Source organism: Musca autumnalis, unplaced genomic scaffold, assembly GCF_047663935.1.
Source record: "Musca autumnalis isolate F117 unplaced genomic scaffold, ASM4766393v1 scaffold_4, whole genome shotgun sequence".
NCBI lineage: Eukaryota > Metazoa > Arthropoda > Insecta > Diptera > Muscidae > Musca > Musca autumnalis.
Window position 1 is genome coordinate 251,477,428 of NW_027411977.1, and position 72,089 is coordinate 251,549,516.

Consider the following 72,089-nt stretch of genomic DNA (forward strand, 5'->3'; position numbering starts at 1 on the left):
TCACAAATACATTTACAAATTTTTAAATATGAATAGAGAAAAGTGTGAATGTATTGGTGAAAATGGTTTGTAACTTTGTTATGTGTGCTTTTAGGGCGTCCGCTTTAGCCACCAGACTAGCTTGAGACATCTCAAAGGCGGCATGGGGTCTCAACCCGCCAAAACAGGACTCACACACAAACATTGAATGAGGGTGAATTTTCTTTCCTACCTTCACATTTACTTACTTTACGAGAAAACATCCACACACGGGTCTTGCTGTCCCGACCCTACACTGGCCCACCCTACCATGGTCCAGATGGTCCTCATCGATAATCTCTCCTGGACCCCATTAACCACACACTCAACTTCCCACACTTACCTCATAGCGTTCCCCACGCAATCACAAACAATTAGCAACACATCTTAATTAATCTTCAACACTACATTAGACAATTTATTAAAATTAAATTTTCAATAGAAATTCCCTTTGTTTTCCTTACACAATAATTGAACAATAATTTTTTTTGATGAACAAATTAGGAGAATAATACCTAGACTTATCTCTCACGACTTCAGGCTCAATTTCTAAGGCTTTCCAATAGGATTAAGCTTTTTCCTTGTTCTTAGTGCCCACTACCGGCACAAGCGCTTTACTCTACACAACCACTAAAAGAGCTCTCTTACCAGTTTGCTTTTGCCGTTCCTCTGCTCACGGCTCGCTAGAAAATACAAAAAAACAAGGCTCAAAGTTAAGTCTACTGTTGCCCTACGCCTACTAATATTTTTTCACCTTAGGTATTATTCCCTGTACAAAACTTAATTATTAATTTACTTATCGCTAACTCTTTCTAATTACTATCCTTATTTTCCTTATTTCTTTGTCTGATAGATTTCTGACTCATTTGCCGAATATTCAATGAAAAGCTTATATTTTCTTTCCTTTCAGGTGATGTTCTTGAATCAAATTATCGTTACGTTCAATAAAGACGACACAAGGTACGACACAGTATTACCTGTTGTTAAAACATTAATCAATTGGGTTTTTTTCTAGTTTCAGATTTCACAATACAAAAAAATGGTAGCAACACCACTTTCCGTTTATGCACCAATGGCGGCAGTGACGGCAGACGCTCTAGGTTCCAATATGTCGCAAGATTCCCCTTGGTCATGGATTGGTTTACATCGATTCGACGGCAGTTGCAACACAAATACCAGAATCATCCATCCAACGGATACATATACTTATTTGCCGCACTCACACCAGACTATGCCACGGAATAATCACGTTTGCGGGCGAGACACAAGGGGCCACTAACAAACTCCAGCCAAAATAACCAAAATGTTTCCTCCAGCAATTAAATAAATACACTGGCCCCCTTCAATTGCTATGAAGGCCAGTGTTACTCGCAAACCAATGATTTAGGCTGTTAAAATATAAACAAATACACAAACAAAAGATGTAAACACCACACTTCATTTCCCTCGACCGTTGTTAATACTCACAGATATTAAATACAAACACAAAACACAGCAAATACAAAATAATCTTTTTATTTTTTCACTCTTGTTTTAACAGGTTAACGTAACGATCCACTCCAAAATGACGATTTTCTCAACCAGACGGCTTTTATAGCCCTCTTTTCTCCCGCCACAAGCCAAATTTTCCAGCCAACACCATTTTCTTTACCGATTTTTCTTCTAACGTTTTCGGTAACCATTCGTTTTCTTTTTCCGTATTTCTTCAGGGATGATTCTTTGGATATTGAATGGCAATGCTATATTAACACCTGATCTGGTTTTTGAAATTTAACGGTCATCAGATTGCTCGAATGACTGCACTCCTATTTCTTTCCCTGATTATACGCGATCGTATTATTTTACCAGTACCCTCATATATGTCCAAGTTTATATTTTATTGAATATCTATGCATACAATAGTATGAATTTTACAACCTTTTCGATCTTGAACGTGCTGTTCAATGTAAACGTCCATATTTATAAATCTCCTGAAATCTAATTCGCCTTGTTTTCCGCCCGCTTTTGCTTTAGGTCCCCACTCGATACAACCCTGCGGTCGATTATCTCCTACCCAATTAATCACCCCTGACCAGTCCTTTTTCGATCATGTGCGCCCTGGCAAACCATTCTGTCATTCTAGAACACGCTACTACATAGACAACACATCCAATTTACAATGGGCTTACATTTAATTTGCACCATGTGCATATTCAAACGCAAAGAAAACAAATTTTTCCTATTGCCCCTTTACCAAACGCAAAGTCCTCCTACTGCCGTCGCCTAAAGCAGCTTGACCCTATTTACGCTTGTTGCCTCTCACTCTCGGATGGAATAGAATGAAATACATGGAGAATATTTTCTTGGCATGGCCTAAAGATAAGAGCCGCCTGGTGTACAGGCTTCTTGCCATATGTTTGGCACACGGCCTTTATGCTTCTTCTTGCTGAGTGTTCTTGTACCAGGCCAGCAACAAACATTCAAGTTCGGCAAGACTTCGCAGGCGAAATTGATGTGCATGGCATGACTAAGTTGGTCAAACGTGGGGAACACCCACCCCTGTCTCGTCTCATGCCGGGCTCTCGGTTCTAATCGTTCCAAGCAGGTTCGTGCATTTTATTATATATATGATTTAAAGAAAACTAACTTGCTACTGCTCATTACAGATTGACGGCTCGGGACAATTCAGAAGAAACTTCAGACGCAATTTCATCGATATATTCCGGAATTACACAACCCAACCCATATTCTGTAGACCCACAGGTACAAATCTCTGTTCTTGGTAGCTGTGATGTCCTGTTTTTGTGTCTTACAATGTATTGTGTATGTTTGTACCTACCAGGGAACTTCGTTGTGAAAACTTAGTTTGCGCCCAGAAATCATAACATGTTTCATACGCCACCCCCTCCACAGCAGAGGGAGTTTCCCATATATGATAATGCATATTCATATTGTCCCGTCACTATGGATTGTGGCCCCCCTCCTTGTGACTATTACAGTTAATTGGAATAAATACGAATTATGGGCATCATCCAGGAAATGTTTTTTTCCCGACTGTCGTCACAATCACAACTTATTCGTCTCCAAAACAAGTCTTTAACGTAACCAAATGTCAGTTTAACCAAAAATAAAGTGATATTTTTACTAAACGTTTTTGGGAATATTTTCATTCGAACGATACTCCGAAACGCTTTGCTGTTTTAAAAGGGGATATTTTCGTTACTGAATTGGGACGGTCATGTCCAATTCCACGGTCCTCCTATGGGTCTACAGGCGTTTTTTTTATTTTTTTAACCCTACTTGTAGCATTGGTGGACATCAATCTTATATACCTGAACTTATAAAGGGTGATAGTTAAGTACGTGCACTCTAACGACGATACTTCGCCCCGAAAAGTGGGGAATATTCACGGATCGATTGAAAGATGAACGTGATCAAAATAATATGGAGATATCATATGTGATGCCCGGTGTTTATTTCTTTCTGTGTTTTACTTAACACGGAACCACCACCACATCTACTGATGTCTTTATTGTACATTTTAGTCTTTCTATTAACGGGTTGTTCGTAGGACGTTGACCTTGGAAATCAAATATTACTCACCACTCAAATATTATTCACCCTTTTCCATTTTTACTACTTTCGGTATGACGAATACCTATGCCTCCTCAGTAACAAAATTAGGAGGAGGGAATTTGTGAATACGCATAATTTACGACATGTGTACGTTTACCATAGGAAAATGTATTGAAAACACTGAAGTTTTGAGGAAACTGACAGGGCAGTGAAAAATTAAAAGCTTTATCTGGATGCAGACTGAAGATGACTGTGACTGACTTCTTGCCCTTTCGTGGTAATTAAGTGGTTAGATTAGTAGAAGTCAAGAAAAATGTTGGTTAGTGGTATTCCATGAAATACAAAAAGTGTTATTGGCACATTCGGGCATGTGAAAAATGTTGTATTTATATTAATGTTCATAGATTAGACTTGAATTAAGAGGGGATTGACACTTTTTTTTTAGTGAATATACATATTAGGAATCTGAAAGATATCAAGCGAATATCTGTTCAATTATCGACGATAATTGTATATACCGACTAAAGGTCAATATTATCAGGTTTAGAGTCTGCATATAATACAGCAAATATTTTTCAAAGGCTTCTATTCTGACAAATGTCAATATGAGCATTTCAATATATATGAACACCAACACATACGTTCGCATTGGCTAATTCGGGAATTATATGATAAATATAGACCAATTTTCCATTACATTTCCATAATTTTTACCTCTAGAATTACATAACTTATCAGTTTATGCTTTTCCGCATCATGAATAATAAAATAGTACAAGGACTAAAATAACAAACTGTTAATTTTTTTACAACACAATGTTGCAAACAAGCACCATTTGGTAACTCCCTAAACACGAGGAATTTAAGAATTTTTTTCACAGCGGACTTATTTTGCTACCAATAATCATAATAAATATGAAAAATATTTGTATCTCTACGGAAAAAATATCGGGGTTCAAAGGGTTAAATTAATCGGATATACATTCGAAAATCAGATATGCTTTAGACAAGGCGGCATACGGATTGGTGAAAGTCCGTATACGTACAAAGTGTGTTGACTTGTCTCTCCATCTGGATCAAGGCGGATTATTTAATTGGACTTTAAAAATTTGTCCGAATAAACGAACATATGAATGAACGGTATGAAATTAAACATGACGCATATGTCTACACAAAAAATTTTCAGCTTTCCCTACCCACATTGTACATTTCACATGTGTTTTTATGTGGGTCTCCGCAATTTTAAGGACTGAGTTAATCCTCATTACGTATGGTGTCTCGGAAACGGGTTGATTGGCAATCGTCCCGCGACCACGTAACTCAGTTTCTCGCGTGAACCTGTCGTTATTATTTTCGGAAACCAAATCATATCCTGCTCTCAAGGTGTATACCAAGGTCCATTTATAGGAGAAATATGCCTAAATTATCACCACTTTTACAAAACCACCCTTGCTATTATTGAATATACGGTCTGTGAAAACATTGAATACTAGGATCTTTCTAAAAAAAATTAGAAAACACAAAAGAAGCCTGTAAAATGGAATCAAACTTTAGAATACAACATTGTAAATTTGCATTACACGTTTTAGATGATGCCAAGTATTTTATGGAAGAGATTTTCAGTAGACCCTATTGAACTTCCCACTTAATTTACGCCAAAAAAAGTAAAAAAAAAAACACCAAAGGGTTGCAACTTATTCCTTCTCACTATACCTCGGGGTGAATGTTCCGTGCTTGCCATTTGATTAGATTTATTTTGCGAGGGAAATCCGGACATTCTTGTACAATTTTGTCTGGATATAATGTGTTTTTTTTTTTGTTTGGTGAGTTAGTTCCCCCATCTACTGAACATTATTTATCTGGAATATTTCGCTGTTTTCAGCCTCTTCCGGTTGTATATATCGCCGCTGAATTACCTCTTGAGGTCTTTGGCGTGACATACGCCCATTGATTTCCCTTTTAAATCCTCAATGGCATACATATTATTGCCAACTGGTTTAACAATGCGGCATTTTACGAATTTGCGAGCAAATTTCGCATTGAAATTCTTGCCAAAGTCGCTCAGAACGTAATTTCTTTTAAATACCTCCTGTCCTGGGGCAAAAATAACCGTTCTGGCCCTGGCATTATACCGCTTTGCACTCTGCTCAAATGCTCTATGCATATTGTCTTTTATCTTAGCTCGGATGAGTTCCTGTCTATCGTTTCTATTCAATCTCGCGATCTCATGATCGGACAGAGAATGTAACTTTCGAGCCAACCTATAATCCGCCCCATGGGTGTACATACTATAGCCAAACAAGGCGAAAAAAGGGGTGACACCAGTCGCACTATGTATCGATGTTCTTAAAGCACATTCGATATCTGTTAAATACAGATCCCAATCTCGGTGATCGTTCTCTAAATACGCTCTTATGGCTGCAAGAACAGATTGGTTTACCCGTTCCGATGCATTGGACTGCGGGGCATACGGTGCAGTTTGGAGATGATTAATGCCATATGTTTCAATCATTTCCCTAAAGGCTTTTGCCACGAATTGTGCCCCGTTGTCCGTATGGATCGTCTCAGGTACTCCAAACTTTCTGAAAATGTCTTCTACTAAGAACCTAACCACATTTGAAGCGGTTGCCTCACGCATTGCCTTTAAAAAGGTGAATTTGCTAAAGTGGTCGACCACTATAAAAATAAACGCGTTGCCACTTTTAGAGCGTGGATATTTCCCCAAGAAGTCCACGTATAATTTTTGAAAGGGACGTTGGGTGACGACTTCCTCTCCGATGGTTGGTTGGGTATTTTCATTGGTGGGTTTCGTTTCTTTACAAGTTGTACAATTCGAGACGTATTTACGTACTTGGACCGCCATATTAGGCCAGTAATATTTTTCTTTTAATCGGTACAAAGTTTTTGCGATCCCTCCGTGAGCAGAAGTGGTTGGATTGTGGGCTTGTTCTATCAAGTCTTGCGTTAACGCTTCAGGAACCCACAGTTTCCATTGAAACTCTTGTGTTTCCGGATCGTATGACGCATGTCCTTTTTTAAAAACCATATTGCCCATGATTTTGAGGTCAGGTAAACTTTCTTGATTTTTCTCCACCACCTCTCTTAGCTCTTTATAGGCTTCACTCTCAAATTCTACTGTCTCAAAGTCAAAAATTTGATCGATGTCCATTTCATCAGCGTTGGGCATACGGGACAGCATGTCAGCTACTACGTTTTCCTTCCCTTTACGGTGCTCGATGTTAAAATTGTACCCTTGGAGTTGCAATGACCAACGAGCTAACCGACCACTAAGGTCTTTCAGGCTCATTAGCCACTGCAAACTCGCATGATCGGTTATTACGGTAAACTCCATGAGCTCAACGTAAGGTCGGAATCGTTTTATGGCCATTAGCGCGGCGAGACACTCCTTCTCAGTGACGCTGTAGTTTCGCTGACATTTATTCAGTTTTTGCGAGTAGAAGGCAATCGGGTGCTCTTCTCCTTCGCTATCCAGCTGAAAGAGAACAGCACCGATTCCATACTCTGATGCGTCACACTGAATATAAAATCGTTTTGAGAAGTCCGCATGGCGCAGCACCGGGGCTGACGTTAATGCCTTTTTGAGGTCCTCGAAAGCCTTTTTCGCATTTTCATCCATGGCGAATTTGGTTGACTTTTTAAGAGTGTCAGTGAGGGGTGCGGAAATAGTAGCGAAATTCTTTATAAATCTGCGGTACCATCCCGCTGTACCAAGAAAACTTCTAACCTCCCTAGCATTCTTGGGGACTTTAATCCTCTGAATTGCTTCTACCTTTTCTGGATCCGTACGCAAAACCCCTTCCCCGACTATAAACCCTAAATACTTTAGTTGTCGAAAACAAAATTGAGACTTTTTCAACCCGATTGTGAGATTGGCCTTCTGCAAACATTCGGCAACTTCGCTTAGCAGACGCAGGTGCTCGTCAAAATCGCCTGATATTATCAACAGGTCGTCCAAGTATACAAAGACATTCTCCTTTAATCGTTGGGGAATGACTTTATCCATCAGACGGCATAATCTTTGTGCGGCATTGCACAGGCCGAAAGGCATCACGCGGAATTGATACAATGGACGACCTGGGACAGTAAAGGCGGTGTAAGATTTGCTCTCTTCGTCCAGCTCAATTTGCCAGAATGCGCATTTTAAATCCACACTGCTAATAAAATAAGTCTCATCAATCCGGCTTAATATTCCCTCAATATTTTGCAGTGGGTAGGCGTCTTTTATCGTCAATTTGTTCAACTTCCGGGCATCTAGGCAAAAGCGGTTTTTCCCGGGCTTCCGTACGACCGTTGTCCGATTGCTCCAGGGGCTTTCGCTTTCTTCTATAACATTTAAAGCCAACATATTGTCTACCTCCTGGTATGTAATTGCCTGGACAGCTGGAGACATCGGGTAATGCCTGTCTTTGACCGGCTCTGACCCTTCAATCAGTTTTATACTGTGCTTTTCGAGATTTGTACACCCCAAACCATCTTTTTCAAAAGTACGGAACTTACTTATAACCTCATTTAGTCTCTTTTCTTGATCCTCTGTCAACTCATGCGGGTTCAGTTTGTACTTCGAGTCTTTTTCCGCCATATCTGTAGTAATCTTTTCAACGTTGACTTCCGATACCCCCACTACGGCGGGAGCTAGTTGAAAGATTCGCCAGAAATCTATACCAAGGTACAGTCGCTGTTCCAATTCTGGACACAGAAATAACATCATACTTTTTTCCTGGTTTTGATATTGTACCGAAACTTGTATTTTGCCCAAAACCATATATTGTTTTCCGCCAGCTGTGGCAACCCTGCTGGTCATTGGAATGATGGGAATTTCCAATTCCTCCACTAGTTCCCTACAGTCTCGACCCAACAAACTAACTGAGGCTCCCGTATCTAGAAGACCTTCAATGCTCTTATTTTGTATACTAACTTTTGCAAAAACTCTGGGATCTTTTGTGCTTTTTGATATTTTTGATAGGGAATCGACTAAACATTTCTTTTGTTGACGCCATTGTTTTTGTTTTTCTCTTAAATGTTCAATTTTCTTAGGGATATTATGAATTTCCGAATTAAAAATTCTCTCTCTTGTCCTCTTATAATTTTCTTGGCGCACTTCCAGTGGGATATAGTGTCTCTCAGCTGGAGAAAATTCCGTATTGTATACTTTACTATTCACGGGGTTTCCTTTTTTTCTCGCTAGAATTTTAACCGATATATCCGGTACTAATTTTGAGTCGCAGGGTTCTCCGCCGGACGTGGGTCCCCTGTATTCTCCACGCCCCTCCTGTGGTTTCCCTGTCGACAATTCGGGCATTTCGGAGTTACTGTGTCTGGCTTACCACACTTGTAGCAAAATAACTTTCTGTACTCCGCCGGACAATCCATGAAAAGGTGCCCGTTTTCACGGCAATTCCAGCACTTAATTTGCGGCTTGGCCTGCTGTTGGAAACGGATTGCTGAAATATTGTCTTCCGCCAGAATATCATCGCCCTCGATGTTGATACATTGTTCCTCTTCATAGATTTCATTAACCTGCCTATTTGGTCTTTGAGGTACAGTCATAGGTTTCGTTTCACGCCTCGGGAAGTTTCGCTCTGCGTCTATACACTCTATGCGCAATTGTTCAACAGACGATATGGTCATCTGATAGACATGTCGTTTTATGTCCTCACGAATATTACCTTTCAATATTTTGATCATATCGTTATCGGAGACAGGCTGCATTAACCTCGAGCGCAAAATCCCCATTTCATGGAAATAAGCGTTCACTGGTTCATTGTACCTCTGCTTCCTTTCCAGTAACTCTCGAAGAAGATCGAATTTAGACTGAGGAGTCTGATACTGACTAAGCAATGCAAGTTTCAAACCTTCCCAATCAGTCCCTATATTGTTTCGGCGATACAACCAATACCATTCCCTGGCTTGGCCGGAGACAAGGAACGAAAAATCCCGCAGGACTTCGGCCCATGGTATACCATATTGTTCCCTCATGATCTCTAAGCGGTATACAAAATCAGCTACCCTAAGATCTTTCGGATCTCCACTAAAATTCAGACCTAGTTTGTCCACCCTAGTTCTCAAAAGTTCATTCATTGGTGCATTCACTGGCACTATCCCCTGATTAACCGCCGGTGTGGGGTTTGTACTAGGATATTGGATAATTGGCAGACCATTTATGTAGGTCATCAAGGGGTTACGACTGGTTGTTGGCATTTGTATCGGTACCGAATTAACCATCGCCGGGTTAGAAGTTAGTTGACTATTTGTATTTATCATCGTAGGATTATCCCTGTTGGCTGGTACCTGTATAGGTGCAGAACTAAATGTCGCTCTATTGGACGTTTGTTGACTATTTGTAAATGTCGTAATGGGGTTATCCTCGTTTGATGGCATTTGCATAGGTGCAGAATTAACCATCTCTGGATTAGAAATTGGTTGATTTACCGTCGCCGTAGACCCGGTCTGTGCGCGAACAACCTCCGACAGATCTTTCATTCCCCTTGTCAAACTATCAATCATTTTTCTCACCTCTGACATCTCATTTTGTACCAAGCTTTTAACTTTATCCTCCAGGGATTTCTGAACAGATGCCGCTTCCTCGTGTACTAAACTTCTTACCTCAGAGTTTAAGAGTTCACCTGACTCATTCATTACCGGGTTACTTCCCCCATTTGGCATATTGTTATTTTCACGTCTGATTATAGAATCGGCCAAGTCTATGAATTGGTATGGAGTCATATTAGGATTCGATTCCGCCATTTCGTCCCCGATGCCTATTCTTCTTTGTTTACGAGTACTTGGGTAATATACCGATCTGTTGAAATCAAAGGTTTCTGGCCTACCTCTTTTGTTTCGTTGTTTAGACCTAGTGTTATAATTCATATCCCCTAGCCTCTCAGAAAATGTTGGTATTTTTTTCAACTAAGTTGACAAGAGTGATCGTATTTTTAGATAAACGAGCGGTAGTCTCAATTAAAATGCTGATTAACAAGAATAATTCTACTAAACCTCAATATTACGAACTACACAAACACATATAAACGCAATAATTTACTAAAGGACACTTCATACATATATTTGCATGGGTACGGCTTTTCTTTTAGAGGCAGTATGGATGTGGTGTGGTATTGTACTTGAATTTTCATTACAGTGCTCTCTATAGAGATATATGGATGTTTCCCCAAACAGATAAAAAAACAACGTTAAAACATGTACTTCTTCGCTGACTATGACATCTTCCCATCAATAATATAAAAAACAAGCTCATAGCACGGTACTTACAACACTACAATCGCTGAATCTCTTAAATAGCCGATTGGCTGTTGCTTATTTCCCTAAGCTGAAGTCTGTGTAAATCTCATGCTTTATCTCATGGTTTATTGCTTATAAAAAAAAAAACTAAAAAAAAACAAATACGACATTGGCAATACATCATTATTCATCAACGAATCTCTGAGCTACTGCACAACCCCGATGCTAAATTGAGAAAACATTTCCTTCTTGCCTACTATAATTATTATTGCACAACATAATCTGTTACACACAAATTCGGCTGCAACGGAAATTATAGTTTGCATAAAGATTATGAATTGTTTCCTTAGGTCTATTACTTAGTTCATTAGTAGTCTATTTCTCGGTGCATAGGTGGTAATATTGCACTGTTTATCTCCTAACATCACAGTTCTTAAACGACTTCGTTTCCGCGCCATTTTGAATGCGCATCAGGTACTAATTTATCTTTCTTTTCGTTTGGGCGCCATCTCTGTTATGTGTGCTTTTAGGGCGTCCGCTTTAGCCACCAGACTAGCTTGAGACATCTCAAAGGCGGCATGGGGTCTCAACCCGCCAAAACAGGACTCACACACAAACATTGAATGAGGGTGAATTTTCTTTCCTACCTTCACATTTACTTACTTTACGAGAAAACATCCACACACGGGTCTTGCTGTCCCGACCCTACACTGGCCCACCCTACCATGGTCCAGATGGTCCTCATCGATAATCTCTCCTGGACCCCATTAACCACACACTCAACTTCCCACACTTACCTCATAGCGTTCCCCACGCAATCACAAACAATTAGCAACACATCTTAATTAATCTTCAACACTACATTAGACAATTTATTAAAATTAAATTTTCAATAGAAATTCCCTTTGTTTTCCTTACACAATAATTGAACAATAATTTTTTTTGATGAACAAATTAGGAGAATAATACCTAGACTTATCTCTCACGACTTCAGGCTCAATTTCTAAGGCTTTCCAATAGGATTAAGCTTTTTCCTTGTTCTTAGTGCCCACTACCGGCACAAGCGCTTTACTCTACACAACCACTAAAAGAGCTCTCTTACCAGTTTGCTTTTGCCGTTCCTCTGCTCACGGCTCGCTAGAAAATACAAAAAAACAAGGCTCAAAGTTAAGTCTACTGTTGCCCTACGCCTACTAATATTTTTTCACCTTAGGTATTATTCCCTGTACAAAACTTAATTATTAATTTACTTATCGCTAACTCTTTCTAATTACTATCCTTATTTTCCTTATTTCTTTGTCTGATAGATTTCTGACTCATTTGCCGAATATTCAATGAAAAGCTTATATTTTCTTTCCTTTCAGGTGATGTTCTTGAATCAAATTATCGTTACGTTCAATAAAGACGACACAAGGTACGACACAGTATTACCTGTTGTTAAAACATTAATCAATTGGGTTTTTTTCTAGTTTCAGATTTCACAATACAAAAAAATGGTAGCAACACCACTTTCCGTTTATGCACCAATGGCGGCAGTGACGGCAGACGCTCTAGGTTCCAATATGTCGCAAGATTCCCCTTGGTCATGGATTGGTTTACATCGATTCGACGGCAGTTGCAACACAAATACCAGAATCATCCATCCAACGGATACATATACTTATTTGCCGCACTCACACCAGACTATGCCACGGAATAATCACGTTTGCGGGCGAGACACAAGGGGCCACTAACAAACTCCAGCCAAAATAACCAAAATGTTTCCTCCAGCAATTAAATAAATACACTGGCCCCCTTCAATTGCTATGAAGGCCAGTGTTACTCGCAAACCAATGATTTAGGCTGTTAAAATATAAACAAATACACAAACAAAAGATGTAAACACCACACTTCATTTCCCTCGACCGTTGTTAATACTCACAGATATTAAATACAAACACAAAACACAGCAAATACAAAATAATCTTTTTATTTTTTCACTCTTGTTTTAACAGGTTAACGTAACGATCCACTCCAAAATGACGATTTTCTCAACCAGACGGCTTTTATAGCCCTCTTTTCTCCCGCCACAAGCCAAATTTTCCAGCCAACACCATTTTCTTTACCGATTTTTCTTCTAACGTTTTCGGTAACCATTCGTTTTCTTTTTCCGTATTTCTTCAGGGATGATTCTTTGGATATTGAATGGCAATGCTATATTAACACCTGATCTGGTTTTTGAAATTTAACGGTCATCAGATTGCTCGAATGACTGCACTCCTATTTCTTTCCCTGATTATACGCGATCGTATTATTTTACCAGTACCCTCATATATGTCCAAGTTTATATTTTATTGAATATCTATGCATACAATAGTATGAATTTTACAACCTTTTCGATCTTGAACGTGCTGTTCAATGTAAACGTCCATATTTATAAATCTCCTGAAATCTAATTCGCCTTGTTTTCCGCCCGCTTTTGCTTTAGGTCCCCACTCGATACAACCCTGCGGTCGATTATCTCCTACCCAATTAATCACCCCTGACCAGTCCTTTTTCGATCATGTGCGCCCTGGCAAACCATTCTGTCATTCTAGAACACGCTACTACATAGACAACACATCCAATTTACAATGGGCTTACATTTAATTTGCACCATGTGCATATTCAAACGCAAAGAAAACAAATTTTTCCTATTGCCCCTTTACCAAACGCAAAGTCCTCCTACTGCCGTCGCCTAAAGCAGCTTGACCCTATTTACGCTTGTTGCCTCTCACTCTCGGATGGAATAGAATGAAATACATGGAGAATATTTTCTTGGCATGGCCTAAAGATAAGAGCCGCCTGGTGTACAGGCTTCCTGCCATATGTTTGGCACACGGCCTTTATGCTTCTTCTTGCTGAGTGTTCTTGTACCAGGCCAGCAACAACTTTGCTGTTGTCTTGCCAATACTGTCTGTGTGTAAACGCCTAGTTAATAAATACATATTTTGTTCTGACAAAAGTCTACATGGGGTTAGTTTTTAATGAGAACTATATCTTCAGATAAAAATATCCAAGAGAATATTGTTAGTTTTTCCAAAAATCGTCTTCGAAGTATTTGGAGTTTTCGGGTTTGAGTGATTTGACCCCGCAATAATTGAGTAATCCTTCGTCTATATCTCCATTAGTGTATGACATTTGGCAAATGTTTTTTCTTTACAAGAAAAATTGTTTCGAGAAAATTGTTTTTTACTTTGGAAATTTTTTTGTTTAACTGCTATGCCTAAATACGTCCGTATTCCCAAAACGTATGTGGTGAAAAAAGTAGAACACATGTATTCTTATGAGAACTACCGAAATACGTCGAGCGTATACTTTTTGTAAGTTGAACAAATTCAACTATAACAGAACGTTTTGTATGCATGTATGTGTGTGTTGTATTTTGAAAACAAAAGCCCAACAAAACCTGAAATACAATTCATTGGAAAGGAAAGTTATTTATTTTACGAATGAAAACATTTAAATAAGTTTCGATCGCGGATTTTGTGTTTGAAATGTGATTTTGGACTCAACGTATTTGGGTAATACGGACGCTCAGAGAGCGTTGTTGTGGTAGAAAGGTGAAATATTTGTGTACGTCCCGTCCATGATACAATAGCATTATCAGCCCAGCTGATGGTAACATAATGTGTCAATTGCATTGAATTTATGTCAAATTTTGACATGTTATGTTACCAAAAACGCCAGTTGCTGCTACCTTCTTATTGTATCATGGTCCCGTCGTTAATTAGTTCAAGTCCCAATTTACATTGGGCGAGTTTACTTGCGGCAATTGTCATTTTGTAGGAGAGAGAGGTGAGGCATATGGTAACCCTTTGCCTCACAGCACCCTCTCTCACCTACAAACTTACAATTGCCGCAAGTAAACTCGCCCAATGTAAATTGGGACATAGTAGTAAAAAAATGGTGTGTACTTTGTATAAAATTGCCATTTGCGTGTTTCAAATAATTTCGATATAAATGCTACCCAGCAAAAACACTAATTATAAATCGCCCTACTTACCCATTATTTTAACCAAGGCAAATTTATATAACCCAACCTTTACACATGCCAGTGACAGTTCGAAAAATTCAATACATACACAATATTTTACTACCACAATTACATTTTTTGAATTGTCGACTCCACTGGCATTAGATTTTTCATGCCAGCAAAATTTTGAACTGGCTGCCAATGATATGTCGAAAATGAAAAAAGAGTTGCCGAGACTATTTTTTAATCCATGTACATTTTTGTTTCTTTTAAGAATGCAAAGATTTTATGCATATTTTCAAAAAGGATATGAAATACAAATAATTATTCTCGGTAGCTGTAATATATTAGTGATAAATAAAGATATAATTTTGATGTTTTTCATGCAAATATAGGTTGATAAATAATTTCCCCTCTGGGAATATACAATATTGAAAAGGCGGCAATACCAGATTCATTATGTTTATGATTGAAAACAATCTTTTTAAAACGAAATAAAATAAAAAGTAATAAAATATGTTGTGAATTGTTTTTTAAATCTGAAATATAGTGCACTTTTGTGTGTTAATGCGGCTTAAAATAATTTTGAAATTGAACTTGCACTGGCATGTGTAAACACACAAGAAAACTGCATGCCAGTCGAACACTTTTTCGGCATTTTCGAGTATAATACATGTACTCAATTGGCACCAATTTACTGGCATGTGTAACGGAAGTGTAAGGTATATGCATGAATTACAAGAACTAACAAATTTACAAAAACAACATTGTTATTGAAAATTAATGGTCAAAGAAAATATTGAATAATAGGGTCGTTCCAAAAATTTTTTCAGGAAAAACATAAATACATTTAATTAAACTGTAAATATGAAGCATTCGGAACTGTCGTTGGGCATTTTTATTACACGTTTAGTATGAAAACCAGTATTTTATGGTAGCAAATTTCAAATTTCGTGAGAAGACCCAATTACATTTTGGAAACTAAATCTGCAAAAAAGAAAGTAAGAATACAGCTGATTGTCACTTCTACCTTATAAATGTGAAATGTTCAAAAAGCAATTTTGACAAACAGAACATTGTGTTTGTGAAGAAATAAAAAATTTAAGTTCATTCATTTTTTGAGAAAATTTTGAAGTTTTCCGTTGCAGATTGAAGACTGATTGAATGCTTTGCCATACACTTATCAAGCACACACGTACAGAAGGAGATCATCGGTTGGACAAGCCAATTTGATAGTGTATGGGCCGCCGCTTAAGTTGAAAAAGTTTAACTTTGACAGAACGTTATTGTTTGTATGTGTGTGTGTTTTGTATTTTAAAAACAAAAGCCCAACAAAACATGAAATACAATTCATTGCAAAGGAAAATTATTTGTTTTACGAATGAAAACATTTAAGTAAGTTTCGGTCGCGGATTTTGTGTTATAGATGTGATTTTGGACTCAACGTATTTATTTCTTTCTTTCAGTGAATGCAATTTTAAGCCCTAGGCTCCAAGTTACATATAAAAATATTGTTATCTTAAAAATAAGTTATAATTATGATGTTACTGGGCATTTGGCAAGTAAATAACTACTCAAATTTGGGTAATACGGACGCTCAGAGAGCGTTGTTGTGGTAGGTTGGTGAATAATTTTTGTACGCCGCGCTGAGTGTTAGGTATAGCTGTAAGATTTATGAATTGTAATGAATAATATGGTAGTTCAAACTGCAATTGAACTTAATCGGCCCATACATAAGGCTTATATTGCATAAAATGAAATAAATAAAAAATATTACTTAGAAAGAACTTCGTTTTCATGGTCGAACATTTTTGAAAATTCATCCCCGTTTGTTGTTCTTTGGGTTAAAAAGAAGACATTCCCTCTTGGAAGATAGGTTAAATAGTTTTATTATAGTCTTCAATTAACTCGATAGAGGTACTACCCTTCCTTTATTTATAGGAATATAATTAACAGTCCGACATAATAGTTATGCATCTGCTTCCAACTCTTTGGCCAGTTGCTGTGTTCGTTCATTCAACACCTGTTTCATGTCTGGTTCCAATTTCATTATGTCGATGGCTTCCTTCAGCAGGTTCATTGATTCGAGTAGCTTCTCCTACAAAACACATCAACATACAATTGTTTTAATATTAAATATAATGTAACTACGTGTCAGCAATCTAACCTGTGTGGCCTCTCGCGTCAATAGCCCACTGAGAAATTCGCGTTTTGCCTGTATTACCATTGCTTCCTGTAAATCCAAAAGTAGATTTCCACGGAAAATACTCCATCCGCCATCAAAGATGTCCGCTATTTCCAAAAGTTCTTGACACAGCTCTATTTTCCTTTTCAATGCAGCATCATTCATTTCTAAAAGTAAAAGAGAGTTTCTAGGAATACATATAAAACCTCGGATGCGCTTTTCAAATTACCGTGTATTGAGAACTTGGAGGCATTTCCGTATAATTGTGAGAGGGCATACTTCACCTGCAAAATGTGTGTATTCTTTTCATGCAAAGTGACACGATAACGATACAGAAAATCTTCAAAAGCTTTAACAGAAGATTTATCCAAAGATTCTATCTCCTTCTGGATGGCTGCGTTTCCTAAATTTATTTGCTTTGCCGACAACTGGTGCGGACACAATTGACACTTCCAAACGGCATTGTTATCCATTGGATCAGTGGAAACGATCTACATGTGTGAGCGAAAAAGTTAATTGCAAATCTAGAATGGGTAAGTACGATCGTTAACTTTCTTCGTACCTTTCCCACTTTGCAGTGACTACACGTTATTGAACCGGTAAATGTATTTAGCTCCGTTTCGTCACGGCAACGGCGACATGTGCAATCGAAGCACTTGGCCTGAGATAGATGAGTGCGTCGCATTATTGTGGACCACAGCGGCTGGGTGTATGATGTGGATATGATTTCCCCCTTGGCAATTGGAGTTTTTGCAATGAAAACTATATTCATTTTCTCATCAAATGTGTGACGGGCGTTCGAGATGCAATCGTGAGAAAACATAGCAGCCAATGGATATATAGCTCTGACTTTACGACCTTCCGCATTTTGACGTACTTCGAAGGCATTCGTATCCAAAATGGCAGCGGCACGTAAGATGTCATCTTCATTCTCGTCCATAGCTAGTATTGTCTTAACAAATGTTACCAAGTTTGCTCGAAGCACGTTGTAGAGAGGCGTATTCTTGCGTTCGTTCAAATGATCTTCTAACGCAGAAAACCTTTCGAAATACTCTGGTTTTCTTCTCTTAAGCAGAAGGCAACGCAATGGAAGAATGACGCAGTACGCCGATTCCTTCCTGCCAGTCTGAGCACTATAATCAATTTTTGCGCGAAATTTTCGCGATGCCATAAGTTGACATTCGTCCACGTGATGCTCTGATTGCTCACAATCGACACCGCACATTGGCCATCCACATTTCGTACATTTATAATAGTTATTCACAGGTGTGGGAAGCGTGCGATGGCAACCAAGGCAGAGTGGCGAGCAAGCCACCTTAGGGCCATATATAAGTGGGGATTCCCTCAAAATGATTTCACCGCACTTGATGTCTCTCGACGCTCGCAAATGTCTCCCCAACACATCATTCTTCACCACCTATGCAGAGGTAACAAACAAAGAAAAACACACAGATTATATATTTCAGAGTAGATATTGAATGTTTCACCTCGTAACATTTACATTCCGCTTTGTGACCTTTTTTCCAATGAATTTTTTGATGTTCCTTGCCGCAATAGAAAACTTGTTTGCAGGCCATGCATTTTAAGGATGCCGGCACTTCACATACAGCACATCTGTTCGGATTCGACATTACTGTTTACTCCTTTTGGAAAATCGAAGATAAAGTTTGTATCTGAACGTGAATAACACACGTCCGAAATGTTTGCGTAATACCGAACAGCGATCAAACTATCAAGACAAATGGTCTGAATGCAAATGAACAAAAAAATAAAAACAGAGAAATTAATGTTCTCTTTCTTTATCCGAGCAATACACAGCATAAGAGGTGGCATCATCACCACTGCCAACAGCAATAACAAACGGAACAATGGATTCACATTTATAAAATACGCCGGCAAGTGAGACTTACGAAGATACCCTACATATACCTACAGCAATATTTCGATCGATTGTAGCGGTCATGCACATAAAAAAACATCTTCAGGACAGCATCTACAAATGTGTACATATGTAGTTGAATATACAAACCTATATTTCCACTCTACCCATACAAATGTGCTAGCACGTCGCGTGTGTGTTTCATTACATTTTATGTTCCGATTTAAAAATAGGAACCACCAAACGACAATATGTATAAATGCGTTTGGAATCAATGCATCAGCCAATAGACCAACAAATTTAACAAATTGTCTTTTGATGTGTGATGACCAACCACTAACAATGATTTCAAAATTCACTTATAGTGCGATATTGATTCAAAATAAAATATTTAACTTAAGCCTCCTGGGGAGAGTTGTTTAATGATACAGTTATCAAAAATGTGTAGTTGAAATTTCAGTGGACCAAAACTGCTGCAACTGCTTTTCTCAAATCTCAAATAATAATCATAACAAACATTTTCGTAATCAAAAATCGACATTGTGCCGCATGTTTACTTCTTGGTAATTATGTATGTATGTACATTTATTAGTTTAGTATATTTGTTGTATGTAAAAAATAATTATAAACATTTTATAAAAAAATCGAAGGAAATCAGTCTTTCAAATTTATGATGTATGTTTGAAATATGACATAGTTAATTTTGTATACAATACGGTTATCTTAAGCCTAAAGTACGCATTTTGTATGTAATTTACAAATCAATCTTATACAATCATCATTCACAATCATGTTGATGCCATAATATTTAAACTCAAAACAATCTGGAAGGCAAAATTCATCATGCACAATTAGAACAAACTTAGGATAACCGCATGTGGTGGAACAGCAATAAAATTATGATTATATTTATTTTGAGAAGAACAACGAATGAACGTGTGGCTGACTGACCCACCTTTATGTAGCCCAGCATCGCCACCTGTTGCCATCGATTTAGTGTACATAGTTAAATACTGATAAAGCAGCTTTCATTGTTTTTGTTTTTTTTTCTTTTTTTTTGGCTGCCGAACATTCACAACAGTAGCAACTTAACAATAATATATGTATGTATATAGCGTATATATAGAGGGTATTTACTAACATATTAACTAATAGCGATGTCGGCATCTGTTGTAGTATTTTCAAAAAATATGTACGAGTATATAGAGCGAATGTTGTACATATGTACTTATACACTTATGAACTAGAAGAACAAAAAATCTCATTGAGTCGTTTATTAGTATTCGATTAGTAGTAGATGTTTGTGGCGACTTCAGACCATAGGATAGCTGTATACAATATTTTACTTTCCTTTAAACCTTTAACAGTTTAAAGAAGTTATATCTTAATAATTTAGTTGTGCCAATTAAGTCAATTATGTTCTAGAGTGGGCAGTGAAATATGAGGGCAATAAATAAGTGGTTATATTTACGAAATATAGATCTGGAAACTAACATCCGACAATTAGAAGTTCTGTAATTTAATATCTTCACCCAACACTGTGTATGTTTGGCCAGTACACAGTATAATTCCAAGGGCATATGCCTAGTATAATTCCATATACATACATATATACATAATGGAATGTTACTTTCTCCCAACACATTGTTAGTTTGGAGAAGGCAAGATATCTCTGTTTAAGTGAAATATTGGTTGGAACACTGACAATTGAAATCGACTATTCGTCTTTCTCCTCGAAATGGTGATAATGATGGTGTATGTGTTCGTGAACATATCGGTGAATTAGAGAAGACGTGGCACTGGTATTGGCAATTGTGTCGTTTGCATCATTGCTTATTGAGCTATTCCGACCACTTTCAGATATTGCAATTCCTCCTAAATCGACCAAATCTTCATCCAAATCGTCATCTATTTCCAGATCATCCTCGACGTGAGCCTTATTATTTGTAACATCAACGGTTGGCGGTAAGTGCTGAATGTTGCCAATACAATGTTGTTTTGTAGTCGCTGACTGATCATTTTCATCCTCCAATTCGAGATCGACCAGCGTTCCTTCAGCTACATGTATTGTGGTCCGAGGGTTTTGATTGTCGTTCGTTTCACTTTCGATATTTTCATGCTGTGAGTGACACTCATCCTCGCTTGTTTGTGCAATGAGATTTTGAAACTCCATCGGATCTTCAGAAAAGGGCAACAGCGATGCGTATCCCTCAGTTTTACTTGAAGCTGCCAACGATATGTCACATGATTTATTTGCATGCAGTACTGTTCCGTTTGATCGTCTTTGACGTTGCAATCGATGCTTGTTTCGACGATGGATATTTTCCTTGTTACATGTTGCCAAACTGGTCTGCTGCAATTTCTCCGTCAACTTTGCGTAGAGCTCGTAATTCTGCATGTGGTTCGATCTGAATTTTATGGATTGTTGATTTTGGACCTTATCTGTGCCCTGGTCATTCAAATTCATAGACGAAACACTATGTTTACTGCCAGACGGCAAACGTTGGTACCCATGATATTGGGGTGAATTCTGAGATGATGTATGACCGGTTGTATTACCATGATTTACATGAGGAAGTGGCATATTTCGAGGACTCTTTGAAATTTTTGTGTTATGAATAGAAGTCGCGGACTGACCCAAATGTTTGGGTTCGGTGTGAGGTTGAACCGCTAAGGTAGGCATGGTGGATGGTGGAACAGTAGCTATTTGCGGGTTGTGAACTGTATGAGTATTTGTAATGTCGTTTGTTTGGTTGATTGGCTTATTATGTTGCAGCGTTAAAATCGGTGCTGTATGATTTGGGGCACCACCACTACAAATTGTGGCATGCAGAAAAGAGTCATATCCACAGAGATTCATTTTACCATGCTGACCGTTGTTTCTACCACTGAGGACTGAAGTCCCATTTTGGCCACTCGACATGGAAGAGTTTAGACCCATTTGTTGCTGGAACATGGGAATGTGCGCTTGGTGATGGATTATGCTATGACCATTCAGATGGTCAGTAGTCAAAGATGATTCATTGTTATTACTTAAATTGATTGAGCGATTACTATGATTTGCAATAAGCATAGGAATTTTTGTTTTTTGCCGTGTCTGACTCGGGATGTGTTTGTTTTTATGTGAAGTCTGATGTTGAGGAGTCTGCTGTCTGATTGGGCTTACGTTCGCTTGGGGTTTTCTGGAAAATATGTATAAATAAAGAAATTCAATATTATCTTGAAGATTGGAATTAATTTTGCTGAGAATGGTTATTATCGCTCACCCGTTCAGTTGAAAACACAGGCGATTCTTCTCCATGCTTTCCCGTATTATGCTTATCAGATCGTTGCGGTTCAGAGGAGTCTTCCAACACTCTGCTGAACTACGTATCTGGGAAACCGAAGTATTCTCAGTCTGAAAGGTGTTGCGCATCTGAACACCATCCAAGACATCAGTGTTGTTAAGCTGTTGATTAACCCAAGCCAACTGGTGCTGATTCTGTGTCTTTTGCAAGTGCCTATTATTCCAGCAAGCCTCATTTCCTACAGACAAGCTGCGTTGACGAATTTGTGTGCAGTCTTGGAATTGCTTTAGGTGAAACAAATAAAAAAACGAAAAAATAAAACACTTCGAAGTGGAACGTGTTATTTTATATAGATATGTATTAATACTTGAATACAATATCATATACTTTGGAGTTTCAATATTAAACGAACATAAAATATTTTGGATGAGAAAATTATTTGTTGGGTTTAGTTAAACAAACCTTTTGTTTTCTCGACTTTCGGAGTAACTTCATGCGCGTTAATGCGGCATGTTTCATGAAGGCTTCATTCGAAACCGTTTTACTTGCATTTGGCAGGTGATGTGTGGTTGGACCACCAGGTGATACAGTTGCGCCAGTATGTTCTTCGACTACAGTTAAACACTGTCGACAAGCATCGCTACCACCTTTCTTCGCGTGGTTATAAATATTTTCGGACATGTTGACCTCTCCATTTGGTGGAACTTGTTGCTGTGTTAGAAAGCATTGTTGGTCGGGTTTACTTTTGGGTAGTCTGTTTCTTGATGATGCCGTCAAGAGGTGAACAGCTGAATTAACTGGCACCCCTGTTTCACGTTCCTTGTCACTGGCACTGTCGTCATCTTCTTCGTCAGACTTTATAAGTTTACGAGGCCTGTAACGGTGCGATTTTCTTCCTAAGATGTTACCTGAAATTTTATTCGAGGAAACATTTTGTTGTTCTAATGCACATGGGTTTGGGGAAACCGCCTGCTTTGTGGTCGATGTCTTAGTCGTTTTATCCTCAGGCGATACGGTAAGACGGACGTTTATTGTTTTGCTGCCGCTGTGGGGTACAACAACTGATTTACCTATCGACTCATATATGGTATAAACAATGCCCACAATATCGTCTTTTGTGATTTTTCCATGATGTCCGTCCAAGTCATAAAATGTAAAAGAGAATTGCAGAGGTTGTGACGCTTTTCCTCCCTCAACCGAGACATCGCACGTGAATTCCTGAAAACATTAGTAAAGGCTAAAATTTAGAATTTATGGATTGAAATCGGCCTGACATTAAATGGCATCCCAGCAAACTAAATGTCTGATGTCCGACACGTCTGAACAATTTCGGAAGCAAAGTCGTTCAGATTTCGTTCCGATTTCTAAACGATTTTTCGGAGAGGAAATAGTTCAGATTTTGTACCGATTTCGGAACGAATGTGGGAAAGAAACTTCCTTTCCGAATTTCCCAAGGATTTTCTTCAGATTTCGTTACGAAATCGGACCGAAATCGATCCGATGTCGCTCCGACATTTCGTTCCGAAATTATGTCAACCACTTCATACAACTTTCGTTAAGATATCGTTACGATTTCGGATCAGATATCGGACGTATCGTCCGAATTTTGTTCCGATTTCGTTACGATGTCGGTACGATTGGTTTGCTCGGATGTTATTATAGATGGATCAATGATTTTTTACTTTTGCCACTTTCGCCTTTATAAATTTGAAAATAAAATACAAGTTTTGTGTGTACGGAAACACACACAAATGTACTTGTGCATTTTGGGTTCAATGACTCACCTCTAGCCTTATATGTTCATCGGGTCGCTGCTGTTGCGTATTTTGGGTATACCGTGCAGAAGAATGACTCTGCTGAGCGCCTATTGACGTCTCGCCATCAATGTGTTGTTCTTGGAGGTCTGCTGGAATATGGCGATGCGCATTGGATTTTTGTAGGTGCTTGTTGCTTGCATCCCGGCATGTAGATGAATGTTTTTGGACCTGCTGATGTTGCTGCTGACTTTCGTTTACGTTATTATTACTTGAGGGACAAGTATTTATACATTCCAGGGGTGACGCAGTTGTGGATGGGACATTATTTCTGTGAGCCGTTCCAGATCGCAGTGACAAGTTATTCTCACGATCACTGACTAGCAGCAAATCGGGTGGAGCGCTACATGACGAGGACGCTCGAACTTGATGGTAAATTAACTCTTCGGAATCTGTTGCACATTCTTGAACTGAAAACAATTAATTGTAACTCGTAAATTAGTGATGATTTTCAACCATGATTTTGTTTAGGTTGAGTCTACTATTTTTGCCCATTGGTCCGACCTGACAGTTCTAAGCATCTGTTCGTATAAATTCATGTCGGTACATTTCAATTTTTGGCTTATTTGGAATCCAAGCACATACTTGTGCCAAAAATTATGTCTGAAAACGCATCTATTATAGACGAAATTGTCACCAAAATTAACTCTGCCAAGAGAAAACCAAAATACAATTCAGTTATGTATAACTGTGTTCACAATAACATTCTGTCATTTAAGGAAAAACTAACTTCCTGAGTCCAGTTGCGATCTACATCTTACCGCTTTTGTAAAAGCAAGCACTAGAAATATATATATGTAGATTCGAAATGGTTATTTACAGATGCATCAAAGAATGACTCATCAACTGTATATGCTGTCGTCGACAATAGTGGTCAGATCCTAGGAGCACATACTCTAAGAAACGCTGCATCTATATTTACAGCAGAAGCAGCTGTAATTTTACACGCCATAAACATCGCTGAAAACTCGGCAACAAAAACCATTATATTTACGGACAGTTTATCAATTATAAAAGCTGTATGTAACATCGCAAACAATAAATGGACATCTATTAATAATATACGCGACTTGTTAACTGATAATAAAAACAAGATTACTATTTTCTGGATCCCTGGGCATATTGGTCTAACTGGAAATGTATATGCAGACTCTGCAGCAAAATATGCTTGTAAGTAAGTAATAATGTTTGCACCGTCGATCACATCCTTTCTGAATGACCGTCTCTTCATTAAGATCACAACATGAGAATTGGGGATAAGAGCCTTATTGTGCTATTTATACTATGGTTCAAGAAAAAAGTACGAAGAAGGAATTGCTTGATGTTTTTGAGAATCGTACCTAAATTTTTCTGGGTAGTATTTTTGTAGAGTAAACCTGTGCAATGACACCCTATTGCCCGGTTTCTATGTAAGTATGCATGTATATAAAATATCATCTTGTGCTACTTTTGCCATGGTTCAAGAAACAAGGAATGATGGATTTAGTACAACGAAAAGTTTTAACACGTTCGAGGACGTGAATGCTATAGCATTCATTTTCATGGTGATGTAGGATGACGTGAATGCTATAGCACTCAAATGCCACAATATAATAAATAAAAAATTATAATAATATTAATAATTAATTAATAAAAAAAACAAAAACCAATTTCGAAAAAAATGGGTGCCATTTTTTGTACCTCTCTGAGTTTTTTTTTACGTCCGCGAACATGTTAAATAAGATTCGTCATTTGATTTAACTGAAGACGTATAAACTTAAAACGAAGCTACAACAACACCAAAAAAAAGATATAAAGAAAGCTGTTTTCTCAATCATGAACAATCATGACAATCAAAAAATTCATCACATCATAGACCTATGGCGAAAAATTTCTTTTGGGTTCTTAACTTTGTTTTATTTTTTCATTCATCTAATATCCATTCACTTTATTTTCATAAGAGGAACCTAGCCCATAGGGCCAAGAGCGGTTCTAAAAACTACAAAACACGTACTACTCAATAAGCTTTAAACTAATATCCGATGAAATTTAGAACGGCGATGAAACAGCCTTTTTTTAATGACCCCATCCGACAGTTTTAAAATGCCTCTAATGGAAAACTCTGCAAAGACCGACTGCCAGTAATTATTCAATTACGAAAGTATTTTTAACTGAGATCCTGATTTTACAACATTTGGCAATAGTATATGGCCTGAAGTCATTTAAGCTATAACTTTTGAAGTCATTAAAATAGCATTAACTGAATAGACAACTATCCACTGATCTGTAGTGGGCTTCTCTAACACATTTTTGGGGTTACCCACCAAAATCGGTAAAATTATAACGCAAAATTATAAATAAAAAGTTGAAATAAAGGTAAGCTTACCTTAACCTAGGTTATCAAAACTTTTGCTATCTTAGAACTTTACCACTACTTTTTATTAGTCGCTAACTTACCGATAAACATCGTTATTTACCGAAATTATAATTTTACCGATTTTTGTCGGTAACTCAAAAAAATGAGTTAGAGAATCGCACTACCTGTAAGGATAGACGAGGGTCAAAGTAAGTAATTGAACGTGTTGGGTGCAGAGTTAAGATTTGAGTTAAATTTGAAACTCACGAATTCCAAGCGATAAAAATTTCTTGGTGCCCGATGCCCGGCCAGTTTTTAAGCGAACCGATTTTCACGAAATTTTGTGGAATATGCCGTGGCACATGTAGCCATGAATTTCGAATGTGGCACGGTATCTCCCCTATTAAGAAAAACGACATAGGGTAAGTGATCCTATATCCGGCATGTACCAGTAGCCGGCACCTTTCGTATTTGAATTCAAATAACTCATAATTACAAATATGAAAATGATCTTAAAAATGTTTCAACAATATAGTCAGCTAAATCTGTGTAACATTTCATTGAGCTTAGACCATTTATTATATCGGAATTTAACTTTTTGGTAGTGAGTGTTTTCACCACAACCGAAAATGCATGTCTCTTAAGAAAAAAATAGTGGAGACGTCAACATAAAAATATCTGTAATTATATTAAAATTAAAAAAATTAACAAAATTGTTGTAGTGTTGGTAGAGAATAGCCAAAAAACACTTTAGAAAAACAAATTATTAAAAAATTATTTTAATTTTGGCATTTTTGCCGACGCCGACTTTAGGGACAACTAAATGTAAAGTTTGCCAGAAGTCGGCATGGGGTGAAAAATGCGGGATTTGTCCATTATTTTTAGCTCAAAAAGAAAAAAGTCACAAGTCACAAGTCACAAGTTTTACTAATAAACTACCCAGAAAAATAAAATTGAACTACTTCATGATGAAGTAGTACATTCATTGCTTCTTTCCGAAGCAGTCCACAGAGAGTCATGATAGATACAGTCTATTCTTTATCTTTTGACAATATCCGATTTGTATCCATATCATTGAATTTATTGTATATGAACTATTTATGAGATTTTTGCAAAAGGGCTTTTAAACTGAGAAAAAAACATGATCCGTTATGGTTACTTTTTACTTTTTATAGTAGAGAATTCGCTTTTATTGCTCAAAAATACTCGAAAACTTCTTAAGAAATGCTTCTTTATTGACTTCCACAGAGTCATGCAAAATATGTGATGAAGATACAAGTTAGACAGTATCCTCACTTCACCATGCCCTTGTAAAAATCATGACTTCTTTCACGTAAAAAGATGTAGTCCAGAAGCACTTGCACTCAGGTTCAACTACTTTTTTGGCTACAAACATTTTGATGGGAATATATATATATATATATATATATATATATATATATATATATATATATATACAAGTCACAAGTTTTGCTAATAAACTATATATATATATATATATATATATATATACAAGTCACAAGTTTTGCTAATAAACTATATATATATATATATATATAATTGTTCCACAAACATCCCATAAGGGACAAGGGAGACTTCTCTCATATCAAAATTGCAAAAAAAATACCTAATTTTGCTTTCAAAAATATATTTTAAAGAAAATGTTCTAAAACTTGCAATTTTGTTGCAAATGTATTGGCCAGCCCTGTATTTACAAATTTCCCTAAATGGTGAAGTTCAACGGTCCATCAGCCATGGACAACTGAAAAAATATACGTCTCAATAAGCGGGAGACTTTGACTTAGCCATTTTTTTAACTTTTATTATTAGATCGCTTTAGGGCAATAATAAATCCTAAAAAGCGAAAAAATCCGACAAATAAAATAGAAGAATTCAAAAATTCACAAAAAAATGTATTGGCATATTTTGAAGTACAGATAGTATAGAGTATGTGCAAAAAATTTCAAGTCGATCGGAGCAAAATTAGCTGAGACATGACCGTTCAAAGTGAAGAAACGTTTTTGTTTTGTGTGGCGCAGTTTAAACGCGTTTTTCTCGAAATGACATTGTTGAAGACGATGCCAATGACAGCTTCAAAACGGCTGGCACTGATCTTCTTATATTTTGATGAGCTCATTTATTACATAAAAATCTTGTCTTTAAGCGAGACAATTTTAAACAAATTGGCCGATTTTTGGACAAGAAACGGTCAATTTTTTCGTAAATCGAAATTTCGACTTTCACAGACCATTTTTTTAATAAATATTTTTAAAATTGCCGCGCTTAAAATTCAATACTATTAGGTACATAATAACCCCACAAATATCTATGTTGATCGGTTCAGCCGTTTTCGAGCTATCGTTGGTATCGCAAAACGCTTTTACAAAAAGTTTAAAAGTGTTTCGCAGGTAGCAATTTACCACAAAGCTATGCAATGTTTTTAGCACCAAAAATGCCAAAAGTAGTTTAATATGTGCTCTTTCAGATGAAAGAGAGTTCAACTTAAAAACAAGTAAGAAAAGCGTTAAGTTCGGTCGGGCCGAACTTTTTATACCCTCCACCACAAATTTCAGCCATTTCGGTGGATTAATGTGGCCACAACCTTCAAAATACCGAAATTCGGAAGGTACCGTTCTATGGGGGCTATATGATGGCGTGGACCTATACCTACAAATTTCTGGGGGAAAGTTTTATCCGCCTAAAGAAGACTAAATACCAAATTTCAGCCATATCGGTGGGATAATGAGGCTAAAACGTTCAAAATATCGAAAATCGGCAAATATTGTATTATGGGGGTCTATATCAAAACGTGGACCTATATAAACATTTTATGGTAGAAATGTTTCTTAGCCTCTAGAAACACAAAATACAAAGTTACAACCGATTCTTTGGTTAAGTGGGTCTAATACATTCAAAATATATTAAAATGACGCGTACTTTATAAGGGGCCCTATGTGGGGACTATACCAAAACGTGGACCTATATAACCCAACTTTGGTAGGAATGTTTTCTGGCCTCTGAAGACACAAAATACCAAATTACAACCAATTCTGTTGTCAATTGGGTCTAATACATTCAAAATATATTAAAATGACGCGTACTTTATATGGGGCCTTATATGGGGGCTATACCAAAACGTGGACCTATATAACCCAACTTTGGTAGGAATATTTTTTGGCCTCTGGAGACACAAAGTACCAAATTACAACCAATTCGGTGGTAAAATGGGCCAAATATCTTAAAAATTCCTTAAAACGACGACGCGTCACGCGTCATTTTGTATGGGGGCTATACGAAAGCGTGGACCTACATAGCCCACTTTCAATACCAAAAGTCCTACGTAAATATAACATATTTTCCCAAAATTTCATCAACCTACGTCAATCCGTTCGGACGCTAGAGTGATTTCCACAGACGGACAGACGGACAGACGGACAGACGGACGGACATGGCTATATCGATGTAGAATTGCACGCTGATCAAGAATATATATACTTTGTGGGGTCTACAATGATTATTTCGAGTAGTTACAAACGTAGTGACAAACTTAATATACCCCCATCCTATGGTGGAGGGTATAATAATGGTAGTTTCCATGAAAAAATTATGAAAAATTACTTTTTTTTGACCTGCACAACTATTAATAAAGAAACATAAAAACGTTCAGTGACAAGATTATTTGGTATTCCGTTGAATTAAAATTCGTCTTGTTCCGAAATACCGGGGCAACCATTGATCTCTAAAAAGTCCAAAAAGTTCATCCGAACTATTTCCCTTTTGAGTCTGAGGCATCTAGTTTGCTTGACGAAAATATAAAGCTCCATTAGATGTACAATTCGCTGGAAAATTCGGAATGTGCCGGATAGTTTTCTGTTAGGAGAAGGCTTTTGCAATCATATTTTAGACCAATTTTCTTAAAATTATCTCTTACTTCGGAAAAAATGTTTGCTAAACCACTTTTGCTGTTTTACCCAAGCTTTTTTGATGTCTTTATAAAAAAGGAGAAGTTCGTGAGCACTCTCAGCCACCAAGAAAATGTGATCATGATTTGAGCCATCAAAATACACTACTGCGATTTAATCCCAGAACAATTAGGAACAAAATTCGACATTAACATTTATAAATTTCATATGCTGGAGGTCGTTGTACCATGGCCACTTTTGTTTGTTGGCCACTCATTCTTGACTACTCATTAAAGAACACACCTATGGTAATTCTTTGTAAATGTCTTTGTGCCCGATATATTTTCATCGGTCCCTTCGTGCAATGTTGTCTTAACTTTAGTAAAAAATCTCCATTTTTTTTGAAAAATTTTCCAGAGTAGATATTGTTACGCTTACCATGGGAAAATGTTCTCGTTGCTGAAATCTGCACCAGTCAATGGGAAGACGGCTATTTTCAGAAAATGTATACTTTAAAAGAAAATTCCTAAGAAAGGAGCTCAACAGAACGGGGTTGTCAAGATTCTAAGATCCATATCTCTCGATCCAGAGATCGAGATTTACAGCATATAGCACCATTTTCAAAAAGTTAAAGTGCGAGCTATAATATTGTATACATCAAGCGTGCACCCATAATAGGCCAATTTTTGACTTCTTGATGGTTTTATTGAAAACCCTGGTTCCAAAAATCGGTTTTTGGACTATATCACCTAAACACCGGAAAATATCCCCATGACCAATTGTTGATTCCAATGATACCCATTTTGTCGCAATCTGTTCAGTAGAATGGACTTTCGGGTAACCGGCCCAATAATTCCCGTCATCAACGCAACAATATCTTCTTCTGGAAAAAATTGGAGAGTTTTTACTAAACTATAGTTGTTCCGCTATTTTCTTTGCTTTTACAAACATTTAGTTCACACACTGTATACCTATTTATTTTCAAAAAATTGTGAAGGGCACCAATAACAAATCCAGCTTTTCGTTTTTTTCCTATTTGGGTGACTTGATGGATAAGATGGCATAGCAAATTGGTACGAAAACCCAACATATAACACACAACCCAATAACATACAACACAATTTCTAGTATGTACGGGACGGCATCTTTGGTGTGCCTACGTTCGTTCTGATTTTCCTTTGAAGTTTCCGTCGCCATTGTATCTCTCGAACGTCTATTTCTTTTAAATACCACCACCAACCATCGTTTTTCTGTTTTGTTTTCTTCTCCACATACACACTCATATATAGCTAGCTAATGTATATTGTTGTTGTTGCTTTATCTTGCTGAGCGTTGACTGTGAGGGGTCGGCTATTCAAAGCGATCATAGCTTTGAATAGCCGAAACATGTTTTTTGTTCGATTCTCAACGTATTCGACTACACTAATGACTCGTTGTACAACTAAAGACTAGATAATTAAAAAAAAAAACTAGCAAATTTTTCGGCACTCACCTGAAAATTGTTTATATCCGCCCAGAAATTTATGTTTCCACCACTTCACCAAATTTCCCGCCATTGTCCTAAGTCAAATATATTTTATAATTTACATGCGGGAGTTGGTTTCATCCCATTTGACCATTTGAAAGTACTTTTTTTTATTCTTTTGTTTTTCACATTAATTAACGCACGAACACCAACTTTTCTTTCACTGTCTTCTAGAGTTCCATACTACACTTGAACGAACATTCACGATAAAAACAAAATATATCTTTTCTCTTTTGCAATGATGAAACAACGTATAACACATACACACAAATCTTGTTACATATAGACCAAAGCAAAAAACAAACACGCAAGTACGAATATTTATAATCTACACTGCTACAAGTCGAGATTCCACTTTATAATTACTTATAATTTTGTATTCGATATTATTATTGTTTATTAACGAATGAACCCAACAACAAAACAAGCAACCGATATGTTTGTTTACTGAAAAAAATATTGTATTTGGAGGTTGGAAGTAGAGAGCGATGCCGATGTGTATTCGCGGTCAACGGCGGCTTTCATACAAAACATTCGGCGGCGGCCAAAAGTTGAATAAAGCCGAGAAATCATAAAGCCGATATATGGCCTGTTCCCATACTTTATAAAGTGGTGATCATGGCACAATCATACAGGTACCCGCATCAGCCCAGCTGATGTACTGTGAGCTGTCAAAAAAGTTGTAATTGAAAACACAAAATTAAAAAACAAAATTTTAAAAGAAAAACTGTGAATTTTTGACTGATTTTTGTTATAATGTGTTTATTAATAACTGCCTAACAAAATTTTGTTGAAAAAATGTGTGAGTCGCTTTATTTTTGGAAAACATTTTTGGCATTTCACAGTACTGAACTCGTTTTTGTTGTTGTTGTTTGCTGATGCATCTACCTGGTAATTGTGCCATGGTGGTGATGCGGGGCATACACTATACTGCCAAACTGCACTGCCAAATGAACCCTTGTGTACTAGAGCTGGCAAAAAATAGATGCCACTATCGATAATATCGATTATTATTTAAAAATTTAATATCGATAGATAGTTTTGCCTATCGATATTATCGGAATAAAAACCCCTAACCTGAAATCCATTGAAATAAATAGAAATTTCGCTGCTTTTCGGTTATGTGTGTGTAAGAAAGTAAGTCCGTAGTCACACGTACAAATTTTTCGGTAAAATAAAAAGTATTTTTTACATTTTTATAAAATAAAAGCAGTTGTTTATTATTATTTTCATTTCTGTGAACTACTTTCGCATAATTTCAAGAAAATCATTGGCATTTCCGCCATTTTCATCTCCAAATTCATTCCATATTGCAAAAAATGATAAATTTTCCTCCAGAACTCGATTTTGTGTTGAAGTTTTCCAAATGTTTAATTTCCTCACAAATAATATTTGTTGTTTTCAAAAATGTGACAGCCACCTCTGGCTGTGGCCTGCGTATGTCCAGACACACAACACATACCGTCATACTGCTTTTTTTCCAGCCACCTTTGGCCGTGGCATGAATATGTCCGTCCGTCCATCCACATCAACCACAAAATATGCCAGCATACCTCCTTTCAATAGCATTTCACTCTTTCCACTTATTGGCTGTGATTTGATGTCACTCCAGGCACAACAATAATATTTTTAAATTATTCGCTTTCAATGTTTATTAATTTATTCTAGCAATTGCCTTTGCCGGCAAAAGGAAAAAGTAAATAAACATAAAGTCAGCTGTCCATATATTAGTGTTGTAAGGTTCGTCAATTACATGTGAAATCGTTATACAACACTATATCATCCCAGGGCTCTTCAAACTGTATCCAACAAATAGTTGAACGATCAGATTGAAGAAAATAAAACATGTATGATTTGTTGAACATGGAATTTTTTTTATTAAATAATAATAAATATTAAAAATGTGTGATTATCTTTTCTACGAATTAACCAATAATCCGGTTAACATGAAATTATTTCATTTATCCGAATGAATTTCCATTTGGTTTTTTTATCATATTTCGATTAGCGCCATCTAGTTTACTTACTCCGGTACTAGTCCCATTTAATCACAAGTTTCAGCATATGTTCTTAAATGTTCCATGAAAAATCATCTCTGAAACTTTATCTCCATGTGCCAACTGACCTTGCTAGATGTCACTTTAAAGATTATTCAACGAGTTTACCTAAACCAGTGACAACAAAGTTTCAAGTGGTGTGATGAAAAAAAAGTTAACCTCAACATAAAATTTTTATTTAAAAAAATAACGTAACACAGTTAAAGTATGTATGGAAAAGTGGAAATAGTTAATTACTAATTTCATTATTCTGTTTTATAGAAGATAATTAACATCTCACACATACATACATCAACAAATTTCATAGATTTTATACTCAATCTAAATTTTCGACCTTCAAAATTGTATTTTTTTGCTCGGGTAAGCATTAAATTGCAACTATTTCATTTTCTATCTGTTTTATAATAAATAAAACAAATAATCTTGTCATTTGTACAGGATATTGTGGAAAATAATCCTTTAAAGTTGATCAAAGGATTAACCCTCAGGCAATATCGCTGTATAAATGTGCACAGGGATATACATGCGAGATATAGAGGGAGACACTTTAGCCCGAGCATAAAGTGGTCAAAAACATAACCTCACCACACTCAGAAAACAACCCTACCAAAATTCCATCATATGGTCGTAAATAAAGAGTTGGAAATCATCATAGTGAGTACACAAACCAAGTAAGATAAGAATATCAAACTTGAGGAGCTTAAAATTTAAATAAAAACGCTGTTAAAATACACATAAAGTGATAAGAGTGGCACAATAATTCCATATTGGTTGCATAACTCATTTTCTTGCCACCAAATTCTATTATTCTTCTTTTTATAACCACGGTATCTGTTTTTACACGCAGTTATACCCATACAATTTGATAGTCATTGCATAACCTACAAAATAATCATAATTAATACTAAAGCCTAAATTAAGGCGGTTACATTTATCTAACCATAAAAAGAATAATAATAAAGGTTGCTGCAAAAGATATTAAAATTAAAAATGCAAAAATTTTAAAAAAATTATAAAAACGATATGTAAATATGCACATATTCATACACGTGTCATAATACACTAGTAAATACATTACCTAACCTGAAAAAAATTTGTCAAAAACCAAAACAAAATGAAATTATATATCTCAAATAGTATTTTTTATTTTAAATAAATATAGCCATAAAAAAATTTAAAATTAATAGAACGGTCTCCTGTAAAAAAAATATGAATATAGAAAATTAACATAATTAAGGAAATTGTGAAAATATGTAAAAATTGTGTATACATAAAAACTAAGATAAATTAAACTAAAATCTATAAAAGCATGCAAATTGAAATATAAGACTAGATTTAAATATAAGAAATAAATAAATATATATGTTAAAATATTGTTTAAAAATAATGTATAATACAAGGATAAATTCAAAAATGATTAAAATTTGAACTAATAATTATAAAGTTTAAAAATGGCTTAAAATTCATTTAATATGGGCTGAATGAATATCTAGGGTAGTGGTTATTCGATTTTGGGATGTTTCTTAACATTTTTTTTGGCAAGAGAAACATCATGGCAGACTGAAATATGTCTAATAGGGGTGGGAAAATGCCAAAGAGGTAACACATCAATACCTCAAGGAAATTGGAGTTCATTTAAGTATTTATTTTGAGGTTAACGGCTACAGGATGTATAAGTACACATCCGTTTCCTTTTTTTTTATTTTATAATTTCAAATCCGAATGACAGTTATAAAGTAACCCCAAATGAATGATGGTACAAAAATATCTTTAAGTGTGCAGTCAAGTGGAAGACGAACTCCCCCATCCGGCGAGCTAAGCCGCAGCCTAACAACCAGTACCACCTCCACTTAACTGGACTGTCACATTTATGGCGCCCAACTACAGAGCATTTTTAAATTTTTGATTTTTCTCCCATAGCCCAAACTTGTTAGTGGATTGTATTTTCCGTATCAGTATCCCGGAAGGCACGTGTAGAGCCATGCCATGTAGTACAGGTACAAAGATACAATCAGCTATACAAGTCGCCAATCCAGAGAAATGATTGATGTCTCCAGAAGGGAAACATATTCTATAGGCTAAATAGCTAGGTAAATATTTGTTCCTATTTTGAAAACAGAAGTCATTGATCTAGAAAGGACCTATACAAATAAAATTTTTAGTCCCTAATTGTGTACTTATACTTACCATCAAAACCCTAATAAGCCTTTTCCATTAAAACAATTAAAAATTCAAACCAAAATAAATGCTTTATTTTATATGTTTATTTAAAAAATAAACATAATTTAAAATTTTTCAAAACAATTTAATTTTTTCATTTATTTATATTTCTAATTAAAATTAGAAATCAATAATATTCTGAAAATACCAAATAAATTGACTTTCCAGAATTCCAATTAAAAATTTATACATAAAAATCACTACCTGATCATTTTTATTCAGCCTAAATATTAGAAAATTGAACAAACAACAAAACAAAGAAAAAAAAAAATAAAAAAATTTAAAAATTTATATACAAAGTAAAAGTATTTAAATTATAAAAAAAAAATCAAAAATTATAGTTAATTTACAAAACCACATTTAAAAAAAATATATTGCCAAAATATAATTAAATTATTAATAAAATATATGTTGTTTAAACATTAAAAAAATTAAAAGATATTAAAATTTAATAATATATAAATGTGCCTTTTGTAAATATAAACAAAAATACAATAAAGAAATCAATAAGTATACAAAAAAATACTCTAAAAAATCAATTAAATATTACATAGAAACAAAAAAATCATTACATATTTAAAAAAATAAATATATGTGATTTTATATAATATTTAAATAATACAAATATCCAAAACAAAACCAAAATTATATAAACAATATTAAAAATATATATGCAAAGATTAAAACAACCATATTGTTGTTAATAATAAACATATCAAATACTTTAATACAGTAAGAAAACAATAACTTTATAGTTAAAAATAAAAATATATTTATATAATTTGATTGAATATATTTAAATATATATAAATTTGGTTTTGTAAAAGTAAATTTAACAAATATTTAAAATAATAATTAAACAAACAAAATACTGCCAAAATATATAAAAATATTACACATACACATATTTACAATTAAGTTAACAAAAAAATATAGAAAAATATCAAAATTATATATACAAAAAAATATAAAAGTAATATTCCAAAAAAATTACTACCTGAAAAAATAACAAAAAAAAAATAGAAAAAAATATTAGTAAAAAAATTAAGAAATATTTAAAAATAATAATTATTATAATATTATATAAAAATATCTAAGTTTCCAAAACAATTTCTATATACAAATATTTAACGTCTATTTTTAAAAATACCAATACATCTCGATTAAGTTTAAGCAATAATTTTTCCATTTTCACGTTTTTGATCTCAATATCTGTTTGCATCACCAACAATATCGTTCTTTGATCTTTCTGAATTAGTCTTACAATGCCCAATAAAAACGCAGTTCCTACCAGAACTTCTAATAGACTTGCAAATAAAAACAATTCGACAACCAATGGTATTAATGCTGCCAGCACCTCCTACGCTGCAATGTTTAATACTGGTATTGTTCTAAATTCTGGTGCCAGCACATCTCAAGCTGCAGGATATAATTCTTTACCAACCACTACTTCTACTTCCAACCCTATCGGTAATAACAACATGAACATTTCTCAGATTTCAACACAAGAGGCAAATACAACCATTGTAGGAACTGGTATTCAACCACTTATGTCTGTGAATCCTTTTCCGACAACAGGTCAACAAACATTATCACCTGACGGAAGCTCGTCTATTACAAGACCACCATATAGTAGTCTAACAGGTCACAATGAATCAAACAATTCAGATTCACATCCGGCAATTCCAGCCTGTAATAACAATATTAACATAGATGCACCAATTAATACTAATGATGGTCCAAGTCTCAGAGAGTATATTAGTGCTTCAGTACGAATAGCTCAGTCTGAAACATTGCAAACTATGGAGGATCGTCTAGCTTCAAGGGTATCTCAGACAGTGAGAGATACAATTGATTCTCTAAGAAATATGTCACTCAATATCACACAAGAGCCAATTAGGACAGATACAGTACCGCCCAATACACAACAAAACAATATAAACTCCCAACAACAACGACAACGTGGTACGAATTATCCGCCACAAGTCACTAGAGACTCATATCCACACAATATGAATCAGAACTTTTCTTTTGGTTATAAACCAATAACACCCCTACAGCTCCAAAAGTGGGGATTAAAATTCGATGGTTCGTCGAAATCAGTTAGTGTTGAAGAGTTTGTATTTAGGGCAGAATCATTAAGGTTAGACTATAATTGTCCTTTAGACGTTTTTGTGAAAGGATTTCACCATCTTCTAGCAGGCAGAGCTTCTGAATGGCTTTGGTTATTCAGACAGCAAAATCCTATCTGCGAATGGCAACATCTGAAATACCATTTTATAAAAAAATTTCGTAATTTCGAAAGCGATTTCGAAATCCAACGCAAGATAATAGATCGTCGACAGCTTCCATCGGAAACTGCCGACATCTATATATCAGAAATTGTCCGTCTGAAAAACCAAATGAGGATACCGATCCCAGAATTTGAGATCGTGAAAATCATAAAAGACAATCTCAAGGATGGTTTAGTTCAATTGATCTATGCTAAATACATTGATACAATTGATGACCTCCTTGAAGAATGCAAACGAGCTGAGGTTACAATATCTAAGCGGTTATCATTCAGACAACAACATCAGAACTATAGAAGGGTTCATGAACTTGAACTAGAACAGGACGAATCTTTCCAACCAATATTTGATGTTGAAGCTATGCATAAAAATCAAACAGTACCAACCAAGATATTAACTTGTTGGAACTGTAAACAATCAGGCCACACATTTATGGACTGCGATTTGGACCAACGAAACATATTCTGCTACAGGTGTGGGTTCGATGGGGTCACTTCGCCAAAATGTCCAAGATGTATGGGAAACCAAGGGAAGAACATGGGCAAGACTGGTACCCCATGTTCTCAACAGAATGCAAGCCAGTAATAAGCATAGAACCAGAATCACATACCAGTTCAAAATATACTCAACAGAAACCAACTATACTGCCAACCAAAAATGAAAATTTGTCGAAACAAACACCAAAATTAAAAATTATTGTTCCTTACGAACAAAGGTTAGAAATATATAACCAAAAAAGGGCAGAAATTTTTCAATATTTTGTACCGGCGATAACTAAAAAGATAGTAAAGGCTAGACAATCATATACAAATAGAAAAAAAGAACGAAAAGAAATAGCATCTGCATGTTTAGAGGTAGCTAACGACATCAGACCATACATGGATGTAAAATTAAACGGAATTGCATTCACGGGTCTTATGGACAGTGGTGCATCAGTTAGTTGCTTAGGCAAAAATTGCATAGAAAATGCCAAATTAATCAATGCACATATCCATAATTTTAAATCCACTATCAAAACAGCAGACGGTAAACAACAGGAAATCATAGGCAAAATAAAAGTTAGCATCCAATGTGGAAATAAAACCAAAGAGTTAACTTTGTATTTAGTGCCCAATTTAAAACAATGCCTCATATTGGGATATGATTTTTGGCAAATGCTAAATATCAAAATATCTTTCGATCCCGATATAAATGAATTGTCTGATGACGTCATCAACAATATTGAGGACAAAAATATACATAACCTGACATACGAACAAAACATCAAACTAGAAAACGCGAAGCTCTCATTTCGTTGTTACACCAAACACGGACTGGGAAAAACTCATCTCGAAAAACATACAATTGATGTTGGAAATGCTATCCCAAAGAAGATGAGATATTTTCCAGTCAGTCCAGCAGTTCAGAAATTAATGTACGATGAACTGGATCGTATGTTGGACTTAGACGTGATAGAAGTAGCAACAAACGCAGAGTGGAATAATCGGGTGACACTAGTCATTAAGCCAAACAAAAACCGCTTATGTCTTGACGCAAGGGAGCTAAACAAAGTGAATAGAAAAGACGCTTACCCTTTGCCGAATATAGACGGGTTATTGGCCAGGCTAGGTGACACACATTACATAACCGCAATCGATCTTAAGGACGCATTCTGGCAGATTCCTCTGGAGGAATCGAGCCGTCCTTTGACAGCATTCACGGTCCAGGGTAGACCCCACTACCAATTCAAGGTCATGCCTTTTGGACTGTGCAATGCTGCTCAAAGGATGTGCCGCCTGATGGACAAAGTTATTCCTCCAGAGTTGAAGGACCGAATATTTGTGTACTTAGACGATTTGCTGGTGGTTTCACAAAGTTTTGATGATCATGTAGCAATGTTACAGGTAGTAGGAAATAGACTCACTAGCGCAGGTTTGACCATTAATATGGAAAAATCCAAATTTTGCTACAAGGAGTTAAAATATCTAGGGTATCTTGTGGGAGCAGGTAAACTCAAACCTGATCCTGGGAAGATAGAAGCAATCGTCAATATAAAACCACCTAGATGTCAGAAAGATGTGAGAAAATTCTTAGGAACAGTAGGATGGTATCGCAGATTCATCCATGAATTTTCCACTCTGACTGCTCCTTTGACTGACACATTGAAAAAGTGCCCAAAATTTGTCTTAACGCCTGAAGCCTTAGAATCATTTGAAAAATTGAAAGTTTGCTTAACCTCCAGTCCAATATTGTCGAGTCCTGACTTTGCTAGGCCATTCTTCGTACAGTGTGACGCGTCTAACGTCGGAGTTGGGGCTGTTCTTTTTCAGAAAGATGATGATAATGGAGAACATCCAATTGAATATTTTTCCAAGAAACTGAACAGTGCCCAACGCAATTATTCTACGACGGAAAAAGAATGCCTAGCGGTCATACTCGCAATAGAGCGATTTAGACAGTATATTGAGCTCATGGAATTTACGGTCATTACAGACCATTCCAGTTTACAATGGCTCATGCGACAGAAAGATTTAAACGGAAGACTTGCGAGATGGAGTTTAAAACTCCAAGGATATAAGTTTAGCATAGAGCACCGTAAAGGTACTAAAAACGTCGTACCTGATATGCTTTCGCGTATGGACATGGACGAAATAACCCTAGATAATGCTTCAATTATTAATTTCAACTCTGATGAGTTTAAAAACAACAAATATTTAACGCTTATTGACACCATAGAACAAAATAAAGACCGTTTCAGAAAATCTATGTAGATTTTCTAGGCCCTTACCCAAGAACTAAATCAGGAAAAGCTTACATATTTATTGTATTGGACCATAAAACCAAATTTGTGCTACTAAAAGCAATGACAAAAGCCACTGTAACTCAAGTTACAAAATTCTTGGTAGAAGAAGTTTTCTATAAATTCGGCGTACCAGAATTCATCCATTCTGATAATGGAAGACAATTTACGTCCGAAATGTTTACAGATACTTTGAAATTGTTTGGTATTAAACATATTAGAACAGCAATACACGCACCACAAGCAAACGCTAGTGAGCGTGTGAACCAGACAATTCTCAGTAGTATACGAAGCTACATAAACTCTGATCAATCTAAATGGGATGAGAAGTTACCCAAAATCGAGTGTGCCTTGCGATCGACGTTACACGCCTCAACAGGTACATCTCCATATTTTGCCTTAACAGGCTATAATATGATTACACACGCAGACGCGTATGCAATCCTAAGAAAACTAGATGCACTGGAAGATGGTAGTGTGGAGATTCTACCTGCATCAGATAATATGCAAATTCTGCACAAGAACATAAATAAGAAATTACATGAGGCTTACGAACGTAATACTCGTTCATACAATAGAAGAAGCCGAATTGTATCATATAAACCTGGACAGGAAGTCTATAGAAAAAATTTTGTGCAGAGTAACTTTGCCAAAGGAATTAATGCAAAATTCTGCAAACCCTGGCTTAAATGCAGGATAAGAAAAGCTATCGGGAATTGCTACTACGAAGTCGAAAACTTAAAAGGCCAACTAATCGGTACAATTCACGCACAACATCTCAAACAATGATATTAGTAAGAATACCTATATCTAAGATTAGTTCAATTCAGTATATTCTCACCACACACCCAAAACAGCTGCTGTTGTTAATGGATTAATCCACAATACAAAAATGTATAAATTTACACATCGATGTCATCATTTGTTTATATGGTAAAAATTCGGCCACTAATTTAACAGCATCTGAAAAACAACAAGAAAAAGGGTTATTTAAAATAATAAACAAGTTTTAACCTGAAAAAAAAAGAAAAAACAAGGATTAGTAAAAACATTATATTGTGGTATGTGTTAAATTCACTTATCTGACAAAACTCGTCCGTTGTACATTCATCGCATTTGTACACACAATGTTGCCCATACACACAGGTAGAGAAATTGGCATTCAAATGAATAGTCACGATCCCACAACATTTGTAAAAATGTAAAAAAACAATCTGCACAACAAAAAGGTGCACACACACTCTTTGAATATTCCTACAAGGAAACAAATATCATACATTAAAATAGGAAAAATTACCATAATGGTTTTAAAAACACTCACTCAAATTTTTCCATTTAAAGTCAAAATGTTGTTTATCCTTGAACAATACACATATAGCTTTGTATACATTTCCCAAATCGTTAAAACAGTTGTATGTGCGATTTGCTTAACATCCTAGTACCTCGCCAAAAAGGTAGATATTTGTCATTCTTATTGCCTGATAAGACGGTACATCTAAATACCTGCAAAGAAAAACAATAAGGGATCAATATTGAACAACGCACACACAAATAATTTCTTCTTGCTACTGCAGAAATGGTGGACAAATATGTACTTACCTTTGATATTACCCACACACAAAACTAAAAACAGGTAGCAGAAACGCCAACAAGAACAACTGGCAAGAATTATTTATGTCACATCAAAATATTTATAAACTGCCAAGCGTTCCTAAAATATATCTGAAAAGAAAAAAGTATTTCGTTACAAAACGACCATAAAAAAATAGAAAAATGGAAATATACCTTCTGATAAAATGTTATAGTTGCCCATTTCTATTGTAATTTATTTGTTACTGGATATTGGATATATACATGTGCCCACATGTCAATTGGACTGCCACAATAGCGAAACGGAATATCCTCTTTGTTAAAAAAATGTTATACATAAACCATGCATGTTTCCGGCACCTTTTTTTCAAAAATGTCAGCTTGTTGTATCATGACATCGGTGTTATCCAAATCATCATGTGTACATTAATCATAAACAATCATATTTACTGTTGCCCATAAGCACAACAATGCACACTATACCATACAGCAACATACCTGTAAAAAAACCAAAAACGATAAGAATTTGTTTTATAAAAAAGGTAGAATGGAAGAATACTTTCCAATTATATCAATCCAAATATGCAACTTGCTTGCATACACAATAGCACAATGCATAGTACGTTGTTAGATATTTTGATGCTTGAAAGATTCTTTCATATACCTGAAATCAAAATGTAAACAAACATTAGACCATTATAAAGATGCACAGCTAACATAATATTACCTGCCAACATAAACATTATTCCCAATACTTTTTGTTTCACAGGTTTCACAAAAAAGCATTGGCTTTGTGACAGCCACCTCTGGCTGTGGCCTGCGTATGTCCAGACACACAACACATACCGTCATACTGCTTTTTTTCCAGCCACCTTTGGCCGTGGCATGAATATGTCCGTCCGTCCATCCACATCAACCACAAAATATGCCAGCATACCTCCTTTCAATAGCATTTCACTCTTTCCACTTATTGGCTGTGATTTGATGTCACTCCAGGCACAACAATAATATTTTTAAATTATTCGCTTTCAATGTTTATTAATTTATTCTAGCAATTGCCTTTGCCGGCAAAAGGAAAAAGTAAATAAACATAAAGTCAGCTGTCCATATATTAGTGTTGTAAGGTTCGTCAATTACATGTGAAATCGTTATACAACACTATATCATCCCAGGGCTCTTCAAACTGTATCCAACAAATAGTTGAACGATCAGATTGAAGAAAATAAAACATGTATGATTTGTTGAACATGGAATTTTTTTTATTAAATAATAATAAATATTAAAAATGTGTGATTATCTTTTCTACGAATTAACCAATAATCCGGTTAACATGAAATTATTTCATTTATCCGAATGAATTTCCATTTGGTTTTTTTTATCATATTTCGATTAGCGCCATCTAGTTTACTTACTCCGGTACTAGTCCCATTTAATCACAAGTTTCAGCATATGTTCTTAAATGTTCCATGAAAAATCATCTCTGAAACTTTATCTCCATGTGCCAACTGACCTTGCTAGATGTCACTTTAAAGATTATTCAACGAGTTTACCTAAACCAGTGACAACAAAGTTTCAAGTGGTGTGATGAAAAAAAAGTTAACCTCAACATAAAATTTTTATTTAAAAAAATAACGTAACACAGTTAAAGTATGTATGGAAAAGTGGAAATAGTTAATTACTAATTTCATTATTCTGTTTTATAGAAGATAATTAACATCTCACACATACATACATCAACAAATTTCATAGATTTTATACTCAATCTAAATTTTCGACCTTCAAAATTGTATTTTTTTGCTCGGGTAAGCATTAAATTGCAACTATTTCATTTTCTATCTGTTTTATAATAAATAAAACAAATAATCTTGTCATTTGTACAGGATATTGTGGAAAATAATCCTTTAAAGTTGATCAAAGGATTAACCCTCAGGCAATATCGCTGTATAAATGTGCACAGGGATATACATGCGAGATATAGAGGGAGACACTTTAGCCCGAGCATAAAGTGGTCAAAAACATAACCTCACCACACTCAGAAAACAACCCTACCAAAATTCCATCATATGGTCGTAAATAAAGAGTTGGAAATCATCATAGTGAGTACACAAACCAAGTAAGATAAGAATATCAAACTTGAGGAGCTTAAAATTTAAATAAAAACGCTGTTAAAATACACATAAAGTGATAAGAGTGGCACAATAATTCCATATTGGTTGCATAACTCATTTTCTTGCCACCAAATTCTATTATTCTTCTTTTTATAACCACGGTATCTGTTTTTACACGCAGTTATACCCATACAATTTGATAGTCATTGCATAACCTACAAAATAATCATAATTAATACTAAAGCCTAAATTAAGGCGGTTACATTTATCTAACCATAAAAAGAATAATAATAAAGGTTGCTGCAAAAGATATTAAAATTAAAAATGCAAAAATTTTAAAAAAATTATAAAAACGATATGTAAATATGCACATATTCATACACGTGTCATAATACACTAGTAAATACATTACCTAACCTGAAAAAAATTTGTCAAAAACCAAAACAAAATGAAATTATATATCTCAAATAGTATTTTTTATTTTAAATAAATATAGCCATAAAAAAATTTAAAATTAATAGAACGGTCTCCTGTAAAAAAAATATGAATATAGAAAATTAACATAATTAAGGAAATTGTGAAAATATGTAAAAATTGTGTATACATAAAAACTAAGATAAATTAAACTAAAATCTATAAAAGCATGCAAATTGAAATATAAGACTAGATTTAAATATAAGAAATAAATAAATATATATGTTAAAATATTGTTTAAAAATAATGTATAATACAAGGATAAATTCAAAAATGATTAAAATTTGAACTAATAATTATAAAGTTTAAAAATGGCTTAAAATTCATTTAATATGGGCTGAATGAATATCTAGGGTAGTGGTTATTCGATTTTGGGATGTTTCTTAACATTTTTTTTGGCAAGAGAAACATCATGGCAGACTGAAATATGTCTAATAGGGGTGGGAAAATGCCAAAGAGGTAACACATCAATACCTCAAGGAAATTGGAGTTCATTTAAGTATTTATTTTGAGGTTAACGGCTACAGGATGTATAAGTACACATCCGTTTCCTTTTTTTTTATTTTATAATTTCAAATCCGAATGACAGTTATAAAGTAACCCCAAATGAATGATGGTACAAAAATATCTTTAAGTGTGCAGTCAAGTGGAAGACGAACTCCCCCATCCGGCGAGCTAAGCCGCAGCCTAACAACCAGTACCACCTCCACTTAACCGGACTGTCACAAAAATTATTTGTTGGTTACTTGGAAAATAAACAAAATTCATCGGATTGAAAGGGGTTCATTTACAAAATCAAAACTATTTTGATTTCAATCCTGCCAAAACTACTCCCAAATACATTGACAAAAACTTCAAAATTTACTAATACTATTACAAATGCTGTCGTGCATGCCCATAGTGTATGCCCGGCATAAAAGTCGTAAACGATTTTCATATAAATTTTGTGTACGGGAACGCAAAATGTGTAAAAGTGGTAAAAATTGTAAAAACTTTTTATGTCCAATTTACATTAGCAACTTTTTCGTCATTTAGAGCTGTTTCGTCATTTATTTGCTAAAACAGGCAACATTTTGCGTCATTTACCATACAAAAATAAATGACGATAGCTTCGTCATTTATTCTAAAAACGAAAACACCTTCCCAGCAAAATTTTATGGAAGTGGTTCCATGAGATGCCATGATTTCACTGGATCTTTTGCATTGGTTCAAATGAAGTCGTGAAAGATCCGATCTTTTCATTAGCATTTAAACCCATGCAAAGGAAGTCGTGAAAGATCCGATCTTTTCATCAGCATTTGAATCATTTTTACAGATCACTACAAAAAAAAAATAGTCGATTTGTACATCCCTACATGTAGCGACATCAAAACAAAAGAGTATACATTTCCAAAAATTTTGTTATAAAATTACAAGTTAAATGTAGGTTCACGAACAGAAATTCTTAAAGGAGTGCTGTTGGAGTCCATGTCGAAATCTGAACTGGTGATGAGAAGATAATAGAAAAGCTTTTGTAAGATGAAACAAAATCAGTGGCTGAGAGTGGACGAAGTAAACTCTGTTGCGGTGCAGCGGCGGTGTTTAGACTGCCATAGCTGGGACAGCCGGAAGTCAAGTTTCTCACTTAAATTTACAACCTGTCGCTTGCCAAACACATCGTTCCCGAAGTCTGGAAAATAGGCCAGCTACTGAAGCCCGAAAAGGATGCCAGCAAAGTTGAATCTTACAGGCCGATTTTGTCGCCCGTAGCAAGGACCCTTGTGTCTTTAGTTCTTCCACCATCAGAAATAACTTTCCAGTTGCCGATCAATAGCATAGGTTCCATAAGCAGCACAACAACTGCGCTGAAGGCCATCTGCATATTAGCCGAAGACTCACTCAGAGCAAGGTGTGCGATAGAACAGTGATAGTGACACTTGATTTAGCAAAGCCCTTTGATATTGTCAAGCACCCTCGTTGTTTGATGTCATCGAGCAGACTACGCACTGTGCAAGTTTGAAACGTTGGATAATAAATTTTAAGTGTGGATGACAGTAGTACGTAGAATTTAGGATCAAGAAGTCCAAGACCCGTAGAGTGAAGAAAACCTCTTCTGAATTCCAAACGCTGCAGACGGCATTGAGAACGTAACGTATGCGAATGATTGTACTATCTTGGCGTCAGGTGCCTTCCCTGACGACATTTGTGAAAGACTGCGCTCCTTTTTGTCTGATCTTACCATTTTTTCCACGCGAGGAATATGCAAGTACCAGCCAATAAATCTACGGCTTCTCATTTCACTACCTGGGCGGCCGAGTTGGGAACAATAGAGTTGAATGTCATGGTTGATGATAGCAGAATTCAGACCACAGGCCCAGGCAGCCAGGGGGTCTTCATAATCTAGAAAGAGAAGTCTAACGTTACAAGAGAGAACCTCGATCAACAAGCCTTTCAACCAGGTTTAAGTAGCATTCACACGAATGCAGTCGCAGATGCAGTTAACAGTTATCGTGTGAATGCGGTCCTTGGAGAACATCCACCATCTATCGTAGCTGAGAAGCGCCAGCTGTCAGGACAAACCAGAGTAGTTTTGGGTCAATACGCTCGGGATGGTGCAGCCGTCAAAATTCCTATAGGGCAAGTACTGATGACACCGTGGAAAACATGCCCCCACGACACACTGCTCCTTTTCAATTGCCCTACCAATCCTGCTAAGAATCTTAAGTTTGCAGCTTTGTGGTTACAAACCATATAAATAGCGAAATAGCCACATTCTTACGACTGATAGACCAAGAGTCAGATTAAGCAGAAAAATGAGAATACAAACACTACTGTTACAACAACGAGAACAAACTGTAAATATAGATGTAAACTTTATGATGATAAATAAATTATAGTTATTTCATTAACTCCATTGAATTAATAAAATAAAAAAAAATAAAATCATTTTTCAATACAGCATTTTCCGAACAAGACGTGAAAATTACATGCCAAAGGGTTGGTGAAAATGACATGCCAAAGAATAGTGAAAATGTTATTCTTGGGAATTGGTTAAGATGGCAAGCCAAAGGATTGGTATAGATGCCATTCCAAAGAATTGTTGAAGATGCCATTCCATCGAGTTAGTAAAGATGACATGCTTAGGATCTGAAAATGAATTGCATCTTTTGGGGGTCACGCTCTTGTAAAAAGAATGAGTGAAGATGCTGAAAAAATGACATTCCATTTCACTTGCACCCATTCTTGAATAGCATCTTTGGCATCGAACATTTTGCTGGGTTATACCCTAGACAGACGACAGAGTTAATTTGCATTAAAAATGTCCTAATTTGAATTAATTTTTCACGCTGACAGACGATAGTATCTGCATTTATGAAACAGCTGTTTGTGTTGTTTGTTTGCACCCAGCAGACCATTTCATAAAGCTTTACAAAAGTTCGCCAAAATATGCAAAACAAATACACTTTCTACTTTTGATGAAGCAAAAATAAATTTAATTTATTCGCGATATTTTTAAGTCTTTTTAATGTTATAAAAATATAGCAAAACTTTAAAAAACAATTGAGGAAGATATAATTTTCGATAGAATTGGTATGGTGGGTAATGAAATTTTTTGTGAAAATAAAAATTTGAAAAAGAGATTTGTTAGAAGGCTTGAAAAACGATTAGCTGCTATTCTACTAGCGAAAGACCACTACTTATTTTGAAGAAACGCCAAAATTGCTGATTTGCTTTCCATTTTTATTTTCTTAAACATGGAAATTTGACAAAAGACAATTGATTTTCAACAGCATTGCCATATTGAAATTGCTAAATTCAGTTTAAATTTCCTTTGATTTTGTGCATTAAGAATGTGGATAATGCACGAATTAAATTGAATTAAGGCAGTTAATGCAAATTAACGCTGCCGCCTGTCTAGGGTATTACTATTATACGCAACCCTGCTTTTTCGTCATAAACTACCAAAAAATGCAACTGTTTTATGATGTCTTTGTTTGTTTGTGTGTGTTGTAGAAAAACAAAAATACTCAAACCATGACAAAAGTGAAAATAAATGGTTAAACAACTTGCAAAAATTATGTTTTTTGTTTTTGGAATTAATTTAAGTTATTTGATACACATTTGTGTTGAAATTCCTATTTTTCTGAATAAATATGCGTGTGTTTGTGTTATTGTATATGTTTGTATGTGCGATTGTGTGCGTAAGCAAATGACGCAAAAAAACAGATGTAAATGCACTTCATTTGATTCTAGGATTTCGTAAAACGAAATCATTTAATGTGCATATGTAAATTAGACTTTAGTTTTGGAACAGAGCTATAATAATGTTTGGTTTACATTCGGCGTCGTTTCGTGATTTCGAAGGCGTTTCGTGATTTCGCGCGGAATCAAGCAAAATTTATCATGATTTCGCATACTAAAATGAAATCATCTCATTTCGTGATTTCAGCGAAATCAACATCGAAATCACAGTACACATGATATACAACCCTGTTTTTGCCTAAAAAAGTACCAAAAGGTAGATGTTCAATTGCTGCAACAAAAAATTTTAGTATAAAAATTTGTAAACAATGTGATGCCAAGTTTATACTTGCGCTCCAAAATCCACTGGATTTCACGAAATCCTGAAATACACCCCGGTGTTTACACTTATTTTTTGTTGATTTCGAACATATCACAATAATCAAGGTAGATGCATATGCGCAGCTGATCGAACATGAATTTTCAAAACAAGTTGTTGTAAATTGAATTAGTCATCAAAATATACGACAATATAGAACTTTGCAACTTTATTTCGAAAATTATCGTACAATTATCTATATATCGTATAAATTGTGTATAGTATTAACAAATGAAAAAATACAAAATAATTTTATCGTTGAGACATAATAATAATAAATTTTGATAGATAAAATTTATGTTCAGAACTTGCAAAATATTAATATTTGCAGCAGTTTTCCCGTTTAGTGCTAAAAATGTGTTCCCGTACTCCGAAATCTAGCAAGATTTGCACTTCTCTTTGAACAAAAATAGCGCCGAATAAAACCCTATTCTCCTGTTTTTGGCAATACAATTTTGGCCTAGTATAAACTAGCTGCATGTTAATTGGTATCTAGATACGATAGCTGATACGTTGATTTTGACATTTCTGCTGCAGTTTTTGCAATATCCGTCATTTTTTCGATCCCGTATTTTTTAAGAAATTTGTATGGGGAAGCAATTTTTTACAATTCGCTCTTTTTTTAACATTACCATTAAGAAGTACGGGAACAGAATGAAAAATAGCATTGTAACAAAGTAATTTAATATTTCTTTCACATTGTTTACAAATTTTGATACAAAATTTTTTTTGTTGCAGCAATTGACCATCTACCTTGTTTATTGTGATACGTGAAAAGTGTTGCAACTTTTGGTACTTTTTTATGCAAAACCAGGGTTGTATATCATGTGTACTGTGATTTCGATGTTGATTTCGCTGAAATCACGAAATAAGATGATTTCATTTTTGTATGCGAAATCATGATAAATTTTGCATGATTCCGCGCGAAATCACGAAACGCCTTCGAAATCACGAAAAGATGCCGAATGTAAACCAAACATGAAGAAAATATTAAATTTGTTACAATGCTATTTTTCATTGTGTTCCCGTACTTTTTTAATGGTAATGTTAGAAAAAAGAGCAAATTGTCAAAAATTGCTTCCCTATACAAATTTCTTAAAAAATACGGGAACGGAAAAATGACGGAAATTGCAAAAATTCCAGCATAAATGTCAAAATCAACGTATCATATTAGATGCCAAGATCTATTTAATAGGTCACGTAAGTAGCACAACAACAACTCATTTTTGGCGGAAAATTCTTCAATATGTCAAAATGTTTGTTTACGTTTTCATACAATTTTTCACAATAACAAAAAATTTGACAGATTAAAACCAATCAGCTGGACGTTTTACGCCACCTTATTATTTCATCATGATTATGGGCACTTTACACGATATGTTTTTTACATATAAGTTGTCACTTCTCCCATACAAAATGTATATGCAAAGTGACAGCTCATATGCAAAAAACATATCGTGTAAAGTACCCATTAGATGCAACATGATTGCTGCTAGTTTCTACTAGGCCAAAATTGTATGGCAGAAAACAGGAGAAGAGGGTGTTATTCGGCGCTATTTTTGTTTAAAGAGAAGTGCATGTCTTGCTAGATTTGGGAGTACGTGAACGCATTTTTAGCACTAAACGGGAAAACTGCTGCAAGTAGTAATATTTTGCAAGTTCTGAGCACAAGTTTTATCTATCAAAATTTATTATTATTACACAATTAATACGATATACAGATATATATATATATATATATATATATATATATATAATTTTACTATAATTTTTCAAATAAAGTTGTAAAGTTCTACATTGTCGTATATTTTTGATGATTAATTCAATTCATCAAAATTTGTTTTGAAAATTCATGTTCGATCAGCTGCGCATATGCATCTACCTTGATCATTGTGAAATCAACAAAAAATAAGTATAAACACCGGGGTGTATTTTAGGATTTCGTGAAATCCAGTGGATTTTGGAGCGTAATGTTTGGTTTACATTCGGCGTCTTTTCGTGATTTCGAAGGCGTTTCGTGATTTCGCGCGGAATCATGCAAAATTTATCATGATTTCGCATACAAAAATGAAATCATCTCATTTCGTGATTTCAGCGAAAACAACATCGAAATCACAGTACACATGATATACAACCTTGCTTTTGCCTAAAAAAGTACCAAAAGTTGCAACACTTTTCACGTATCACAATAAACAAGGTAGATGTGCGAATTGCTCAAACAACAAATTTTAGTATCAAAATTTGTAAACAACGTGAAAAAATATTAAATAACTTTGTTACAATGCTATTTTTTATTGTGTTCCCGTACATTTTTAATGGTAATTTTAGAAAATAGATCTAATTGTAAAAAATTTCTCCCCCATACAAATTTCCTAAAAAATACGGAAACGGAAAAATGTCGGAAATTGCAAAAACTCCAGCAGAAATGTCAAAATCAACGTATCAGCTATAATATTAGATACCAATGAACATATGAACATGCTTGCTGCTAGTTTCTAATAGGTTAAAATTGTATGGCAGAAAACTGGAGAAGAGGGTGTTATTCGGTGCTATTTTTGTTTAAAGAGAAGTGCAAGTCTTGCTAGATTTCGGAGTACGGGAACGCATTTTTAGCACTAAACGGGAAAACAACTGCATGTACTAATATTTTGTAGGTTCTGAGCACAACTTTTATCTATCAAAATTTATTATTATCATGTCTCAACGATAAAATCATTATTTATTTTTTTTATTTTTTGGTACTATACACAATTAATAGATAATTTTACGATAATTTGCGAAATAAAGTTGTAAAGTTCTATATTGTCGTATATTTTTGATGTTTAATTCAATTTACAACAACTTGTTTTGAAAATTCATGTTCGATCAGCTGCGCATATGCATCTACCTTGATCATTGTGATATGTTTGAAATCAACAAAAAATAAGTGTAAACACCGGGGTGTATTTCAGGATTTCGTGAAATCCAGTGGATTTTGGAGCGCAAGTGTAAACTTTGCATAAGACTATGTTTACATTTACGAAATCCACTCGATTTCATCTGTCAATTCCTTTGTGTATACGTCAAATGAAAACTCATCTGAAATCGATTGGATTTCATATGACGTTTGAGCAACGGAATTGACAGTTGAAATCGAGTGGATTTCGTAAATGTAAACATAGTATAAGTGTAAACTTGGCATGAAGCCAGTTTGCTTATAACTTCAAAATTACTAATAACAAAAGCTACAAGTTTTGTTTATTTGGAATATTGTCAACGTTTGTTTTGTTTACATTTCATTTTAAATATATGTATATTTTTTATTAACACGCTCAATTGAAATAATCATTTTAGATAAACATATGTATAGTCCGTCCGTCTGTCTATGGATATCGCTCTAGTGTCCAAGCGGGTTGAAGTTGTGGATAAAATGTTGCTCAAATGTATTGTATGCCCTTGTATATAAGTCCACGCATCAATTTTAGGAATATTGAAAGCCGATAGCCGTAGTCGCTAGTGCTTTTAGCTATAAGTTTATTATAATTTTTAATTGTAATAAATATTTAAATAAATAAATAAATAAATAAAGGAATATTGAAGGTGGTATTAACGTTTTTAAAGGTTAAAAAAGTATTTAGTTCAAAAATCTTCATGGTGGAGCTTATTAAACGTTCGGCCCGGAGGAATTTAAAGCTATTTTACTTACTTATTTATGGTGAGGGTGACGTAGGGGAGTAAGATAAGAAAGATATCAATTGGACGCTGATCTCTTCCATGTGCCGTACTTTCATCCATAAGATCTATAAACACTTGGTTTGGCCGTTGGACTAGTAACAACAAACATTGTTCCACAACATCCCATACGGGACAAGGGAGACTTCTCTCATATCAATGAGTGCACCCCGATTCATATTTAGCTAGTAACCCAACCCTATAAAAACATCGTACTATGAAAAAACAAACCCCATCTAATGTTGATGACTCCCGCATACGTTTTAAGGACCATGATAAGCGAATCTGTACCAGAGTTTCCAGACTCTTCATAGACAATGTGCACTTTATGTACTGGCAGATATGTCTGTAAAGAACAATGCCGATATTACTGCATACAAGAAATACAATGGATAGGTAAAAGCGTCACAACATCTGCCAAAGGAGACGCACTGTGTTATATGCAATGAGATAAAGCATGAGTTCGGTTGCGGATATGTAACTGGTCGGAGGTTAAAACATCTGGTATCCAGCTTCACTGCCTCCAGACCAAAAAATAAGAAATCAAATTGATAACGTTGTGGTTGGACATCGGTAAATTGCAATCGCAACAGATAGCCACAGCTGAACTGGCACAATTGCTTAAAGGCATTCTTCTATAATGTTGAAGTCTCGTTTGTTCTCGATTAATGTTTTGTCTTCTGTTTTTATTTACATACATATATTTTGAGTTTATTATTTTATTTTCAACCATTTTATTTTGTCATTTGTCAAAACAGTTTTGACACAATAGGAGGACCTCAGGAAAAAATTGTAATCCTATGTTTGCTGTGTCCTACCTTGTAATGTTTGTACCATGGAGTGCTATTAAAGTTTTTAACAATATAAATTGTGTTATTTGCGTGATTTATATTTTGTGGTCATATGAAATTGTATGCTAGTGTGAACGCAAAAACTAAAAGTGGTATGGTGACAAACATAAAGGATGTCGAATGGATAAAAGAAGTGGCAGCTCATATGACATTGATAGATAGTGTAAACACCCCTTAAGATGTAATTGCGTTTTATTGGTCAACATCGATAGGTTAATCACTCGAATTGAATGTCAACTCTTTTCAACACGAAAAGAAGAAGTCTCAAATAAATTGAACCAGCTGTCGGAAACATTTTTCCCAGGTAGATCTCATCCTGATTACAAAAAATATTTTTTGGTGGAAGTCCATACTTCCCGAGGTATAGGCCTTACAAATTCCCAGTTATTTGAAACTGAGAAATGTTGATTCGGCAAGTCGTTTTGTTCTGATAACAAAAGTGTGAAGGTCTTAAAAGTCGAGCTACATATTTAGATAAAAATGTATAACTCAAAAGAAAATTCAGTTCTCGTCCCGAAATTTGCACCTGAGAAGTTGTAAATCCCGAACGAAGGTATTTGAGTTGGAGAGAACTAATAGAATACACTGGATGAAAAGATCCATCCGTGGTTCTCATTTTTTATTTTAAAAATAACCGAGTAATATAGGGAGTTATTGCGAACTTTAAAGGTACATACACGTCTCGGGAAGTATTAACTTCCCTCCAAAGAACTTCATATTTTTGTTTTATTTCTCTTTACAAATAACCAAGTAATACAGGGAGGTATTGCGGACTTTAAGGTCCATGTCTCGGGAAGTATGGACTTCCCCCGAAGAACTTTTTATTTTTGTAATCGGGAAGATCTATATAATATAATAATTGTTCCACAAACATCCCAGATGGGACAAAAGAGTCTTCTTTCACTTCTCGGGAAGATCTACCTGTGGTAAAAATTTCAGCTGATAAAAAAAGAACAAATTTGCTTCCCTATTTTATTATTATAGAATTACACAATGTCCAAAGTATCCCCACAAGCAGAGACAGTAAACTTTCCTTTACCATCAATTCTTAAAGATGAATCGCGAGTACAGGCCTTGTTTGCTCCGTTTAGGGAGCGAAGTGTCAATCCAGAGAACTATGACTCGAAAATGCAATTTTGGAAAGACGTTATAATGGATTTATGTATTCACAAGGGAAAAGCTACATTTTCCAAAAATGAACTGTTGCAAACATTTTCACTAGGAAGAAGAATTCCCTCTTGTCTAGATACAGTTCTTGAGGATATGCAGAAAACATCTCTGATACGCCCTCGTGTAGAATACGAATATGATCCTTCGAACGGCTGGACCGGATGGGCTGTACTCAGATTTTGGAAAAACCCCTTAAATAAAATAAAAAACGTTGTGCTGCCGTCAACTCCAATTCAACAAGAGTTTGTCCATCTAACTGTTATAAAAGTATGTACATATATGTATATATATGTACATATATGTATATATATGTACATATATGTATATATATGTACATATATGTATATATATATATATATATATATATATATATATATATATATATATATTTGTAAATTTTTCACCCGTGCTATATATAATGAAACATTTTGTTACCAGATGATGTTGCATGATTTGCAAACGATTTTTGAGAAATCTCCATACTCAGGATCGATCTGCTGCTACGAAGAACTGAAAAATGACATATCCAATAACATAAATATAACAGACGACTGTCTGGCCTTGTGTCTACGAACATTGTCCTGTCAGCAGAAAATAGGTTTAAATTACCGTCAAAGTACAGATGGGAATAATAATCAGATAATACACTTGGTTAAAATACCATGTATGTTATATAGATATACTGCAGAACACGCAGTAGTAATAAAAAAATTGTGTGTATTTCGTAGCTACATCGGATGCAAGCATAATCATAAACGAGTCGGATATAGCTTTGCACAATCTCCAGACTACAAAACAATCTTTGTTAAAGCAACTTGACAGTTTGGAGTTACAGGTGTCTGAGAATGAGGAAAAGGCTCGTCAATATATCAAGGAAAACAAGCGATTATTAGCCAAAACCTATCTTCGGAAAAAACATCTCCTAGAAAAGAGTCATGGTAAGTATGTACATTTGCATTTGAAAATGAAAGCAATTTATTGGGAGATAATTGAATAAATGCACTCTACAGTTAGGGTGACAATAAAAGAATTGCAAAAAATTACCTAATCAATGATTTCTTCGAGAAATACCAAAGTAGTGTTCCTCAATAACTTGTCCCACTTTGGACATTCATTGGAGCTTTATTGAGCTGAGGAAGATCTTTTCCGAGTTTTTTTTTCTTAAAATGGACGCAAAAATTTTATAAGGGTTGATATCAGGATTATGGTCGCAAGGTATTTATTAGTTTAGTGTTGTTATATTACATCAGCCATTTACACAAATAAGATAATTATGCCATGATCTGGCCTTTGGAATGGTGGTAGTTGAACTTGTTTGAGCTTTCTGGATCCGTTTTACTGACTTTCAGAATAATGACTATTAAATATTTCCTAATTATGTCAGTAGGCTTGGCATTATTATGTCCGATAAAGAATATACTACCCAAAAATCCGGTATTTCCGCTTTTCCAGAACGGGTTTAATTTCCATATTTGATGGGTTTAATTGGATTTGGCGCACTTTTTGAGATTTATTATGACACCAAAGGATAATATAATTAATTTAGTAAAAATAAAGTCATTCCAATACTATTGAGAGAGGAAATAGAGCGCTGCTGTAGGTCGTTTTAAAATACTGCACTGAGATATGTGGTGTGATTAATGTGGGTCCCTGCCTTTCAGCCTAACCCCACGGTGTCCTCACAACACTGGACTGGTTATAGGCGACCAATCAGCCCCCCTTGCACCGTAGTGAGGTACCAAATGCGTTCAGGTGTTTGGCCCTGTTCACCACCTTGGTTTGGCGCGGAGCACCATCTAAAACTCCTGTCTTTTTATGGCGCAGACAGCCGGTAGAGAATGCTAACCCATTCGAGTTCTACGAACTCTTCCCGCGATTTTGGGCAACCACAGCCACCACGTTGCTCCCCGAAGGGCCGCACCAACTACCGGCCCCAGTCCGAGACTGCATTCCCGAAGGAAAGTGCTACACGGACCAGGGGGCTTGCCGGCACCCGTGGTCCCAGAATTAAGTCTCTGGTACGATCTCGTGCCCATGAAGGCCCGGACTGCACTGAGAAGAGTTCAGAATCGAACTGTTTTGCATTGGTCCATTATCCGACAATACATATGGGTTCAAACTGTGGCCGATTCGTCAATGTTTATTGTTAATATGATCTCATGCGTTTTTACCTATCTGAAGACCCTTCATGACTAAAAATTGTTCCAAAAATTATTAGTTTGATAGTACTGCTTTTCCCGTTGCAATACATTTATTGTCACCTCAAAGTGGTAGGTAATTCTTATTTTAGTCCGTATTTGTTGTACACACCTGATCAAAATAATAAATACACCTTGTACATTCTTATTGAAAGTTCAAAAATTGGTTGTATTTATTTAAAGAAATTGAGAATATGTTTTTTTTTTTCTTATACCTCGATGTCATACAAGTATAGCAATCAACAACCAACGTAAGTTTCATTTGAAATTAAGTTTAGGTTAGGTTTCCACTAAGAGCAGTAAATTTGATGCTCATAATAATATATACACTTCAGTTATAATCGAAAATAATGAACTTTTATTAATTTAGCATGTAAAATATTGTTGAAAATAATACAATGGACTATTAGCTGGTATTATCGAATCTTACCCCTACCACTTTCCTAACAAAATTTGGAGTACAGGACCTTAATCCTTGACTTATCCAAAGAGACGTTCCGTAGCTTACTTTCATCGTTCATAAGTCAAGAAATAAGGTCCTGTACTCCAAATTTTGTTAGGAAAGTGGTAGGGGTAATAATCGATAATACCAGCTAATAGTCCATTGTATTATTTTCAACAATATTTCACATAAAAACATAACTTAGTCTAATTAATTTCAAATGAAACTTACGTTGGTTGTTGATTGCTATACTTGTATCGAGGTATAAAGAAAATCATCTTCTCAATTTCTTTGAATAAGTATAACCCTTTCTATGAACTTTCCAGAAAAATATACAAGTGTATCTATTAGTTTGAGCAGGTGCGTAAATTGCAAATATTTTTTTTATATTTTGAGGACCAATAGCAAGAGATTTGCACAAAAAACCGTATAGTTTTTACATCATTTGTTGCCATAAACGAAGAATTATTATGCTATTTTTTACAATTTTTGTCTTGGCAATATATTTGTTGTCTAACTGTATCTACAATTGCAGCGAAGCGCAGTGATGCTTTACATAATATCGAATCCATTATTTCCAACTTGGACGATGCTAAGCACAACGGAGTAATTTTGGATGCATATAAATATGGCACCAAAGCTTTGCAGGACATCCTTAAAACGTCCAATCTTACATATGATAATGTTGAGGAAGTTGTTTCAGATTTACGTGAAACTTTGGATATGAACAATGATCTACAGGAAACTATTGCCAAGCCAAACACATCAGAATTGTTATCAAAGGACGAGGAGGATGAACTGGAACGAGAATTAAAGGAGCTATTTGGAGATCAATGCGGTAAATCCCCTTCTACAAACGATTCTCAGGTAACTACACCACAGAGAATAGAAATAAGCGATGCAGAGCTGATAGCAATGTTGGACGGTCTGGAAGTGGAACAAAATACACCTGTTAAAAACTTTAGTATCAATGAGTCTAATATTTGAAAAATAAAAAAGTGTTATCTTAATATTTTTAACACACCACATAAAAAAATAAGAAAGTATGTGTTTGTTCATTAAATGGTATACATGCATATTGAATTGTCGCTCTCAGGATGGTAATTTATTTGACTCTTAATCGTAATTGATGTTTATAACAGTGTAAAGTAGTAAAATGGGGAGTGTCAAATTTTCTCATTCCTCTCCTTTATGATGGATAAGAATACTGCAGAGTTCATAAATGTATTTGTATACTAAAATTTTGTCGGACTCAGACCTTTTTTCTGATACCTTTTTATCCCATGTTTATACTGCCTTCAATATGCATAATAAAAAATAAAGTGATAAATATCCGGCATTTATGCCATGTTCATACCGGCATTTGAATCACGTTGTTCGCTCTCATAATTACGTACACGAATTATCCCGTTCATATGACATGGTACACAATTCATAGCAACATGATTCATACTTTTTATTTACTGATTTTAAAGATAGTTTCAGCCAAAAAACGATATGAACTGCCTTCTCACTTTGATGTGGCACATTCATCTACATCATTAATTGATTATTGTTTATTAAGCAACCTGAGTTATTTGGAGTTTTCTTCGCAAGTACAATGTCCTTCTATTTCTCGTCATGCCCTTGTCTTTGGTTCTATAAAAGTAGATTTATTGCAACGTGATGTTTTTATTGAGTATAGAGACTACAAGCATATTAATTGGGGAGAATTCTTGGACTATTTATCTGGTGTCAGTTTTGATGCCTTTCTTTTAACGTCAGGTGTCAATGAACAACTAGACTTTATTGACTCTCTTATATCAGATCTATTTACATTTGTCCTCCCCGTTATAAAGAAAAATGTCTCTTATTCTAATGATAATTGGCTTAAATCAAATTCTGTTTTGTTGGCCAGATCCTTAAGGGATTTGGCATATAAGGAGTATATACGATGTCCAACACCTGCAAATTTGGATATATTCCGTTCTTATAGGAACAGAGCAAAATGTGTTCTTCGGAACGAGAGGAGAAAGTTTTTTACGGACGTATTTAAAGGTATGAATTCTTCCCAGATTTGGTCTAAGTTAAGGTCTGGTGGATTAGTTGGTGATGACCCGGTGCCAATGGACAATATAATAGATGTTGATGAACTTAATGATAATTTTGTTCAATGTGGATCTGTACCTCTTTCTAATGTGGTAGATTTGTCTGGTTATCAGGGTGATCATTCTACCTTTTCTTCCGACTGCATCTTTGAAGAGGATATTTTTATTGCGTTGCACTCTATTAAGTAAGAGTCTACGGGTATTGATGGCATACCGGTTAAATTTTTGAAAATTATATATCCGTATGTGTCCAATTTCTTTCTTCATTTTTTCAATTCTATATTTACTACATCTGTTTTTCCTAGTGCTTGGAAAACTGCACGAGTAGTACCAATACCCAAACAGAAGAATTCACACTCTATTGAAAATATGCGCCCTATTAGTATACTTCCAGCTCTCTCAAAAGTATGTGACCATCTAATGAAACGGCAAATGTTGAGGTTTATTGACGACCAGAGGCTTCTCAATCCTTTTCAACATGGTTTCAGGCGTAATCATAGTACGGTATCTCACTTGCTGCATTTGACTGACACGATTAGAGAGGCAGTCGACGTGTACAATAATGGGGTTTTAATTTCGCTGGATTTGTCTAAGGCATTTGACAAAGTCGATCACATAGTATTGATTGAGAAGTTAATAACAAAATTCTACTTTAATAACACGGCATGTAAGCTTGTTTTCTCTTACCTATCTGATCGTTTTCAGTTTGTAGATTTTAATGGATTAGTTTCAAGAGTTCGGGGTGTAGATAGTGGGGTACCCAAGGTTCTGTCTTGGGCCCCTTACTTTTTAGTATGTATATCAATATAGTTGATGCCCTTGATGCTGATGTATGTTCGCCATTTATATACATATGCCGATGATATTCACCTATTTTTTCGTGGTTCAAATTCTTTTGGTTTACTGTTTGGCTCTATACGTCAGAGTAGTCATTCCTTTCACATGGTTATGGATGGAAATATTGTTGAGGTAGTTGACAAGATTAAGTGTCTGGGCGTATATATTGATTACAGGCTTGATTTCAGATCACACATTGACACGTTATTTCCCAAGGTAATTTCCATTTTGCGTAAATTGAATTGTACTACTTATTACCTTCCTTTCTTTGTAAGACGACAGCTTGCATATTCGTTGTTAATGTCAACTATCACCTATGGTATAGAGGTATTCTCTGGCACTATTCAGTCGTGCCTCGGCAGAATTCTTATATTAATTAATATGATAGTTCGATTTGTATACCGTTTAAATTATAGAGATCATATCTCCAGTTATACTTTGCAGTTTTTGGGACTTCCGTTTCAGTCGTACATAAATGTTCGGGTTATGTCATGCTTTTATAAAAATTATTAAAAACGGTACACCGGAATTACTCTGTTCAAAGTTCATTTTCTCGCGATTCTTACGCAATCCACAAATCTTACTCCCTCGCTTTTGGTCCGGTATCTATGATCGATCATTCCTTGTTAGAGTAGCAAGGCTTTGGAATCACCTGCCTCTTAACTTGCGAAGTTTTGCATATTCACCCAATACATTTAAACGTAACGTAGCCCGGTGCCTGTAGTACGTGCATTATTATTAACATGGGATTTTAATTCATTACCTTTCATTCTTTTTGGCTGGGGAGCCGTTTTTCTAGTTTCCTTTTCTTTTAATTTTTGTCATTATTTTTGCAAACTATTTTTTTTTATTTTTCTATAATGTTATCTTAGTCATGGATTAATCAGCAAGATATTTTGTATTTATTTGTAATGCGCACTTTGGTCTTAAAGACTTTTTGCATTACTATGTATGAATAATAATTTTTTATTTTTCTATTTTCAAAATTAACGAGAGAGAGGCCTGCCAAAATAACTTTTTGGTATACAGACTTTCTAGCAGGCATTTGATTTTTGTTCCTAAATTTGTACGCGAATTTAAAACGATGGACATAAAATGCAAATGCAATGAAAGAGAAGACAAAATTTGCTATAATTCGAATGTATACTAGTCGTTAAAACGTTTACTTTTCAGTCATGATTTGCAGTTTTTTTCTAAAAATGTTTGCGTTTTAAATAAATCTCTAAATTTTGTATTTTTCCTGCCATTTGTTAGAGATTGGACATATTTTATCGTCGTTCGGACAATGATTTATATTGAACAATGTACAAAAACCGTTGCTCGATCTCAAAATTTTGTATGGGAAATGAAGTAATTATATCGTAATTTGGGTTCGAACAACGAATAGAGAGCGAATTAACCTTAGTATGAACAAGGCATTACTACATCGATTGCATTGCAGTACTGCATTTCAAGTTAATGACACTTGAGTTATGTGTAGTCATATTTTTATGGGTACTTACCGGTATTGACTTGCAGAGGCAGAGTATTAGACGAAAGATTTATGTTTCCAAAACGGCGATTGTACAATGGCAGTTATATTATCAATTATTAGATGATCCATCATTATATTATAGCATTATTAAAAACGTATTTACATGTGTGTTAATTATATTGTAATTATACTGTGATATAATAAGAGTCGGATATAACCTCAAGTAAATATTGAAACTTGGATTGCCGGTCGGGTCGTCAGTTAAATTGAAAAAAGAAAACTATAATGCTTTTGCACTATAAAATTGTGATAATTGTGGCTTATGTACATAATTCCTTCAGTCGAGCCTTTTCCTAGTAGAAAACTGAATACAAATTATCCTCGCACAGTAAGAAACAAACATTTTTGGTTGTATGTGTGTTGTCTACTTACTTCTAACTATCTATTAGTAAATGCTTAAGCTAATGGCTAGACAAAAGTTCCCTATTTCGCAATTTAATGTTGAAGCGGTTAAAATGCTTGCCTTTTTCTTATACAATACAATAACTGATTAACATAGAAGATATTGTTGAGTCTAAAATATAAATCTGTTGTTCAAATTACACAAATGGTCCAGGTCGTCCTTCAGCCAATTTACCGACTTCCATGCTTATATCATTGTGAAGACCATCAATTTCCAGCGTTACGTGTATATTTGAAAGAGTATTAAAATACTCAAAATTGTACAGATGAAACAAATCAAGACGGGCAAAATAACGATGAAGCGCAGCGATCTAAAGAATAAAACATAACTGAGACGAGAAAAGACAACTTACGTCTGATATTGATAATTACCGTCTATGCCCTAAAGCTGGATGTCAGAGGTTCAAATCCATATCTGCTTCCAAGTCAATGTGATTCATGGAAATTCCAGAACTGTTCAGTATTTGTGTCTCGTTAGCATTTTCACTTCCATTTACAGATGACATCCTTTGAGGTTTTTGTTTTCCTAGCATCCAAGAAATTACTTTTTCGAAAATTTCTTATTAATAATCAAAGAGCAATGGTTTATGTAATGAGATGTATTGTATGTTAAATAGATATGTTTTAGATTACCATGCCCCGGAATTGTAATCCGATGCGTAATACGTATCGTTCATATAACATTAGAAGGTAATATTTAAGCAAATCCAAAGGATACTACTCAAAACAAAGAAATATTTCAATTTTGTAAACAAACATTAAATCGCGATTATAAAGTAGCAATTGCTGTTCAACTATTCTTAAAATTCGGGACAAGGCAATGCAAATGTTTGAATTAGGTTTATCAAAATATCTCAAATTTTAATAACCCGCTTTTATAAGCTTTTATATGCTTTTTGCCGGTCTAACCCAGTGGGTTTATTAAATCCGCTTATATGTTACTACTAAAAAATATGCTGACTTCATAAATGCAACACAAAGTCGTGTGTTCATAAAAATTGCTCTGTTCCAGTACCTGCAAAAATCTAATATTTTTTTACTACGATAAAAAAATGTTTTCTTTATGTTATCGAAAAAATAGTAAAAATTAGTAGATTCTTGCAGTTCTGGAACAGACCAAATATGCCTTTTCCAGAACTGCAAGTCTACTAATTTTTACTATTTTTTCGGAAAATTTTTTATCGTAGTAAAAAATTCTTGCAGGTTTTAGAACTGGCCTAATATTTTTTTGAATGAATTGTCAATGTTTCTCAAGATAATCGAGTTATGGATATGATTAATTGTTTGTTCCAATGCCAAACTATTGGTCTATTCCAGAACTGCAAGAATCTACTCATTTTTACTTATTTTTTCGATAACTTAAAGGGAAATTGTTATCGTTGTAAAAATTTTTAGATTCTTGCAGGTTCTGGGACAGAGCATGTCATACTATGAAAATTTTCATTTTTTTGTTTATGGGTAAGAACGTGGCTACTTCATATCCGGTCTCTGCTAACAGCTAAAATGATTCAATGTGATATTTTCAATGTCTGGCACAAGAGTATAGACTTTCTTCCATACAAATGTTCTAAAAACAAATTTAAAAATCATTGAATTTGATTGTTTTCAAAATTATTTGGCATATTATTCGAACATATTTGGTCTGTTCCATAACAGCAAGAATCTTCAAATTTTTACTATTTTTTCGATATTATAAAGAAAAATTTGTTATTTGCTCTGTTCCAGAACCTACAAGAAGCTACTATTTTTTACTACGATAACAATTGTTCCTTTATGTTATTGAAAAAAATAGTAAAAATTAGTAGATTCTTGCAGTACTGGAACAGACTAATTGTTGTAAAAATTTGTAGATTCTTGCATGTTCTGGAACAGGCACATTATTGATCTTTTCCAGAACCTGCAAAAATCTATTTTTTTTACTACGATAACAATTTTTTCTTTATGTGTCTCTTGTGCCAGACAACGAAAATGTTTTGAGTTCATGGGTAAGAACGGAGAAAGGGAGGTACCTTTCCTCTCTCTCCTAAAAGCTTTCATGTTATATTTTCATTGTCTGGCACAAGAGTTGTCGAAGAAAAGAGTAAACATTATTTTTTATTTATTTATTTTTCTATAACTTTTATCCATTCAAAAGCATTTAATTTTTTTTTTTTTTTTGTAAGAACTATAAAACAAACAAATAAAAATGTTTTAAATAAACAACGAGTAAATTTGTTAAAAAGTCCTACAAAACATGAAATACAATTCATTGCAAAGGAAAATTATTTGTTTTACGAATGAAAACGTTTAAGTAAGTTTCGGTGGCGGATTTTGTGTTTTAAATGTGATTTGGGACTCAACGTATTTGGGTAATACGGACGCTCAGAGAGCGTTGTTTTGGTAGGTTCGTGAAATATTTGTGTACGTCCCGTCGTTATTTAGGTTTAGCAGTTATAAAGGAAATTAATGTCAACTGAAAAATTTTATAAAGGGAATATTTTTCATTTCAAATTTTCATAGAACAAGAACACCCAACAAAAAATTATTGTATTAAAAGGGGACATGTAAACAATGTCCTACAGGTCTCAAACCGGAAATATCAGAAAACTAAGAAGTTTTGTGATTTTTTTAGTTCACCATGTAGTAGGTCTCCTAAAAGCGTATTATACTGTTAGAAGGCCTTCTAAAGGCTTCTTGTAGTGACAGAAGACCCTCTAAAGGGGTCTGAGATAAGTCCATAAAGGGGTCTCCTATAGATAGAAGACTTCCGTTTACAGGTAGAAAACATTCCAAGGCCCGTTATTACACCCTTTCTGCAGTTTAATATTGGCCAGTATCGGTCAGTTAACCCATTTTTATTTTTACATGTTTGCTTTAAGAATAAGTGTCAGATAAATTAAAAGGAACTTTGTGTTCCTTTTAAAATTTAAACTGCGCCCGGGAGAATGCTGCACCAAAAGCAAGAAAAAATTGTCAGCAGATTCAAATCAACCAATCAGATTTGAGAAAACTTGAGGTATACCGATTTTTTTGCTTGATATTGCCATATTTTTACAAAATATGACATTTAGTTTAAATGGAAGATGTAATAACAAATCCCTTGTAATGTGTTATTCCTTACTTTTCTTAAAGTAAGGTATAACAAAAATTGCCTTTAAAGACAATTGTAAGAACGGGCCTAAGGGTGTCTTATACATGTAGAAGATCTTCTAAAGGCGTCTTCTAATGGATTCTATATAGAAATTAATCTAAAGGATAAAATACTGCCAATAATTACAATAAATGTTATATGCGAAAGAACGTCAAAAAAGCTAGAACAAATGTCAAAGTCGGCCTACCAGCCAATCAGAAGGCGGCAACCATGTTACTATTTTTTACACGCTCAAATTTGTCGTGTAAAACGTTTTTAAAGAGAGCGTCATTCAACGCCATTTTTTGTTTAAAGAGAAGTGAACATTTTACAACTTTTTTTGTGTACGGGAACGGGGTGGTAAAAATTGTAAACATTTTTTAGTTTTGGAACAATGCTATTATCTTCAACAGAACTCAATTGGAAGGGTTGCCAGGGTCGACTAAGTACCAGGCCACTTTAACAGTGAATGAGTCCACCTAAGCAGAAATGCTTCTTCTTCTTCTTTATTTGCGGATCCGTTATTCGGATATAAGCGATCATACAATACTATATGTATTACAAATTAATATATTTAAATGCTTACTACGACCAATTGGATCCAACCACCAATTTTATGCCCTGGTAATGGACCTAGGTTGTTGTTGTAGCAGCTTCTACAAGAACATATACAGTTTGACAAGTAATTGTTTTCAAACTAAGAAAACGAACACTTTTCATGCATTAATTACTACAAAATTAAAAGTAGTTGTGATAAAAATGTCGGTTTTTTTGCAAAAATGAGTTGGTCGACTTATTTAAGACCAAAATGAATGGATAAATAAAAAATTAACCCGCTTTGTTCAACAATAATAACCAAAAGAATAATTAACATGTAATGCAAGGTGCCAAGAAAATGTTTTCAACATGTAATCGAGGTTCCAAAATACCCAATTTTTCTGTAAATACTTAAAAATCATGACATTTTATGAATTTTATTCTTAACAAGGATTAGTTGCTAACAGGTATCAACAATATTAGGCATGGAATATCCCCACTAAGAGGGTAACCATATGAACCAAGGGGGTACCATATCGTATTACATGTAAACGATGTCCTATAGGTCTATAACCGGGAATATCTGAAAACTAAGACATTTTATGAGTATTTTTTGTTCACCAGGATGGGCTTCCATCAATTACAATAAATATTGCCTACGGAATAGCTCGATCAGGAGGGTTGCCAGATCGACTAAAATAGTACCAGGTCTTATTAACAGTAAAAGAGACCAACTAGGCACACAACCACAGCCTACAAGTGGTTCATTCAACTCAAAATTTATTAAGAGATAAGAATATTTCATGAAACAGTCGAAAATAGCACATTTGGAGACTAATATTCCTTAGAAATTTGTGGGGTACAGATTTCTACAATTTTCGCAAATGCTTACTATGACCTACTGGAGACATTTTGTGTACTGTGAAGTAATACTGTGACAAAAATTTCAAAGTGACGGGGAAATAATACTACAGTGTTACCATGGTATACCATCAAAGCCAAAAAACTTACGGGAATTCCTCAATCTGGCTGTTAATAGATAAAATTGGATGTCTATAGCAAGCTCAGTATATTTTGGGAATATCTTACATATGCATTTCTAACCGATTTTTGTACTTCTTGGTTATATTTTGGTTTGTTTTAGTGAATATCCTTATCCCTAAATTAAATTTCAGTTAAATAACTTTTTAGATCTAATTGTGGGCCTAGGAGGTCCAGTTTACTGTTATTAAGACCTGGTACATTATTTGTCGATCTGGCAACCCTCCTGATTGAGTTCTGCTGTAGGTAATATTCATTGTAATTGATGTCATACTATCTTGGTAAACCAAAATACTCATAAAACGTCTTAGTTTTTAGATATTCCTGGCTTGAGACATATAGGACATTGTTTACATGCAATATGATCTGATACTCCCTTGGTCCATATGGTAACCCTCTTTGTGGGAATATCCCATGCCAAATATTGCTGATACTTGTTAGCAACTAATCCTTGTTAAGAATGAAATTCATAAAATGTCATGATTTTTAAGCATTTACCGAAAACATGGGGTATTTTGGAACCTTAATTACATTTTGAAAACATTTTCTTGGCACCTTGCATTACATGTTAATTATTCTTTTGGTTATTATTGTTGAACTAAGCGGGTTAATTTTTTATTTATTCGTTCAATTTGGTCTTAAATAAGTCGACCAACTAATTTTTGCAAAAAACCCGACATTTTTATCACAACTATTTGTAATTTTTTAGTAATTAATGCATGAATAGTGTTCGTTTTCTCAGTTTGAAAACAATTACTTGTCAAACTGTATATCTTCATTTTATTGATTCGGCTCTGCTTCCAGCTCCAAGTTCAGAAAGTACGCCACCTGAATAGTATTAATCCAAAGTGAGCGTGCAGTCAGGTTAGTCTGGGTGGCTGAGCAAGTTAAACAGGTGCTGTGTAGTGTGCCATCAATCTTGGCCCAGTAAGAATTGAGGCGGCTGCACCGCTAATGTGGCATGGTTTGTCCTGGTTGAGTCCTCGCGTGGCGTGCAGCGCTGTTGTGGTGCTATGCTGCTTCCGGAACCCGTGTTGATGATCCACAACTGGGTAACACGTTCTGATACTGGGGAGGAGTAACGCCTCGAGTATCTTTGCTACTGGTGATAGAAGTGAAATCGGCCTGTATGACTCACCTTTGCTGGCATCTTTGCCAGGTTTCAGCAGCGGGACCAACCTGCCCATCTTTAAATACTCGACTCCCGGGTTATACAGCTGTTTTAGCATCACCATTGAAAATCCGTCAGGTCCAAGCGTTTTGGATGACTTTGCGCCTCGGATAACATTCTTCCTCGGCTGGAAGAGATCGCAAACGACGTAAAACACTTCTCTTCGCCCGGTCGCTATCGAGGTGCTCGATAAATTGTCGGCAGAAACAGCCTGCGCACCTCTTCGGATCTGTCACAGCCAGGCCGTTAAACATGACAGATGTCCGGTCGTCTCTCCTACCAGGGTTCGATTGCGCCTTAACCGTTGTCCACAATTTATTACTACCGGCTCCAATGTTGCAGCACTTCAGATGTTCTAGCCACTTTTTCCGCTTGTGCTCACCGACAAATCTATTGACTTCCATTGTCAATTCTCTGACTCTGGGGTCATTATGGTTCGTGCGGCGAAACTCATCACGCTCATTAGCTAATCCCGTCGTCTCTGCTGGGAAATTAGGTCTTATTTCAGGTATTCGACCAGCAGGAATAAAGCGAGCGGCCGTAGTAGTGATGATGATTTCTCGGAATTTTCTCTCTGCTACCCGAACATCAGAGGGATTGTGCAGTTCTCTGAAGCTTGATTAGTGAACTCTCTGAAACCTTGCCAATCCGCTTTCCCATGGTTAATGAAAGTACTGAGTTCAGAGGTTATGAAGTCTTGTGGTCTATTTGTGGAGATGAGGATTGGGAGATGGTCCGACCAAAGGGAAAATGACGTGTTGCAAAGTATAGTCATTCGTAAGACCGGGTGACACGATGGATATGTCAGGCGAAATGTGGCAGTCCCCTCTAATCGTGGTGGGTGCGTTTTCGTTCGCAGTGCAGAATGTGGGGCTATCTATTTGCTCAGACAGATCTATTCCTCTTTGGTCATTCCCTAGGGCTGAATGCCATAACTCATGATGCGCACTAAAATCCCCAAGGACCAGCCAGTTATCTCCTCGCAACAGAGATCTGATGTTAGGCAAATAACGCGGGGCACAGCTATTGACCGGCAGGATATTCAGCATTCAGCGAATAACGTTGTATCCATCATAACTCCGAAGACTGCAGTTGTTGTTCAGCTTCGATTCCTGAATCGCCGCGACCATTATATTTCTTCGACTCATAAAGTTCACTATCTCATTGATATTGATTCGAAGATCATCGCAGTTAAACTGCAAGAATGTCACATCCTCAGGAACTGGTACAGCAATACATGGTGTTAACGGCTGCGGCTGATTATGCCCCAGCAAAATGTTTGCCTCCAAAGATGCAGTTAAATGATATGTACAAGTGATCTGGATGTGCATCAAATTATGCATTTTCACTGATGATTTTTACAAGAGCGTGACTACTGAAAGATGCACTCCAAAGCACTGCATTTTAACTAACCCTTTGGCACTGCATTTTAACTGACCCTTTGACATTGCATTTTAACTAACCCTTTTGCACTGCATTTTAACTGACCCTCTGGCACTGCATTTTAACTGACCCTTTGGCATTGCATTTTAACTAACCCTTTGGGGTAGAATAGGAGGCAGTCCAAAGCACGTGTTTGGTACAGGCATTCTGCGGAAATTGTGCAAGCCATTACAAAATATGCCAGAACAAATAAAATGCATTTATTATTTGTGCAGAACAAAAATATTAACAACTTTATTACATTAACACAAATTATGAAAATTCTCCATTGAATTCAATCGCAAACATGCGTGTTTCCTCCGCTTGCATTTGTTTCAAGCTGAACTGTTTTTGCTTCATTTGCTAAATGGGTTGTCTTCCCATCACCAGTTAAGATTTCGACACGTACTCCAACAGCACTCCATTCGGAAATTTTCTTCTGGTGAGTTGCCGGAAAAATGTTCACAAATTAAATATTATTTAAATATTAAATATTATTTAGTTTGTATTAACAAATGTTTGGACATGTTTTTATGTTTTTAATTAAAGCCGCTGCCTGTAGAGATGTACAATCTGATTTATGTACATATAGGGATCTCTAACAACTGCTAATAAAATCTCGCGAACGGAGTGCCTTTTTCACGACTCCGTTTGGACTGCATCCGGATGCTGTTAAATTGTGAGCCTTTTTTCACGACTCCGTTGAACTGCATCCGGATGTTGTTAAAATGTGACAAGTGGATGTGATTCTTTGGATTGCATCCAAATGCGGTTAAAATGTGAGGACTGGAGTGCCTTTTTCACGACTCCAGTTGAACTGCATCAAAACATGCCGTGACAGAACTAGTCCACATTGCACTACTTCCAATTTATTTTGCTGGGGCAGTTGGGGAGATTGCGGGGGAGTTTCATAATCCGATGATGATGATGAAGACTCGCTGCGGATTATGTTGGCGCAGCGCGCAGCAATATGAATCCTGTCATAATACTCCCTCAGGTAGGTCAGGCCTGAACAGTTCCTGAAATGCACCCATCCTTGGCACCCGTTGCATCTCAGTGACAGCGACCTATGGTGGATGAGACGCTGACAAACGGTGCAAAACCATGGTCCGGGGTTACTCTCTATCCCGGCACGGACCAAAAGAATCCGGAGAAGGCATTCCGGGACATGCCAAAATAAAAATAAAGACGAACACGAACAAGTAGTTGCTGAGGTGACGGCCCCTGACCGAGAAGACGTTTCCTCGGGTCAATCCGGTACATAGAACCGGCCGTCGTGGGACCTAGGTTGTCTCGTTTACTGTTAATATGGCCTGGTACCTTTTTAGTCGATCTGGCAACCCTCCGGATTGAGAACTAAAAACTCATATAACGTCTTAGTTTTCAGATATTCCCGGTTTGAGTCCTATAGGACATTATTTACATGTAATATTATCTGATACCCCCTTGGTCCATATGGTAACCCTCTTAGTAGGGATATTTTATACCTAATATTGTTGATATTTGTTAGTAGTTAATCCTTATTAAGAATAAAATTCATAAAATGTCATGATTTTTAAGTATCTACCGAAAATATGGGATATTTTGAAACCTTCATTACATTTTGAAATCATTTCTTTGACATCTTGCACTACATGTAAATTATTGGTTTTGGATATTATTGTTTAAGTACGTGGGTTAATTCTCTATTTATACATTCAATCTGGTC

At 35.4% G+C, this 72,089-nt stretch overlaps 4 protein-coding genes and 3 long non-coding RNA genes across 22 annotated transcripts in view; 2 read left to right on the forward strand and 5 right to left on the reverse strand.

The window, feature by feature from the left end:
• Positions 1 to 409: 409 nt before the first annotated feature.
• On the reverse strand, positions 410 to 1,715 carry LOC141402787 (uncharacterized). Its single transcript, XR_012412725.1, has 2 exons — positions 1,486 to 1,715; positions 410 to 1,406 (listed from the first exon to the last, which is right to left on the reverse strand). It is a non-coding gene; the product is annotated as an uncharacterized lncRNA (long non-coding RNA).
• Positions 1,716 to 2,102: 387 nt separating this feature from the next.
• LOC141402788 (uncharacterized) lies at positions 2,103 to 3,146 on the forward strand. The gene is made up of 2 exons (XR_012412726.1): positions 2,103 to 2,602; positions 2,664 to 3,146. It is a non-coding gene; the product is annotated as an uncharacterized lncRNA (long non-coding RNA).
• Positions 3,147 to 16,688: 13,542 nt separating this feature from the next.
• SmydA-2 (SET and MYND domain containing, arthropod-specific, member 2) lies at positions 16,689 to 18,865 on the reverse strand. Its single transcript, XM_073984743.1, has 5 exons — positions 18,496 to 18,865; positions 17,571 to 18,425; positions 17,238 to 17,499; positions 16,991 to 17,175; positions 16,689 to 16,921 (listed from the first exon to the last, which is right to left on the reverse strand). The coding sequence occupies exons 1-5, from the start codon at positions 18,637 to 18,639 to the stop codon at positions 16,793 to 16,795; spliced, it is 1,575 nt and encodes a 524-aa protein (XP_073840844.1). The 5' UTR covers positions 18,640 to 18,865; the 3' UTR covers positions 16,689 to 16,792.
• Positions 18,866 to 19,405: 540 nt separating this feature from the next.
• Positions 19,406 to 32,313, reverse strand: nkd (NKD inhibitor of WNT signaling pathway naked cuticle). Its single transcript, XM_073984742.1, has 6 exons — positions 32,117 to 32,313; positions 31,718 to 31,933; positions 23,959 to 24,398; positions 22,637 to 23,392; positions 22,154 to 22,458; positions 19,406 to 22,069 (listed from the first exon to the last, which is right to left on the reverse strand). Exons 2-6 carry the CDS (start codon positions 31,779 to 31,781, stop codon positions 20,605 to 20,607), a joined length of 3,030 nt encoding a protein of 1,009 aa, XP_073840843.1. The 5' UTR covers positions 31,782 to 31,933; positions 32,117 to 32,313; the 3' UTR covers positions 19,406 to 20,604.
• A 4,583-nt stretch (positions 32,314 to 36,896) lies between these two features.
• Positions 36,897 to 43,741, reverse strand: LOC141400639 (uncharacterized). Of its 2 annotated transcripts, XR_012412162.1 has the most exons (7): positions 43,415 to 43,741; positions 42,883 to 43,351; positions 42,697 to 42,819; positions 42,419 to 42,600; positions 42,176 to 42,351; positions 41,946 to 42,111; positions 36,897 to 37,024 (listed from the first exon to the last, which is right to left on the reverse strand). It is a non-coding gene; the product is annotated as an uncharacterized lncRNA (long non-coding RNA). The 2 variants fall into 2 exon arrangements; XR_012412161.1 differs by having other exon boundaries at positions 41,946 to 42,351.
• Positions 43,742 to 54,607: 10,866 nt separating this feature from the next.
• LOC141401806 (charged multivesicular body protein 7) lies at positions 54,608 to 59,284 on the forward strand. Of its 14 annotated transcripts, none has more exons than XM_073982311.1 (6): positions 54,608 to 54,735; positions 55,191 to 55,357; positions 55,416 to 55,868; positions 56,040 to 56,265; positions 56,330 to 56,539; positions 58,777 to 59,284. In XM_073982311.1, the coding sequence occupies exons 3-6, from the start codon at positions 55,425 to 55,427 to the stop codon at positions 59,226 to 59,228; spliced, it is 1,332 nt and encodes a 443-aa protein (XP_073838412.1). In that variant the 5' UTR covers positions 54,608 to 54,735; positions 55,191 to 55,357; positions 55,416 to 55,424; the 3' UTR covers positions 59,229 to 59,284. The 14 variants fall into 14 exon arrangements, with proteins under 14 accessions (XP_073838412.1, XP_073838420.1, XP_073838415.1 ...); XM_073982314.1 differs by having other exon boundaries at positions 54,677 to 54,792; XM_073982315.1 differs by having other exon boundaries at positions 54,677 to 54,792; positions 55,212 to 55,357.
• A 3,421-nt stretch (positions 59,285 to 62,705) lies between these two features.
• The window catches only part of RhoBTB (Rho-related BTB domain containing), a 17,586-nt gene continuing 8,202 nt past the window's right edge, over positions 62,706 to 72,089 (reverse strand). Inside the window, exons 11-12 of one of the 2 annotated variants that reach the window (XM_073982325.1) lie at positions 63,474 to 63,627; positions 62,706 to 63,412 (exon numbers count right to left, since the gene is read on the reverse strand). In XM_073982325.1, coding sequence (XP_073838426.1) covers positions 63,497 to 63,627 — 131 coding nt within the window. In that variant the 3' untranslated portion in view covers positions 62,706 to 63,412; positions 63,474 to 63,496. Of the gene's footprint in view, positions 63,413 to 63,473; positions 63,646 to 72,089 lie in introns of both variants that reach the window. The other variant, XM_073982324.1, reaches the window with a different exon arrangement.

Coding starts and splice junctions, on each gene's coding strand:
- LOC141401806 (XM_073982311.1), top strand. CDS start 55,425: ATGTCCAAAGTATCCCCACAAGCAGAGACAGTAAACTTTCCTTTACCA. Junction 55,869..56,039: donor TCCATCTAACTGTTATAAAA/GTATGTACATAT, acceptor TTTTGTTACCAG/ATGATGTTGCATGATTTGCA. Junction 56,266..56,329: donor ACACTTGGTTAAAATACCAT/GTATGTTATATA, acceptor TGTATTTCGTAG/CTACATCGGATGCAAGCATA.
- nkd (XM_073984742.1), bottom strand. CDS start 31,781: ATGGCGGGAAATTTGGTGAAGTGGTGGAAACATAAATTTCTGGGCGGA. Junction 24,399..31,717: donor CGGATATAAACAATTTTCAG/GTGAGTGCCGAA, acceptor AATTGTTTTCAG/TTCAAGAATGTGCAACAGAT. Junction 22,459..22,636: donor GAAAGTCGAGAAAACAAAAG/GTTTGTTTAACT, acceptor TTTCACCTAAAG/CAATTCCAAGACTGCACACA.
- SmydA-2 (XM_073984743.1), bottom strand. CDS start 18,639: ATGTCGAATCCGAACAGATGTGCTGTATGTGAAGTGCCGGCATCCTTA. Junction 18,426..18,495: donor CGGAATGTAAATGTTACGAG/GTGAAACATTCA, acceptor ACCTCTGCATAG/GTGGTGAAGAATGATGTGTT. Junction 17,500..17,570: donor GTCACTGCAAAGTGGGAAAG/GTACGAAGAAAG, acceptor TCACACATGTAG/ATCGTTTCCACTGATCCAAT.